At 48.5% G+C, this 60,948-nt stretch overlaps 1 protein-coding gene across 2 annotated transcripts; it reads right to left on the reverse strand.

The window, feature by feature from the left end:
• Positions 1–13,433: 13,433 nt before the first annotated feature.
• On the reverse strand, positions 13,434–51,119 carry LOC140134307 (tumor necrosis factor receptor superfamily member 16-like). Of its 2 annotated transcripts, none has more exons than XM_072154903.1 (7): positions 50,920–51,119; positions 38,560–38,692; positions 37,427–37,801; positions 24,836–24,904; positions 18,230–18,392; positions 14,462–14,607; positions 13,434–14,070 (listed from the first exon to the last, which is right to left on the reverse strand). In XM_072154903.1, exons 1-7 carry the CDS (start codon positions 50,959–50,961, stop codon positions 13,769–13,771), a joined length of 1,230 nt encoding a protein of 409 aa, XP_072011004.1. In that variant the 5' UTR covers positions 50,962–51,119; the 3' UTR covers positions 13,434–13,768. The 2 variants fall into 2 exon arrangements, with proteins under 2 accessions (XP_072011004.1, XP_072011003.1); XM_072154902.1 differs by having other exon boundaries at positions 13,434–14,073.
• Positions 51,120–60,948: the final 9,829 nt, after the last annotated feature.

A 60,948-nucleotide genomic window follows, 5' to 3' on the forward strand; every position in this document is an offset into this window, starting at 1 on the left:
CTGGTTACGTGTGCACGGTATGGCCGCATGATGTGTATAGACTGGTTACATGTGCACGGTATAGCCGCATGATGTGTATAGACTGGTTACATGTGCACGGTATGGCCGCATGATGTGTATAGACTGGTTACGTGTGCACGGTATGGCCGCATGATGTGTATAGACTGGTTACGTGTGCACGGTATGGCCGCATGATGTGTATAGACTGGTTACGTGTGCACGGTATGGCGGTATGATGTGTGCAGACTGGTTACGTGTGCACGGTATAGCCGCATGATGTGTATAGACTGGTTACATGTGCACGGTATGGCCGCATGATGTGTATAGACTGGTTACATGTGCACGGTATGGCCGCATGATGTGTATAGACTGGTTACGTGTGCACGGTATGGCCGCATGATGTGTATAGACTGGTTACGTGTGCACGGTATGGCCGCATGATGTGTATAGACTGGTTACGTGTGCACGGTATGGCCGCATGATGTGTATAGACTGGTTACGTGTGCACGGTATGGCCGCATGATGTGTATAGACTGGTTACGTGTGCACGGTATGGCCGCATGATGTGTATAGACTGGTTACGTGTGCACGGTATGGCCGCATGATGTGTATAGACTGGTTACGTGTGCACGGTATGGCCGCATGATGTGTGCAGACTGGTTACGTGTGCGCGGTATGGCGGTATGATGTGTGCAGACTGGTTACGTGTGCACGGTATGGCGGTATGATGTGTGCAGACTGGTTACGTGTGCACGGTATGGCGGTATGATGTGTGCAGACTGGTTACGTGTGCACGGTATGGCGGTATGATGTGTGCAGACTGGTTACGTGTGCACGGTATGGCGGTATGATGTGTGCAGACTGGTTACGTGTGCACGGTATGGCGGTATGATGTGTGCAGACTGGTTACGTGTGCACGGTATGGCGGTATGATGTGTATAGACTGGTTACGTGTGCACGGTATGGCCGCATGATGTGTATAGACTGGTTACGTGTGCACGGTATGGCCGCATGATGTGTATAGACTGGTTACGTGTGCACGGTATGGCCGCATGATGTGTGCAGACTGGTTACGTGTGCACGGTATGGCCGCATGATGTGTGCAGACTGGTTACGTGTGCACGGTATGGCGGTATGATGTGTATAGACTGGTTACGTGTGCACGGTATGGCCGCATGATGTGTGCAGACTGGTTACGTGTGCACGGTATGGCCGCATGATGTGTGCAGACTGGTTACGTGTGCACGGTATGGCGGTATGATGTGTGCAGACTGGTTACGTGTGCACGGTATGGCGGTATGATGTGTGCAGACTGGTTACGTGTGCACGGTATGGCGGTATGATGTGTATAGACTGGTTACGTGTGCACGGTATGGCGGTATGATGTGTATAGACTGGTTACGTGTGCACGGTATGGCGGTATGATGTGTATAGACTGGTTACATGAGCACGGTATGGCGGTATGATGTGTGCGGTGTATATCTGGCACAGCTTGTAGCGGGTCCTCCGTGCCTCCCCCAGGGCAGGAATGTGGCGCCATCTGCGAGGATCCGTTACTGTTTCCAAACACTGAGGTTTCTTGTTTGAGGAGATTATCACAGGATTAAGCGGCAGGACCCGGAGAGAGGCGCCGCTAATCCCCGCTATCATCAGTGTCCCAGCGGCCGGACCCCCACGGGTATCAGTATCCTCCCCGTAATGCAGGACCCCCACCTGTATCAGTATCCTCCCCGTAATGCAGGACCCCCGCCTGTATCAGTATCCTCCCCGTAATGCAGGACCCCCACCTGTATCAGTATCCTCCCCGTAATGCAGGACCCCCCCCCCGCGTGTATCAGTATCCTCCCTGTAATGCAGGACCCCCACCTGTATCCGTATCCTCCCCGTAATGCAGGACCCCCCCCGCGTGTATCAGTATCCTCCCCGTAATGCAGGACCCTCGCATGTATCAGTATCCTCCCCGTAATGCAGGACCCCCGCGTGTATCAGTATCCTCCCCGTAATGCAGGACCCCCCCCCGCGTGTATCAGTATCCTCCCCGTAATGCAGGACCCCCGCGTGTATCAGTATCCTCCCCGTAATGCAGGACCCCCCCGCGTGTATCAGTATCCTCCCCGTAATGCAGGACCCCCCCCCCGCGTGTATCAGTATCCTCCCCGTAATGCAGGACCCCCGCGCGTGTATCAGTATCCTCCCCGTAATGCAGGACCCCCCCGCGTGTATCAGTATCCTCCCCGTAATGCAGGACCCCCGCGTGTATCAGTATCCGGCCCGTAATGCAGGACCCCCACGTGTATCAGTATCCTCCCCGTAATGCAGGACCCCCGCGTGTATCACTATCCTCCCCGTAATGCAGGACCCCCCCGCGTGTATCAGTATCCTCCCCGTAATGCAGGACCCCCCCGCGTGTATCAGTATCCTCCCCGTAATGCAGGACCCCCGCGTGTATCAGTATCCTCCCCGTAATGCAGGACCCCCCCGCGTGTATCAGTATCCTCCCCGTAATGCAGGACCCCCACGTGTATCAGTATCCTCCCCGTAATGCAGGACCCCCCCGCGTGTATCAGTATCCTCCCCGTAATGCAGGACCCCCCCGTGTATCAGTATCCTCCCCGTAATGCAGGACCCCCGCGTGTATCAGTATCCTCCCCGTAATGCAGGACCCCCCCGCGTGTATCAGTATCCTCCCCGTAATGCAGGACCCCCCCCGCGTGTATCAGTATCCTCCCCGTAATGCAGGACCCCCACCTGTATCAGTATCCTCCCCGTAATGCAGGACCCCCCCGCGTGTATCAGTATCCTCCCCGTAATGCAGGACCCCCCCCCCCCCGCGTGTATCAGTATCCTCCCCGTAATGCAGGACCCCCCCGCGTGTATCAGTATCCTCCCCGTAATGCAGGACCCCCCCCCCCCGCGTGTATCAGTATCCTCCCCGTAATGCAGGACCCCCCCGCGTGTATCAGTATCCTCCCCGTAATGCAGGACCCCCCCCCCCACCTGTATCAGTATCCTCCCCGTAATGCAGGACCCCCGCGTGTATCAGTATCCTCCCCGTAATGCAGGACCCCCCCGCGTGTATCAGTATCGTCCCCGTAATGCAGGACCCCCCCGCGTGTATCAGTATCCTCCCCGTAATGCAGGACCCCCCCGCGTGTATCAGTATCCTCCCCGTAATGCAGGACCCCCCCGCGAGTATCAGTATCCTCCCCGTAATGCAGGACCCCCCCCCTCCCCCGCGTGTATCAGTATCCTCCCCGTAATGCAGGACCCCCGCGTGTATCAGTATCCTCCCCGTAATGCAGGACCCCCACGTGTATCAGTATCCTCCCCGTAATGCAGGACCCCCGCGTGTATCAGTATCCTCCCCGTAATGCAGGACCCCCCCGCGTGTATCAGTATCCTCCCCGTAATGCAGGACCCCAACGTGTATCAGTATCCGGCCCGTAATGCAGGACCCCCACCTGTATCAGTATCCTCCCCGTAATGCAGGACCCCCACGTGTATCAGTATCCGGCCCGTAATGCAGGACCCCCACGTGTATCAGTATCCGGCCCGTAATGCAGGACCCCCACCTGTATCAGTATCCTCCCCGTAATGCAGGACCCCCACGTGTATCAGTATCCGGCCCGTAATGCAGGACCCCCGCGTGTATCAGTATCCTCCCCGTAATGCAGGACCCCCCCGCGTGTATCAGTATCCTCCCCGTAATGCAGGACCCCAACGTGTATCAGTATCCTCCCCGTAATGCAGGACCCCCCCGCGTGTATCAGTATCCTCCCCGTAATGCAGGACCCCCACGTGTATCAGTATCCTCCCCGTAATGCAGGACCCCCACCTGTATCAGTATCCTCCCCGTAATGCAGGACCCCCCCGTGTATCAGTATCCTCCCCGTAATGCAGGACCCCCGCGTGTATCAGTATCCGGCCCGTAATGCAGGACCCCCCCGCGTGTATCAGTATCCTCCCCGTAATGCAGGACCCCCCCGCGTGTATCAGTATCCTCCCCGTAATGCAGGACCCCCCCGCGAGTATCAGTATCCTCCCCGTAATGCAGGACCCCCGCGTGTATCAGTATCCTCCCCGTAATGCAGGACCCCCCCGCGAGTATCAGTATCCTCCCCGTAATGCAGGACCCCCCCGCGTGTATCAGTATCCTCCCCGTAATGCAGGACCCCCCCGCGAGTATCAGTATCCTCCCCGTAATGCAGGACCCCCCCGCGTGTATCAGTATCCTCCCCGTAATGCAGGACCCCCGCGTGTATCAGTATCCTCCCCATAATGCAGGACCCCCCCGCGTGTATCAGTATCCTCCCCGTAATGCAGGACCCCCCCGCGTGTATCAGTATCCTCCCCGTAATGCAGGACCCCCCCGCGAGTATCAGTATCCTCCCCGTAATGCAGGACCCCCCCGCGTGTATCAGTATCCTCCCCGTAATGCAGGACCCCCGCGTGTATCAGTATCCTCCCCGTAATGCAGGACCCCCCCGCGTGTATCAGTATCCTCCCCGTAATGCAGGACCCCCCCGCGAGTATCAGTATCCTCCCCGTAATGCAGGACCCCCCCCCTCCCCCGCGTGTATCAGTATCCTCCCCGTAATGCAGGACCCCCGCGTGTATCAGTATCCTCCCCGTAATGCAGGACCCCCGCGTGTATCAGTATCCTCCCCGTAATGCAGGACCCCCACGTGTATCAGTATCCTCCCCGTAATGCAGGACCCCCACCTGTATCAGTATCCTCCCCGTAATGCAAGACCCCCCCGCGTGTATCAGTATCCTCCCCGTAATGCAGGACCCCCCCACGTGTATCAGTATCCTCCCCATAATGCAGGACCCCCCCACGTGTATCAGTATCCTCCCCGTAATGCAGGACCCCCCCACGTGTATCAGTATCCTCCCCGTAATGCAGGACCCCCCCGCGTGTATCAGTATCCTCCCCGTAATGCAGGACCCCCGCGTGTATCAGTATCCTCCCCGTAATGCAGGACCCCCCCGCGTGTATCAGTATCCTCCCCATAATGCAGGACCCCCCCGCGTGTATCAGTATCCTCCCCGTAATGCAGGACCCCCCGCGTGTATCAGTATCCTCCCCGTAATGCAGGACCCCCCCGCGTGTATCAGTATCCTCCCCGTAATGCAGGATCCCCCCGCGTGTATCAGTATCCTCCCCGTAATGCAGGACCCCCACGTGTATCAGTATCCTCCCCGTAATGCAGGACCCCCCCGTGTATCAGTATCCTCCCCGTAATGCAGGACCCCCCCGTGTATCAGTATCCTCCCCGTAATGCAGGACCCCCCCGCGTGTATCAGTATCCTCCCCGTAATGCAGGACCCCCCCGCGTGTATCAGTATCCTCCCCGTAATGCAGGACCCCCGCGTGTATCAGTATCCTCCCCGTAATGCAGGACCCCCCCCGCGTGTATCAGTATCCTCCCCGTAATGCAGGACCCCCCCGCGTGTATCAGTATCCTCCCCGTAATGCAGGACCCCCCCCCCGCGTGTATCAGTATCCTCCCCGTAATGCAGGACCCCCCCGCGTGTATCAGTATCCTCCCCGTAATGCAGGACCCCCGCGTGTATCAGTATCCTCCCCGTAATGCAGGACCCCCACGTGTATCAGTATCCGGCCCGTAATGCAGGACCCCCGCGTGTATCAGTATCCTCCCCGTAATGCAGGACCCCCCCACGTGTATCAGTATCCTCCCCGTAATGCAGGACCCCCCCACGTGTATCAGTATCCGGCCCGTAATGCAGGACCCCCCCACGTGTATCAGTATCCGGCCCGTAATGCAGGACCCCCGCGTGTATCAGTATCCTCCCCGTAATGCAGGACCCCCCCGCGTGTATCAGTATCCTCCCCGTAATGCAGGACCCCCGCCCCCCCGCGTGTATCAGTATCCGGCCCGTAATGCAGGACCCCCACGTGTATCAGTATCCTCCCCGTAATGCAGGACCCCCCCCCCCCCACGTGTATCAGTATCCTCCCCGTAATGCAGGACCCCCCCCCCCCCCCGCGTGTATCAGTATCCTCCCCGTAATGCAGGACCCCCCCGCGTGTATCAGTATCCTCCCCGTAATGCAGGACCCCCGCGTGTATCAGTATCCTCCCCGTAATGCAGGACCCCCCCGCGTGTATCAGTATCCTCCCCGTAATGCAGGACCCCCCCGTGTATCAGTATCCTCCCCGTAATGCAGGACCCCCGCGTGTATCAGTATCCGGCCCGTAATGCAGGACCCCCGCGTGTATCAGTATCCTCCCCGTAATGCAGGACCCCCCCGCGTGTATCAGTATCCTCCCCGTAATGCAGGACCCCCGCGTGTATCAGTATCCTCCCCGTAATGCAGGACCCCCCCGCGTGTATCAGTATCCGGCCCGTAATGCAGGTCCCCCGCGTGTATCAGTATCCTCCCCGTAATGCAGGACCCCCCCGCGTGTATCAGTATCCTCCCCGTAATGCTGGACCCCCCCGCGTGTATCAGTATCCTCCCCGTAATGCAGGACCCCCGCGTGTATCAGTATCCTCCCCGTAATGCAGGACCCCCCCGCGTGTATCAGTATCCTCCCCGTAATGCAGGACCCCCCCGCGTGTATCAGTATCCTCCCCGTAATGCAGGACCCCCGCGTGTATCACTATCCTCCCCGTAATGCAGGACCCCCCCGCGTGTATCAGTATCCTCCCCGTAATGCAGGACCCCCGCCCCCCCGCGTGTATCAGTATCCTCCCTGTAATGCAGGACCCCCGCGTGTATCAGTATCCTCCCTGTAATGCAGGACCCCCGCGTGTATCAGTATCCTCCCCATAATGCAGGACCCCCCCGCGTGTATCAGTATCCTCCCCGTAATGCAGGACCCCCCCGCGTGTATCAGTATCCTCCCCGTAATGCAGGACCCCCCCCCCCGCGTGTATCAGTATCCTCCCCGTAATGCAGGACCCCCCCGCGTGTATCAGTATCCTCCCCGTAATGCTGGACCCCCCCGCGTGTATCAGTATCCTCCCCGTAATGCAGGACCCCCCCCCCCCCGCGTGTATCAGTATCCTCCCTGTAATGCAGGACCCCCGCGTGTATCAGTATCCTCCCCGTAATGCAGGACCCCCCCACGTGTATCAGTATCCTCCCCGTAATGCAGGACCCCCGCGTGTATCAGTATCCTCCCCGTAATGCAGGACCCCCGCGTGTATCAGTATCCTCCCCGTAATGCAGGACCCCCCCGCGTGTATCAGTATCCTCCCCGTAATGCAGGACCCCCCCGCGTGTATCAGTATCCTCCCCGTAATGCAGGACCCCCGCGTGTATCAGTATCCTCCCCGTAATGCAGGACCCCCGCGTGTATCAGTATCCTCCCCGTAATGCAGGACCCCCCCGCGTGTATCAGTATCCTCCCCGTAATGCAGGACCCCCGCGTGTATCAGTATCCTCCCCGTAATGCAGGACCCCCCCGCGTGTATCAGTATCCTCCCAGTAATGCAGGACCCCCCCGCGTGTATCAGTATCCTCCCCGTAATGCAGGACCCCCCCCCGTGTATCAGTATCCGGCCCGTAATGCAGGACCCCCCCGTGTATCAGTATCCGGCCCGTAATGCAGGACCCCCGCGTGTATCAGTATCCTCCCCGTAATGCAGGACCCCCCCGCGTGTATCAGTATCCTCCCCGTAATGCAGGACCCCCCCGTGTATCAGTATCCTCCCCGTAATGCAGGACCCCCACGTGTATCAGTATCCGGCCCGTAATGCAGGACCCCCGCGTGTATCAGTATCCTCCCCGTAATGCAGGACCCCCCCCCTCCCCCGCGTGTATCAGTATCCTCCCCGTAATGCAGGACCCCCCCGCGTGTATCAGTATCCTCCCCGTAATGCAGGACCCCCCCGCGTGTATCAGTATCCTCCCCGTAATGCAGGACCCCCGCGTGTATCAGTATCCTCCCCGTAATGCAGGACCCCCCCGCGTGTATCAGTATCCTCCCCGTAATGCAGGACCCCCCCGCGTGTATCAGTATCCTCCCCGTAATGCAGGACCCCCGCGTGTATCAGTATCCTCCCCGTAATGCAGGACCCCCCCGTGTGTATCCGTATCCTCCCCGTAATGCAGGACCCCCCCGCGTGTATCAGTATCCTCCCCGTAATGCAGGACCCCCCCGCGTGTATCAGTATCCGGCCCGTAATGCAGGACCCCCCCCGGCGTGCATCCGTATCCTCCCCGTAATGCAGGACCCCCGCGTGTATCAGTATCCTCCCCGTAATGCAGGACCCCCCCGCGTGTATCAGTATCCTCCCCGTAATGCAGGACCCCCCCGCGTGTATCAGTATCCTCCCCGTAATGCAGGAGCCCCCCGTGTGTATCCGTATCCTCCCCGTAATGCAGGACCCCCCCGTGTGTATCCGTATCCTCCCCGTAATGCAGGACCCCCCCGCGTGTATCAGTATCCTCCCCGTAATGCAGGACCCCCCCGCGTGTATCAGTATCCGGCCCGTAATGCAGGACCCCCCCCGGCGTGCATCCGTATCCTCCCCGTAATGCAGGACCCCCGCGTGTATCAGTATCCTCCCCGTAATGCAGGACCCCCCCGCGTGTATCAGTATCCTCCCCGTAATGCAGGACCCCCCCGCGTGTATCAGTATCCTCCCCGTAATGCAGGACCCCCCCGCGTGTATCAGTATCCTCCCCGTAATGCAGGACCCCCGCGTGTATCAGTATCCTCCCCGTAATGCAGGACCCCCGCGTGTATCAGTATCCTCCCCGTAATGCAGGACCCCCGCGTGTATCAGTATCCTCCCCGTAATGCAGGACCCCCGCGTGTATCAGTATCCTCCCCGTAATGCAGGACCCCCCCGCGTGTATCAGTATCCTCCCCGTAATGCAGGACCCCCACGTGTATCAGTATCCGGCCCGTAATGCAGGACCCCCCCGCGTGTATCAGTATCCTCCCCGTAATGCAGGACCCCCCCGCGTGTATCAGTATCCTCCCCGTAATGCAGGACCCCCCCGCGTGTATCAGTATCCTCCCCGTAATGCAGGACCCCAACGTGTATCAGTATCCTCCCCGTAATGCAGGACCCCCCCGTGTATCAGTATCCTCCCCGTAATGCAGGACCCCCCCGTGTATCAGTATCCTCCCCGTAATGCAGGACCCCCACGTGTATCAGTATCCTCCCCGTAATGCAGGACCCCCCCGCGTGTATCAGTATCCTCCCCGTAATGCAGGACCCCCCCGCGTGTATCAGTATCCTCCCCGTAATGCAGGACCCCCGCGTGTATCAGTATCCTCCCCGTAATGCAGGACCCCCGCGTGTATCAGTATCCTCCCCGTAATGCAGGACCCCCCCGCGTGTATCAGTATCCTCCCCGTAATGCAGGACCCCCCCGCGTGTATCAGTATCCTCCCCGTAATGCAGGACCCCCCCGCGTGTATCAGTATCCTCCCCGTAATGCAGGACCCCCCCGCGTGTATCAGTATCCTCCCCGTAATGCAGGACCCCCGCGTGTATCAGTATCCTCCCCGTAATGCAGGACCCCCCCCCGCGTGTATCAGTATCCTCCCCGTAATGCAGGACCCCCCCGCGTGTATCACTATCCTCCCCGTAATGCAGGACCCCCCCCGCGTGTATCAGTATCCTCCCCGTAATGCAGGACCCCCCCCCCCCCGCGTGTATCAGTATCCTCCCTGTAATGCAGGACCCCCGCGTGTATCAGTATCCTCCCCGTAATGCAGGACCCCCCCACGTGTATCAGTATCCTCCCCGTAATGCAGGACCCCCGCGTGTATCAGTATCCTCCCCGTAATGCAGGACCCCCCCGCGTGTATCAGTATCCTCCCCGTAATGCTGGACCCCCCCGCGTGTATCAGTATCCTCCCCGTAATGCAGGACCCCCCCCCCCCCCCGCGTGTATCAGTATCCTCCCTGTAATGCAGGACCCCCGCGTGTATCAGTATCCTCCCCGTAATGCAGGACCCCCCCACGTGTATCAGTATCCTCCCCGTAATGCAGGACCCCCCCGCGTGTATCAGTATCCTCCCCGTAATGCAGGACCCCCCCGCGTGTATCAGTATCCTCCCCGTAATGCAGGACCCCCCCGCGTGTATCAGTATCCTCCCCGTAATGCAGGACCCCCCCGCGTGTATCAGTATCCTCCCCGTAATGCAGGACCCCCACGTGTATCAGTATCCTCCCCGTAATGCAGGACCCCCCCCCGCGTGTATCAGTATCCGGCCCGTAATGCAGGACCCCCCGCGTGTATCCGTATCCTCCCCGTAATGCAGGACCCCCCCGCGTGTATCAGTATCCTCCCCGTAATGCAGGACCCCCGCGTGTATCAGTATCCTCCCCGTAATGCAGGACCCCCCCGCGTGTATCAGTATCCTCCCCGTAATGCAGGACCCCCGCGTGTATCAGTATCCTCCCCGTAATGCAGGACCCCCCCGTGTGTATCCGTATCCTCCCCGTAATGCAGGACCCCCCCGCGTGTATCAGTATCCTCCCCGTAATGCAGGACCCCCCCGCGTGTATCAGTATCCGGCCCGTAATGCAGGACCCCCCCGCGTGTATCAGTATCCTCCCCGTAATGCAGGACCCCCGCGTGTATCAGTATCCTCCCCGTAATGCAGGACCCCCGCGTGTATCAGTATCCTCCCCGTAATGCAGGACCCCCGCGTGTATCAGTATCCGGCCCGTAATGCAGGACCCCCCCCGGCGTGCATCCGTATCCTCCCCGTAATGCAGGACCCCCGCGTGTATCAGTATCCTCCCCGTAATGCAGGACCCCCCCGCGTGTATCAGTATCCTCCCCGTAATGCAGGACCCCCCCGCGTGTATCAGTATCCTCCCCGTAATGCAGGACCCCCCCGCGTGTATCAGTATCCTCCCCGTAATGCAGGACCCCCGCGTGTATCAGTATCCTCCCCGTAATGCAGGACCCCCGCGTGTATCAGTATCCTCCCCGTAATGCAGGACCCCCACCTGTATCAGTATCCTCCCCGTAATGCAGGACCCCCCCGCGTGTATCAGTATCCTCCCCGTAATGCAGGACCCCCACGTGTATCAGTATCCGGCCCGTAATGCAGGACCCCCGCGTGTATCAGTATCCTCCCCGTAATGCAGGACCCCCCCGCGTGTATCAGTATCCTCCCCGTAATGCAGGACCCCCCCGCGTGTATCAGTATCCTCCCCGTAATGCAGGACCCCCCCGCGTGTATCAGTATCCTCCCCGTAATGCAGGACCCCAACGTGTATCAGTATCCTCCCCGTAATGCAGGACCCCCCCGTGTATCAGTATCCTCCCCGTAATGCAGGACCCCCCCGTGTATCAGTATCCTCCCCGTAATGCAGGACCCCCACGTGTATCAGTATCCTCCCCGTAATGCAGGACCCCCCCGCGTGTATCAGTATCCTCCCCGTAATGCAGGACCCCCCCGCGTGTATCAGTATCCTCCCCGTAATGCAGGACCCCCCCGCGTGTATCAGTATCCTCCCCGTAATGCAGGACCCCCCCGCGTGTATCAGTATCCTCCCCGTAATGCAGGACCCCCACCTGTATCCGTATCCTCCCCGTAATGCAGGACCCCCACGTGTATCAGTATCCTCCCCGTAATGCAGGACCCCCCCGCGAGTATCAGTATCCTCCCCGTAATGCAGGACCCCCCCCGCGTGTATCAGTATCCTCCCCGTAATGCAGGACCCCCCCCCCCCCCCGCGTGTATCAGTATCCTCCCTGTAATGCAGGACCCCCGCGTGTATCAGTATCCTCCCCGTAATGCAGGACCCCCCCACGTGTATCAGTATCCTCCCCGTAATGCAGGACCCCCGCGTGTATCAGTATCCTCCCCGTAATGCAGGACCCCCCCGCGTGTATCAGTATCCTCCCCGTAATGCTGGACCCCCCCGCGTGTATCAGTATCCTCCCCGTAATGCAGGACCCCCCCCCCCCCCCGCGTGTATCAGTATCCTCCCTGTAATGCAGGACCCCCGCGTGTATCAGTATCCTCCCCGTAATGCAGGACCCCCCCACGTGTATCAGTATCCTCCCTGTAATGCAGGACCCCCGCGTGTATCAGTATCCTCCCCGTAATGCAGGACCCCCCCGCGTGTATCAGTATCCTCCCCGTAATGCAGGACCCCCCCGCGTGTATCAGTATCCTCCCCGTAATGCAGGACCCCCGCGTGTATCAGTATCCTCCCCGTAATGCAGGACCCCCCCGCGTGTATCAGTATCCTCCCCGTAATGCAGGACCCCCCCGCGTGTATCAGTATCCTCCCCGTAATGCAGGACCCCCCCGCGTGTATCAGTATCCTCCCCGTAATGCAGGACCCCCCCGCGTGTATCAGTATCCTCCCCGTAATGCAGGACCCCCCCGCGTGTATCAGTATCCTCCCCGTAATGCAGGACCCCCCCGCGTGCATCCGTATCCTCCCCGTAATGCAGGACCCCCCCGCGTGTATCACTATCCTCCCCGTAATGCAGGACCCCCCCGCGTGTATCACTATCCTCCCCGTAATGCAGGACCCCCCGGAGACGAGCGGCTGAACATCAGAGACTCCTCCAAGTATCTAAAAACAAGACATTTAATATCAAGTGACAGGAAACGGCGCGACCTCTCAGAGGCGGCAAAAACCAAAGGTCTCCCTTACAGAAAGTCACGGGAACTTTAATTATGGGGTTTTTTTTATATATTAATAGAAAAACCAGTCCCTTCCCCCGGCGTCCGGTGACATCATCCAGCGCCAAAGTTATGGCTTTAGTTTCCAGGTATGAAAAAAAAACAATGCACAAAATAGTCAAATATTTCCATAGAAAATACAAAATAAAAAAAGATAAAAGAAACCACAAGGAGCCGGAAGGCAGCAAATAACATTAATAGAGAACATGTGAGGAGGGTCCATCCTGACGTCATTGTGGGGGGGCGGGGTGTGGATGAAAACGGCTCCACCGAGGAGGAGGAGGGGGGGGCGGGGTGTGGATGAAGACGGCTCCACCGAGGAGGGGGGGGCGGGGTGTGGATGAAAACGGCTCCACCGAGGAGGAGGAGGGGGGGGGGGACGGGGTGTGGATGAAGACGGCTCCACCGAGGAGGAGGGGGGGGGGCGGGGTGTGGATGAAGACGGCTCCACCGAGGAGGAGGGGGGAGCGGGGCGGGGTGTGGATGAAGACGGCTCCACTGAGGAGGGGTGGGCGGGGTGTGGATGAAAACGGCTCCACTGAGGAGGGGGGGGCGGGGTGTGGATGAAAACGGCTCCACCGAGGAGGAGGAGGGGGGGGGGGACGGGGTGTGGATGAAGACGGCTCCACCGAGGAGGAGGGGGGGGGGGCGTTGTGTGGATGAAGACGGCTCCACCGAGGAGGAGGGGGGAGCGGGGCGGGGTGTGGATGAAGACGGCTCCACTGAGGAGGGGTGGGCGGGGTGTGGATGAAGACGGCTCCACCGAGGAGGAGGGGGGGGCGGGGCGGGGTGTGGATGAAGACGGCTCCACCGAGGAGGAGGGGGGGGGCGGGGTGTGGATGAAGACGGCTCCACCGAGGAGGAGGAGGAGGTCCCATCAGCCAAGGCCACAAAGTGAAAGAAGAAGAAGCGTAAAAACATCCCAAAGATCAAGTAGAGTTTTATCCATAGACTTGAAGATTCCCCCGAAATACACGGGTCTCAGTGGGACGGAGGCAGAAGGAGGCGGTGGAGGTCCAGTAGAAGACAACTCCAGTTGAGCCTCCATCATCACATGGACAGAAGTTTATTCCCTTCTTTGTTTGGTGTCCAGTCCTCTCTGGGTAAGAGCCACGAGTGTTACACCACGGAGCTGGCGTCGGCTGTGCTGTTCAGGGTCTCCACCACGTCGGCCCGCTCCATATTGACCAGGGCTGCACATAGCACCTCCAGCGTGGAGCTGTCCTTGGATGACCAGTCAGTAAGAAGAGTGTGAACTGGATCCTCTCCTCTTCCAAATGCATCTATTGTATCTTCTTCGTAGCCCAGGAGGCTGGCAAGACGCTGCCAGTCCTTCCCGCGGCTGGTGTCCGTCAGGAGACGCTCCACCTCTTCTTGCTTGTTCGGGGAGAGGTTGATGTAAAGTTTTGGCTCCAGTTTGGCTGCTGAGACAAAACGGTCAAAGTCACAAATTGTGTTCAATAGAGAGAGCACCATGAGATGGCGAGGAGCACCATGAGATGGTGAGGCGCACCATGAGATGGCGAGGAGCACCATGAGATGGTGAGGCGCACCATGAGATGGCGAGGAGCACCACATCTACTGATCATTGACTAAGATTCTCCATTCAAGGTCACTAACCACCGCCACAAAGTCATCATTTCCGGAGTGAGATGAGGGACTGACATTGAGCTATTAACTGAACAGTCTGGAGAATATCGGACCAAAGACCAACTAAACTGAAAATCAGAACCGGTGGAGACTCCTCCCTCTCTACCCGGGGAAGGGGGGGTGGGAGGGAATATCCTGCCAAGCATAAAAGGTCCAACATACCTTTGTTGAGTTGGGTGTGCTCCTGTAGACTGTGTGTGTCCAGGAAAACCCCACTGTCACTGTGAAGCTTCTCGCCCTCACCAGATGCCGCCAGTTCTCCTGCTCTTTGTTTGGCCAGGAGCTTCTTCTGCTTGCAGGTGGCCCAGCTAAAAACACACAAAAAAAACCCAGAATGGTCAGCAGATAGCCTTCAGGATTCCCAATTACCTTCTAGTGGTCCTTTCGATTGTCCAACAACAAGTGGTAGACCTTCTGATGGTCTACAATCCCATCAACAAATTGTCAATGTCCGCAGGGTAAACCATAGCACCAGCAAGGTGGTAGATAAGACTCAGACCTTCAATTGATCAAATAAACCAACGAACCTTGGACCAACCATCAGATGATGCAACATCCCACCATTGAACCATAAATGCAAAAAGCTGTAGAACCTGAGATAGTAAACCATAACAATAACAAGTCACTTAAGATGATCAAACCGTAGCATCAACAAGCCATAGATCTCCAGATGATCAACCCGTAGCACCAACAAGCCATAGATCTCCAGATGATCAACCCAAAGCACCGACAAGCCATAGATCTCCAGATAATCAACCCATAGCACCGACAAGCCATAGATCTCCAGATGATCAACCCATAGCACCGACAAGCCATAGATCTCCAGATGATCAACCCATAGCACTGACAAGCCATAGATCTCCAGATGATCAACCCATAGCACCGACAAGCCATAGATCTCCAGATGATCAACCCATAGCACTGACAAGCCATAGATCTCCAGATGATCAACCCATAGCACTGACAAGCCATAGATCTCCAGATGATCAACCCATAGCACTGACAAGCCATAGATCTCCAGATGATCAACCCATAGCACCGACAAGCCATAGATCTCCAGATAATCAACCCAAAGCACCGACAAGCCATAGATCTCCAGATGATCAACCCATAGCACTGACAAGCCATAGACCTCCAGATGATCAACCCGTAGCACCGACAAGCCATAGACCTCCAGATGATCAACCCGTAGCACCGACAAGCCATAGATCTCCAGATGATCAACCCAAAGCACTGACAGGCCATAGATCTCCAGATGATCAACCCATAGCACCGACAAGCCATAGACCTCCAGATGATCAACCCGTAGCACCAACAAGCCATAGATCTCCAGATAATCAACCCAAAGCACCGACAAGCCATAGATCTCCAGATGATCAACCCATAGCACCGACAAGCCATAGATCTCCAGATGATCAACCCATAGCACTGACAAGCCATAGATCTCCAGATGATCAACCCAAAGCACCGACAAGCCATAGATCTCCAGATAATCAACCCATAGCACCGACAAGCCATAGATCTCCAGATGATCAACCCATAGCACCGACAAGCCATAGATCTCCAGATGATCAACCCATAGCACTGACAAGCCATAGATCTCCAGATGATCAACCCATAGCACTGACAAGCCATAGATCTCCAGATGATCAACCCATAGCACTGACAAGCCATAGATCTCCAGATAATCAACCCAAAGCACTGACAAGCCATAGATCTCCAGATGATCAACCCATAGCACCGACAAGCCATAGATCTCCAGATGATCAACCCATAGCACTGACAAGCCATAGATCTCCAGATGATCAACCCATAGCACTGACAAGCCATAGATCTCCAGATGATCAACCCATAGCACTGACAAGCCATAGATCTCCAGATGATCAACCCATAGCACCGACAAGCCATAGATCTCCAGATAATCAACCCAAAGCACCGACAAGCCATAGATCTCCAGATGATCAACCCATAGCACTGACAAGCCATAGACCTCCAGATGATCAACCCGTAGCACCGACAAGCCATAGACCTCCAGATGATCAACCCGTAGCACCGACAAGCCATAGATCTCCAGATGATCAACCCAAAGCACTGACAGGCCATAGATCTCCAGATGATCAACCCATAGCACCGACAAGCCATAGACCTCCAGATGATCAAACCGTAGCACTGACAAGCCATAGATCTCCAGATGATCAACCCATAGGACTGACAAGCCATAGATCTCCAGATGATCAACCCATAGCACCGACAAGCCATAGATCTCCAGATGATCAACCCATAGCACCGACAAGCCATAGATCTCCAGATGATCAACCCATAGTACCGACAAGCCATAGATCTCCAGATGATCAACCCATAGGACTGACAAGCCATAGATCTCCAGATGATCAACCCATAGCACCGACAAGCCATAGATCTCCAGATGATCAACCCATAGCACCGACAAGCCATAGATCTCCAGATGATCAACCCATAGCACCGACAAGCCATAGATCTCCAGATGATCAACCCATAGCACCGACAAGCCATAGATCTCCAGATGATCAACCCATAGCACCGACAAGCCATAGATCTCTAGATGATCAATCCATAGGACCGACAAGCCATAGATCTCCAGATGATCAGCCCATAGCACCGACAAGCCATAGATCTCCAGATGATCAGCCCATAGCACCGACAAGCCATAGATCTCCAGATGATCAACCCATAGCACCGACAAGCCGTATATCTCCAGATGATCAACCCATAGCACTGACAAGCCATAGACCTCTAGATGATCAACCCATAGCACCGACAAGCCATAGATCTCCAGATGATCAACCCGTAGCACCGACAAGCCATAGACCTCCAGATGATCAACCCATAGCACCGACAAGCCATAGATCTCCAGATGATCAACCCATAGCACCGACAAGCTGTAGATCTCCAGATGATCAACCCATAGCACTGACAAGCCATAGATCTCCAGATGATCAGCCCATAGCACCAACAAGCCGTAGATCTCCAGATGATCAACCCATAGCACTGACAAGCCATAGATCTCCAGATGATCAACCCAAAGGACCAACAAGCCAAAGATCTCAAGATGATCAACCCATAGCACTGACAAGCCATAGATCTCCAGATGATCAACCCATAGCACCGACAAGCCATAGATCTCCAGATGATCAACCCATAGCACCAACAAGCCGTAGATCTCCAGATGATCAACCCATAGCACTGACAAGCCATAGATCTCCAGATGATCAACCCAAAGGACCAACAAGCCAAATATCTCAAGATGATCAACCCATAGCACCGACAAGCCATAGATCTCCAGATGATCAGCCCATAGCACCGACAAGCCATAGACCTCCAGATGATCAACCCATAGCACCGACAAGCCATAGATCTCCAGATGATCAGCCCATAGCACCGACAAGCCATAGACCTCCAGATGATCAACCCATAGCACCGACAAGCCATAGATCTCCAGATGATCAAGCCATAGGACCGAAGACCAGAAGACATCCCTGGGACACACGGACAAGGAGCTGAGTTACTAATATTTGTGCAGAACTCCTTTGAGATGGTCCATGAGTTCCACTATCTGCTCTTAGTTATGATTGTCCTTCCATGGAGACAATGGGTCGAGCTGTGGATCAGAATTATGGGACCAGAATCTGAAGGAGAAGTAAAGAGAATAATGAGCAGCGAGATGTGAGAAGGACGCGGACTAATCCGCTGAGCGGGAGGCTAATCCCATTCATAGGCTGGAAATCGCCTGGAAGGACCAGAGACCGGACAAAAGCCTCATCCCGGGCCTGGAATGTCCTCCCTGCCGAGAGGAGAAGCTCAGGACGAGCAGCCGGACCCTGGGAAACGCTTCCCACCGATCTCCTACAGGGAAGGGGGAGAGAGCGGAGGGACACAATCCCACGGACTTACCACTTAAAGGCCACGTATCCGATCAGCCCGACCACCACGGCCGCCAGGATGGAGCAGTACACCGGGATAATGTTCTTACTGTTATCCTCCGGAGAGATGAAGTGCGGAGACCCGGACACAGAGGAGTTATCATCCCTGCCCTTCAGGACCCAGACGTCTCTACCTGCAGGAAGACACCGGGAAGTAGTACTGTGCACTGCCCATATATACAGGGGAAGTAGTACTGTGCACTGTATATATACAGGAGAAGTAGTACTGTGCACTGTATATATACACAGGAGAAGTAGTACTGTGCACTGTATATATATATACAGGAGAAGTAGTACTGTGCACTGCCCATATATACAGGAGAAGTAGTACTGTGCACTGTATATATACAGGAGAAGTAGTACTGTGCACTGTATATATACAGGAGAAGTAGTACTGTGCACTGCCCATATATACAGGAGAAGTAGTACTGTGCACTGCCCATATATACAGGAGAAGTAGTACTGTGCACTGCCCATATATACAGGAGAAGTAGTACTGTGCAATGGCCATATCTACAGGAGAAGTAGTACTGTGCACTGTATATATACACAGGAGAAGTAGTACTGTGCACTGCCCATATATACAGGAGAAGTAGTACTGTGCACTGCCCATATATACAGGAGAAGTAGTACTGTGCACTGTATATATACAGGAGAAGTAGTACTGTGCACTGGCCATATCTACAGGAGAAGTAGTACTGTGCACTGTATATATACACAGGAGAAGTAGTACTGTGCACTGCCCATATATACAGGAGAAGTAGTACTGTGCACTGTATATATACAGGAGAAGTAGTACTGTGCACTGTATATATATATACAGGAGAAGTAGTACTGTGCACTGTATATATATACAGGAGAAGTAGTACTGTGCACTGTATATATATACTGGAGAAGTAGTACTGTGCACTGGCCATATCTACAGGAGAAGTAGTACTGTGCACTGTATATATATATACAGGAGAAGTAGTACTGTGCACTGGCCATATCTACAGGAGAAGTAGTACTGTGCACCGGCCGTATATACAGGAGAAGTAGTACTGTGCACTGTATATATACAGGAGAAGTAGTACTGTGCACCGGCCATATATACAGGAGAAGTAGTACTGTGCACTGTAGATATACAGAAGAAGTAGTACTGTGCACTGTATATATATACAGGAGAAGTAGTACTGTGCACTGTATATATACAGGAGAAGTAGTACTGTGCACTGTATATATATATACAGGAGAAGTAGTACTGTGCACTGTATATATACACAGGAGAAGTAGTACTGTGCACTGTATATATATATACAGGAGAAGTAGTACTGTGCACTGTATATATATACAGGAGAAGTAGTACTGTGCACTGTATATATATACAGGAGAAGTAGTACTGTGCACTATATATATACACAGGAGAAGTAGTACTGTGCACTGTATATATATACAGGAGAAGTAGTACTGTGCACTGTATATATACACAGGAGAAGTAGTACTGTGCACTGTATATATACAGGAGAAGTAGTACTGTGCACTGCCCATATATACAGGAGAAGTAGTACTGTGCACTGCCCATATATACAGGAGAAGTAGTACTGTGCACTGCCCATATATACAGGAGAAGTAGTACTGTGCACTGGCCATATCTACAGGAGAAGTAGTACTGTGCACTGTATATATACACAGGAGAAGTAGTACTGTGCACTGCCCATATATACAGGAGAAGTAGTACTGTGCACTGCCCATATATACAGGAGAAGTAGTACTGTGCACTGTATATATACAGGAGAAGTAGTACTGTGCACTGGCCATATCTACAGGAGAAGTAGTACTGTGCACTGTATATATACACAGGAGAAGTAGTACTGTGCACTGCCCATATATACAGGAGAAGTAGTACTGTGCACTGTATATATACAGGAGAAGTAGTACTGTGCACTGTATATATATATACAGGAGAAGTAGTACTGTGCACTGTATATATATACAGGAGAAGTAGTACTGTGCACTGTATATATATACTGGAGAAGTAGTACTGTGCACTGGCCATATCTACAGGAGAAGTAGTACTGTGCACTGTATATATATATACAGGAGAAGTAGTACTGTGCACTGGCCATATCTACAGGAGAAGTAGTACTGTGCACCGGCCGTATATACAGGAGAAGTAGTACTGTGCACTGTATATATACAGGAGAAGTAGTACTGTGCACCGGCCATATATACAGGAGAAGTAGTACTGTGCACTGTATATATATATACAGGAGAAGTAGTACTGTGCACTGTATATATATATACAGGAGAAGTAGTACTGTGCACTGTACATATATACAGGAGAAGTAGTACTGTGCACTGTACATATACAGGAGAAGTAGTACTGTGCACTGTATATATATACAGGAGAAGTAGTACTGTGCACTGTATATATACACAGGAGAAGTAGTACTGTGCACTGTATATATATATACAGGAGAAGTAGTACTGTGCACTGTATATATATATACAGGAGAAGTAGTACTGTGCACTGTATATATACACAGGAGAAGTAGTACTGTGCACTGTATATATATATATACAGGAGAAGTAGTACTGTGCACTGTATATATATACAGGAGAAGTAGTACTGTGCACTGTATATATATACAGGAGAAGTAGTACTGTGCACTATATATATACACAGGAGAAGTAGTACTGTGCACTGTATATATATACTGGAGAAGTAGTACTGTGCACTGTATATATATACAGGAGAAGTAGTACTGTGCACTGTATATATACACAGGAGAAGTAGTACTGTGCACTGTCCATATATACAGGAGAAGTAGTACTGTGCACTGTATATATACAGGAGAAGTAGTACTGTGCACTGTCCATATATACAGGAGAAGTAGTACTGTGCACTGTATATATATACAGGAGAAGTAGTACTGTGCACTGTATATATATACTGGAGAAGTAGTACTGTGCACTGTATATATACACAGGAGAAGTAGTACTGTGCACTGTATATATACACAGGAGAAGTAGTACTGTGCACTGTATATATATACAGGAGAAGTAGTACTGTGCACTGTATATATACAGGAGAAGTAGTACTGTGCACTGTATATATATACTGGAGAAGTAGTACTGTGCACTGTATATATATACAGGAGAAGTAGTACTGTGCACTGTATATATATACTGGAGAAGTAGTACTGTGCACTGTATATATATACAGGAGAAGTAGTACTGTGCACTGTATATATATACAGGAGAAGTAGTACTGTGCACTGTATATATACACAGGAGAAGTAGTACTGTGCACTGTATATATATACTGGAGAAGTAGTACTGTGCACTGTATATATATACAGGAGAAGTAGTACTGTGCACTGTATATATACACAGGAGAAGTAGTACTGTGCACTGTATATATATACAGGAGAAGTAGTACTGTGCACTGTATATATACAGGAGAAGTAGTACTGTGCACTGTATATATACAGGAGAAGTAGTACTGTGCACTGTATATATACAGGAGAAGTAGTACTGTGCACTGTATATATACAGGAGAAGTAGTACTGTGCACTGTATATATATACAGGAGTAGTACTGTGCACTGTATATATATACAGGAGAAGTAGTACTGTGCACTGTATATATATACAGGAGAAGTAGTACTGTGCACTGTATATATATACTGGAGAAGTAGTACTGTGCACTGTATATATATACTGGAGAAGTAGTACTGTGCACTGTATATATACAGGAGAAGTAGTACTGTGCACTGTATATATATACTGGAGAAGTAGTACTGTGCACTGTATATATATACAGGAGAAGTAGTACTGTGCACTGCATATATATACAGGAGAAGTAGTACTGTGCACTGTGTATATACAGGAGAAGTAGTACTGTGCACTGTATATATATACAGGAGAAGTAGTACTGTGCACTGTATATATACAGGAGAAGTAGTACTGTGCACTGTATATACAGGAGAAGTAGTACTGTGCACTATATATACAGGAGAAGTAGTACTGTGCACTGTATATATATACTGGAGAAGTAGTACTGTGCACTGTATATATATACTGGAGAAGTAGTACTGTGCACTGTATATATACAGGAGAAGTAGTACTGTGCACTGTATATATATACTGGAGAAGTAGTACTGTGCACTGTATATATATACAGGAGAAGTAGTACTGTGCACTGCATATATATACAGGAGAAGTAGTACTGTGCACTGTGTATATACAGGAGAAGTAGTACTGTGCACTGTATATATATACAGGAGAAGTAGTACTGTGCACTGTATATATACAGGAGAAGTAGTACTGTGCACTGTATATATACTGGAGAAGTAGTACTGTGCACTGTATATATATATACAGGAGAAGTAGTACTGTGCACTGTATATATACAGGAGAAGTAGTACTGTGCACTGTATATATACAGGAGAAGTAGTACTGTGCACTGTATATATATACAGGAGAAGTAGTACTGTGCACTGTATATATACAGGGGAAGTAGTACTGTGCACTATATATATATATATACACAGGAGAAGTAGTACTGTGCACTGTATATATACAGGAGAAGTAGTGCTGTGCACTGTATATATACAGGAGAAGTAGTACTGTGCACTGTATATATATACAGGAGAAGTAGTACTGTGCACTGTATATATACACAGGAGAAGTAGTACTGTGCACTGTATATATACACAGGAGAAGTAGTACTGTGCACTGTATATATATACAGGAGAAGTAGTACTGTGCACTGTATATATACAGGAGAAGTAGTACTGTGCACTGTATATATATACTGGAGAAGTAGTACTGTGCACTGTATATATATACAGGAGAAGTAGTACTGTGCACTGTATATATATACTGGAGAAGTAGTACTGTGCACTGTATATATATACAGGAGAAGTAGTACTGTGCACTGTATATATATACAGGAGAAGTAGTACTGTGCACTGTATATATACACAGGAGAAGTAGTACTGTGCACTGTATATATATACTGGAGAAGTAGTACTGTGCACTGTATATATATACAGGAGAAGTAGTACTGTGCACTGTATATATACACAGGAGAAGTAGTACTGTGCACTGTATATATACAGGAGAAGTAGTACTGTGCACTGCATATATATATACAGGAGAAGTAGTACTGTGCACTGTATATATACAGGAGAAGTAGTACTGTGCACTGCATATATATATACAGGAGAAGTAGTACTGTGCACTGTATATATACAGGAGAAGTAGTACTGTGCACTGTATATATACAGGAGAAGTAGTACTGTGCACTGTATATATATACAGGAGAAGTAGTACTGTGCACTGTATATATACAGGAGAAGTAGTACTGTGCACTGTATATATACAGGAGAAGTAGTACTGTGCACTGTATATATACAGGAGAAGTAGTACTGTGCACTGTATATATACAGGAGAAGTAGTACTGTGCACTGTATATATATACAGGAGTAGTACTGTGCACTGTATATATATACAGGAGAAGTAGTACTGTGCACTGTATATATATACAGGAGAAGTAGTACTGTGCACTGTATATATATACTGGAGAAGTAGTACTGTGCACTGTATATATATACTGGAGAAGTAGTACTGTGCACTGTATATATACAGGAGAAGTAGTACTGTGCACTGTATATATATACTGGAGAAGTAGTACTGTGCACTGTATATATATACAGGAGAAGTAGTACTGTGCACTGCATATATATACAGGAGAAGTAGTACTGTGCACTGTATATATATACAGGAGAAGTAGTACTGTGCACTGTATATATACAGGAGAAGTAGTACTGTGCACTGTATATACAGGAGAAGTAGTACTGTGCACTATATATACAGGAGAAGTAGTACTGTGCACTGTATATATATACTGGAGAAGTAGTACTGTGCACTGTATATATATACTGGAGAAGTAGTACTGTGCACTGTATATATACAGGAGAAGTAGTACTGTGCACTGTATATATATACTGGAGAAGTAGTACTGTGCACTGTATATATATACAGGAGAAGTAGTACTGTGCACTGCATATATATACAGGAGAAGTAGTACTGTGCACTGTGTATATACAGGAGAAGTAGTACTGTGCACTGTATATATATACAGGAGAAGTAGTACTGTGCACTGTATATATACAGGAGAAGTAGTACTGTGCACTGTATATATACTGGAGAAGTAGTACTGTGCACTGTATATATATATACAGGAGAAGTAGTACTGTGCACTGTATATATACAGGAGAAGTAGTACTGTGCACTGTATATATACAGGAGAAGTAGTACTGTGCACTGTATATATATACAGGAGAAGTAGTACTGTGCACTGTATATATACAGGGGAAGTAGTACTGTGCACTATATATATATATATACACAGGAGAAGTAGTACTGTGCACTGTATATATACAGGAGAAGTAGTGCTGTGCACTGTATATATATACTGGAGAAGTAGTACTGTGCACTGTCTCCTGTCCCATCACTCAGCTTTCCCTGGTCCAGACCCTACAGGGAACCAGCACCACATCACAGAGACACAGCGGACACCCAGCACTTACTGTCGTCCTCCAGTGATGTGTTCCCCGTAACGTTCTCATCCTTCCGCTTCAGAATCGGAACATCTTTACCTGGAGAAACACAAGAAATATCAGGTGTAAGTTATACTGTATTATACTCCAGAGCTGCACTCACTATTCTGCAGAAATACATCTGTATGTTTATAGTTCTGGGGGTGTATAGATGACTGACCCTGCACATTACTGTATCACTGGATGAACTCTGCCCTATGACCCTGACTGTATACACCCCCCCCCCTGCTGTCAGCACCACAATGCCAGATGCTGCACCCGCTCCTTTGAAGTGTCTGTGTGAAGAGGGTCAGAGGACGGGGTCACACAAATCTTCACATCCCAAAAAAAACAAATACAACCTCTAAGAAGGTAACACGGAGCTGATAGCAGAGGAGGGGGGTCAGTACAAACATGAGATGAGAGCGAGATAAGAGAACAGACACCAAAACCAGGAGCCAACAAGTATGTATGTACAGGAATATAACTGCTATAATGGTAGTGTTGCAGACAAAGTATAGGAGGGCGGGAGATCCGGCACTAGGAAAGGCATGTAGCTGAAGAGACGCTGTTAAGACATTGTAGAAAACTTTATTCTTCTTCTTTCTTTAAAAAATATACATGGTGGAACACATGGAATCACAAAAATAGGCAACAAAAAAACACGAGACAAAAAGAAAAATAGCAAGGTAACGCGTTTCGGACTATGTCATGTTTAGTCCTTAATCATACCTGACCTGCTTGTGTCCGCTCAGGGTTTAAATGGTAGAAAGGAAATCATATCCACGGGCGGGTTTCCGGCGTGAAAATGACACGCCCGGTAACATAAAAATTAAAAACTGGCTCTAACACCTGATTAGATAGAGAGAAAGTTTAGATAATTGTGTTAATAAAAATAGAATAAATCCTGTTTATAATTGAGACCTTTTGGAAAACGGGTATCTAAACTCAAAATCCAATACACTTCTCGGGATAATAGTATTTTTTTCCAGTCTCCGCCTCTGCTTGGGCGTGCGACTTGTTCTATAGCAATGACTGACATTCCACTCATTGAACCTGAATGTTTCTCCTTATAGTGTTTAGAGATGCCCGATAAATTTCGGGTACTGGAAACCGTGTGTGGATTAGCACCAGTGATATGTTCGCTGATGCGATCTTTTAGTTTCCTTACTGTGCAGCCCACGTATTGTAAGGAGCATTTAGAACACTGAATCAGATATACTACATGGGTCGATTCGCAATTCAGGTACGTTCTAATGTTATATGACATATTGGTGCTGGTGGAAGAAAAAGTAGTGGTTTTATTGATAAATTTACATACATTACACCGAGAGCCACCACATCTGTAACAGCCTTTTGTCTGTAGCCATGTGCTTTTGGAGGTGTTGTTTGTAAAAGCATTCGGTGCCACCATATCGCCAAGAGTTTTGGCTCTGGTAGATACGTAATTTACACCTTTAGATAGAATAGTTTTTAGGGTGGGATCGTGCTGTAACAGTGGCAGATGTTTTTTAATAATTTGCACAATGTCTGAGAATTGGGTATTATATTGTGTGCTGAAAGTGAGCCTCGACTGTTCTGGTGTATTAGTTTTTTTTGGTTTAGATTGTAAATACATCGAACGTGGTTTGCGGTTCACTATTTTAATAGCACGTTTGCATGAGTTTTTGGTATAACCTCTCGTTATAAGTCTCTGTGTAATAGTTAGACACTCTTGTTTGTATTTGGTATCTGTTGTACATGCTCTGCGGGCTCTGACATATTCCCCAATGGGAAGATTTTTAATAGTATGTGGAGCGTGACAACTCTTGGAATGGAGTAATGTATTACCCGAAGTCTTCTTTCGGTATAAAGAAGTTTGTACTTGATTGGTAACACTGTTACCTGTTAAGGAAACATCCAGGAATGAAATCTCATTTTTCTGATATTCATACGTAAATTTTAAATTGTAGGGGTTATTGTTGATATAATTCACAAAATGACCGACTGTCTCCAAGTCTGAATTCCAGACAAGGAGGCAGTCGTCTATATACCTCCCATACCAGGTAATGGCATGTAAAAATGGATTATGGGGAGTGATGAGGTAGTGTTCCTCCCATAGGGCCATATACAGATTGGCTAACGAAGGGGAGAAGCTAGCCCCCATAGGACACCCAAGTTTTTGGATATAGAATTTTGAGTTAAACATAAAGAAATTGTTGGATAACAAGAAATCAAGCACTAAAATGATAAAGTCCTGTAGAACACAATCGTAGTTACTGAATTTCTTTAGATGGTAACACAGTGCTTCACTAGCCAATCCATGGGGGATAGAGGTGTACAGTGCAGTCACGTCACACGTGAGCCATCCAGATGTTGAAGTCCAATGAAATTCGTCTAGAGCTGCCAGTACTGTTTTGGAGTCCTGTAGAAAACCAGGTAATCTTGAGACAAGTGGCTGAAGTAATTTGTCGAGCCAAACACTTAGTCTTTCATTGAGAGACCCCACACTTGATACTATGGGTCTGAATGGAGGTGGAAAATTGGGCTTATGCGATTTAGGGAGGGCATAGAATGAAGGAATGACTGGTTCGGTAGGTAGTAAATATTGAGCTGTTTTTTTGTCTAGTATGCCTATTTTCATGCCCTCTTCTAGCAAAGCTTGAAGTTTAGTTGTGATTTTCGGGGTGGGGTCTTCGTTGAGGATGTGATATACTTCTTTATCATTGAGCATCATTTCGACCTCTCGCTGGTATAGATCCCTATCGAGTACTACAATTGACCCTCCTTTGTCTGAGGGTCGAACATAGATGTAATGGTTATTGTTAAGTTGTTTAATGGCATTTTGCTCACGTTCTGTGAGATTTTTATCCCGGGGTGAACTTCTCGTGTTGTGGTGTAGGGCTTTGAGTTCCTCCTCTACACTTTCCTGGAATAAATCCATTTCAATAGATCTTGCCTTGATGGGATAGAAGGAGGGATTTTTGGTCGTTAGTAGATGAGAGGTGTTGAGAATCTTAGTAGAAGAATCTTCATTCGTGTCCAAGTCCAACATACTTAGTAATGTCACATGTTCCTGGAATTTATTCCTAGGGCTAAATATTTCTTGCCCCTTATTGTTTACTGACAAAAGAGTTGAGGTGGTGGGGGGAGGGGTACCACTTTCCTCTTGTTCTTCTGTGTGAAAATGTTTTTTGACAGTAAGCAAGCGTATGAATTTGTTTACGTCCTTAATCGTTTTGTACAGGTTCATGTCGCTAGTAGGGGAGAAACTTAAGCCTTTATTTAGAACATGTATTTGGTCATGTGTCAGGACACAAGCAGATAAGTTGATTACACTTCCATTGCTGGATTTATATGAAGTTGTTCTCATGGCATTGTCCATGGTGAGAGAGGAATTCCTTGTTCCCTGGATTGATGTATCGGCATCCAGTAAGATGGTATTATGGTTCTCAGTGATGTTTTGAGCTACTTCTTTGTTTGACGTGTAGTGTAACTCCTGATTTGGGTTTCGTTTGGAGTGCTTTCTGCCCGCCCTTCTATACCGTCTGGAGTTTTTTTCTTTTTGAGTTTGTCGTTTTTTGACACATTAGAAGTACCAGAGGCTTGGCAGTGTTCTGTATCTGAGAAGTCCGTATTGGGTTCCGAATCGCCATCCGATGAAGAAAAGGTGACCTTAGCCTTGGTTCTTCGTTTATTATATTTTTTTCGTAATATTGATTTCTGTCTGATCTGTGAAGGTTTCAAGTAGACTTGATTGGTTGAATAGTCTTCTAGGTCTCTATTAAACTTTTCTTTCTTAGTATTTGTAATTTGAGTTTCTAACAAGTCCAGCTTATTTTGTAATTTTTGTTGGGACTGTATATAAATTTCAGAAGATGTATAAGGTAGTAACTGAGTTTGTATGTGGTTGATTTCTTCTTGTAATGAATTTAGTTGTTCCTTTTCATTTTTGACTATTAATGTCATCAATTGCAAAGAGCATGTGGATAGAATTTTGTTCCATTGTGTTTCGAAATCTTCATTTTGTGTTGAGGAAGGAAATTTTTTGATGCGTAATCCTCGTGGGATCATATCTTTAGTTATATAGTTTTGTAGAGTTGTGCAGTCCCACCATAGTCTCAGCTGGTTAGTTAATAAGTCTTCCAATTTGTGTAGCAAGCTGCGTGTTCGAAAATCCGGATCTAAGGTGGGGTCAGTCTGTGAGAACAAGGCTTGAGCTTTATTTAAACGGTCTGGGTTATCCAGAGGAGGTAGTGTTAGAGCAGCTGGGGTGTTGTTTGTTGGTGAATCCATTTTGGAAACAATAATTGTGAAATAACAAAAGAAAAATAACACAAAAAGGATTTTTTGTGTATACCAAAAAGAGGAACGCACGACAATAAGTGAAGCTAAAACAATTATTAACCAGCCGGTATTTTCTTGTTAATTTTTATGTTACCGGGCGTGTCATTTTCACGCCGGAAACCCGCCCGTGGATATGATTTCCTTTCTACCATTTAAACCCTGAGCGGACACAAGCAGGTCAGGTATGATTAAGGACTAAACATGACATAGTCCGAAACGCGTTACCTTGCTATTTTTCTTTTTGTCTCGTGTTTTTTTGTTGCCTATTTTTGTGATTCCATGTGTTCCACCATGTATATTTTTTAAAGAAAGAAGAAGAATAAAGTTTTCTACAATGTCTTAACAGCGTCTCTTCAGCTACATGCCTTTCCTAGTGCCGGATCTCCCGCCCTCCTATACTTTGTCTGCAACACTACCATTGTATTTTACTGGATTCCCGGACCAGTTACAGGGACTTTCCGTGCACCCAGCCTAGCCTCACATCAGGATTATTACAGTCTTCAGAGGGGTGAGCTGTTACTTCAAATATTCTTTTCTTGCTGCTAATATAACTGCTATAATACTGCCCCCTATGTACAGGAATATAACTGCTATAATACTGCCCCCTATGTACAGGAATATAACTGCTATAATACTGCCCCCTATGTACAGGAATATAACTACTATAATACTGCCCCCTATGTACAGGAATATAACTACTATAATACTGCTCCCTATGTACAGGAATATAACTACTATAATACTGCCTCCTATGTACAGGGATATAACTACTATAATACTGCCTCCTATGTACAGGAATATAACTACTATACTACTGCCCCCTATGTACAGGAATATAACTACTATAATACTGCCCCTATATACAAGAATATAACTACTATAATACTGCCCCCTATGTACAGGAATATAACTACTATAATACTGCCCCCTATGTACAGGAATATAACTACTATAATACTGCCCCCTATGTACAAGAATATAACTACTATAATACTGCTCCCTATGTACAGGAATATAACTACTATAATACTGCCCCCTATGTACAGGAATATAACTACTATAATACTGCCCCCTATGTACAGGAATATAACTACTATAATACTGCCCCCTATGTACAGGAATATAACTACTATAATACTGTCCCCTATGTACAGGAATATAACTACTATAATACTGCCCCCTATGTACAGGAATATAACTACTATAATACTGCCCCCTATGTACAAGAATATAACTACTATAATACTGCCCCCTATGTACAGGAATATAACTACTATAATACTGCCCCCTATGTACAGGAATATAACTACTATAATACTGCCCCCAATGTACAAGAATATAACTACTATAATACTGCCCCCTATGTACAAGAATATAACTACTATAATACTGCCCCCTATGTACAGGAATATAACTACTATAATACTGCCCCCTATGTACAGGAATATAACTACTATAATACTGCCCCTATGTACAGGAATATAACTACTATAATACTGTCCTCTATGTACAGGAATATAACTACTATAATACTGCCCCCTATGTACAGGAATATAACTACTATAATACTGCCCCCTATGTACAAGAATATAACTACTATAATACTGCCCCCTATGTACAAGAATATAACTACTATAATACTGCCCCCTATGTACAAGAATATAACTACTATAATACTGCCCCCTATGTACAGGAATATAACTACTATATTACTGCCTCCTATGTACAGGAATATAACTACTATAATACTGCCCCCTATGTACAAGAATATAACTACTATAATACTGCCCCCTATGTACAGGAATATAACTACTATAATACTGCCCCCTATGTACAGGAATATAACTACTATAATACTGCCCCTATGTACAGGAATATAACTACTATAATACTGTCCTCTATGTACAGGAATATAACTACTATAATACTGCCCCCTATGTACAGGAATATAACTACTATAATACTGCCCCCTATGTACAAGAATATAACTACTATAATACTGCCCCCTATGTACAAGAATATAACTACTATAATACTGCCCCCTATGTACAAGAATATAACTGCTATAATACTGCCCCCTATGTACAGGAATATAACTACTATAATACTGCCTCCTATGTACAAGAATATAACTACTATAATACTGCCACTATGTACAGGAATATAACTACTATAATACTGCCCCTATGTACAGGAATATAACTACTATAATACTGCCCCCTATGTACAAGAATATAACTACTATAATACTGCCCCCTATGTACAAGAATATAACTACTATAATACTGCCCCCTATGTACAAGAATATAACTGCTATAATACTGCCCCCTATGTACAGGAATATAACTACTATAATACTGCCCCCTATGTACAGGAATATAACTAATATAATACTGCCCCCTATGTACAGGAATATAACTAATATAATACTGCCCCCTATGTACAGGAATATAACTAATATAATACTGCCCCCTATGTACAGGAATATAACTACTATAATACTGCCCCCTATGTACAGGAATATAACTACTATAATACTGCCCCCTATGTACAAGAATATAACTACTATAATACTGCCCCCTATGTACAGGAATATAACTACTATAATACTGCCCCCTATGTACAAGAATATAACTACTATAATACTGCCCCCTATGTACAGGAATATAACTACTATAATACTGCCCCCTATGTACAGGAATATAACTACTATAATACTGCCTCCTATGTACAAGAATATAACTACTATAATACTGCCCCCTATGTACAGGAATATAACTGCTATAATACTGCTCCCTATGTAGAGGAATATAACTACTATAATACTGCCCCCTATGTACAAGAATATAACTACTATAATACTGCCCCCTATGTACAGGAATATAACTAATATAATACTGCCCCCTATGTACAGGAATATAACTACTATAATACTGCCCCCTATGTACAGGAATATAACTACTATAATACTGCCCCCTATGTACAGGAATATAACTACTATAATACTGCCCCCTATGTACAGGAATATAACTACTATAATACTGCTCCCTATGTACAGGAATATAACTACTATAATACTGCCCCCTATGTACAGGAATATAACTACTATAATACTGCCCCCTATGTACAAGAATATAACTACTATAATACTGCCCCCTATGTACAAGAATATAACTGCTATAATACTGCCCCCTATGTACAGGAATATAACTACTATAATACTGCCCCCTATGTACAGGAATATAACTAATATAATACTGCCCCCTATGTACAGGAATATAACTAATATAATACTGCCCCCTATGTACAGGAATATAACTAATATAATACTGCCCCCTATGTACAGGAATATAACTACTATAATACTGCCCCCTATGTACAGGAATATAACTACTATAATACTGCCCCCTATGTACAAGAATATAACTACTATAATACTGCCCCCTATGTACAGGAATATAACTACTATAATACTGCCCCCTATGTACAAGAATATAACTACTATAATACTGCCCCCTATGTACAGGAATATAACTACTATAATACTGCCCCCTATGTACAGGAATATAACTACTATAATACTGCCTCCTATGTACAAGAATATAACTACTATAATACTGCCCCCTATGTACAGGAATATAACTAATATAATACTGCCCCCTATGTACAGGAATATAACTAATATAATACTGCCCCCTATGTACAGGAATATAACTACTATAATACTGCCCCCTATGTACAGGAATATAACTACTATAATACTGCCCCCTATGTACAGGAATATAACTACTATAATACTGCCCCCTGTGTACAGGAATATAACTACTATAATACTGCCCCCTATGTACAAGTATATAACTACTATAATACTGCCCCCTATGTACAAGAATATAACTACTATAATACTGCCCCCTATGTACAGGAATATAACTACTATAATACTGCCCCCTATGTACAAGAATATAACTACTATAATACTGCCCCCTATGTACAGGAATATAACTACTATAATACTGCCCCCTATGTACAGGAATATAACTACTATAATACTGCTCCCTATGTACAGGAATATAACTACTATAATACTGCCCCCTGTGTACAGGAATATAACTACTATAATACTGCCCCCTATGTACAAGAATATAACTACTATAATACTGCCCCCTATGTACAAGAATATAACTACTATAATACTGCCCCCTATGTACAAGAATATAACTACTATAATACTGCCCCCTATGTACAGGAATATAACTACTATAATACTGCCCCCTATGTACAAGAATATAACTACTATAATACTGCCCCCTATGTACAAGAATATAACTACTATAATACTGCCCCCTATGTACAAGAATATAACTACTATAATACTGCCCCCTATGTACAAGAATATAACTACTATAATACTGCCCCCTATGTACAGGAATATAACTAATATAATACTGCCCCCTATGTACAGGAATATAACTACTATAATACTGCCCCCTGTGTACAGGAATATAACTACTATAATACTGCCCCCTATGTACAAGTATATAACTACTATAATACTACCCCCTATGTACAAGAATATAACTACTATAATACTGCCCCCTATGTACAGGAATATAACTACTATAATACTGCCCCTATGTACAAGAATATAACTACTATAATACTGCCCCTATGTACAAGAATATAACTACTATAATACTGCCCCTATGTACAAGAATATAACTACTATAATACTGCCCCCTATGTACAGGAATATAACTACTATAATACTGCCCCCTATGTACAGGAATATAACTACTATAATACTGCTCCCTATGTACAGGAATATAACTACTATAATACTGCCCCCTATGTACAGGAATATAACTACTATAATACTGCCCCCTATGTACAAGAATATAACTACTATAATACTGCCCCCTATGTACAAGAATATAACTACTATAATACTGCCCCCTATGTACAAGAATATAACTACTATAATACTGCCCCCTGTGTACAGGAATATAACTACTATAATACTGCCCCCTATGTACAAGAATATAACTACTATAATACTGCCCCCTATGTACAGGAATATAACTACTATAATACTGCCTCCTATGTACAAGAATATAACTACTATAATACTGCCCCCTATGTACAGGAATATAACTAATATAATACTGCCCCCTATGTACAGGAATATAACTAATATAATACTGCCCCCTATGTACAGGAATATAACTTCTATAATACTGCCCCCTATGTACAGGAATATAACTAATATAATACTGCCCCCTATGTACAGGAATATAACTACTATAATACTGCCCCCTATGTACAGGAATATAACTACTATAATACTGCCCCCTATGTACAGGAATATAACTACTATAATACTGCCCCCTATGTACAGGAATATAACTACTATAATACTGCCCCCTATGTACAGGAATATAACTACTATAATACTGCCCCCTATGTACAGGAATATAACTGCTATAATACTGCCCCCTATTTACAGGAATATAACTGCTATAATACTGCCCCCTATGTACAAGAATATAACTGCTATAATACTGCCCCCTATGTACAAGAATATAACTACTATAATACTGCCCCCTATGTACAAGAATATAACTACTATAATACTGCCCCCTATGTACAAGAATATAACTACTATAATACTGCCCCCTATGTACAAGAATATAACTACTATAATACTGCCCCCTATGTACAAGAATATAACTACTATAATACTGCCCCCTATGTACAAGAATATAACTACTATAATACTGCCCCCTATGTACAAGAATATAACTACTATAATACTGCCCCCTATGTACAAGAATATAACTACTATAATACTGCCCCCTATGTACAGGAATATAACTACTATAATACTGCCCCCTATGTACAAGGATATAACTACTATAATACTGCCCCCTATGTACAGGAATATAACTACTATAATACTGCCTCCTATGTACAGGAATATAACTACTATAATACTGCCCCCTATGTACAGGAATATAACTACTATAATACTGCCCCCTATGTACAAGAATATAACTACTATAATACTGCCCCCTATGTACAAGAATATAACTACTATAATACTGCCCCCTATGTACAAGAATATAACTACTATAATACTGCCCCCTATGTACAAGAATATAACTACTATAATACTGACCCCTATGTACAGGAATATAACTACTATAATACTGCCCCCTATGTACAAGAATGTAATTACTATAATACTGCCCCCTATGTACAAGAATATAACTACTATAATACTGCCCCCTATGTACAGGAATATAACTACTATAATACTGCCCCCTATGTACAGGAATATAACTACTATAATACTGCCCCCTATGTACAAGAATATAACTACTGCAATACTGCCCCCTATGTACAAGGATATAACTACTATAATACTGCCCCTATGTACAGGAATATAACTACTATAATACTGCCCCCTATGTACAGGAATATAACTACTATAATACTGCCCCCTATGTACAGGAATATAACTACTATAATACTGCCCCCTATGTACAGGAATATAACTACTATAATACTGCCCCCTATGTACAAGAATATAACTACTGCAATACTGCCCCCTATGTACAAGGATATAACTACTATAATACTGCCCCTATGTACAGGAATATAACTACTATAATACTGCCCCCTATGTACAGGAATATAACTACTATAATACTGCCCCTATGTACAAGAATATAACTACTATAATACTGCCCCCTATGTACAGGAATATAACTACTATAATACTGCCCCCTATGTACAGGAATATAACTACTATAATACTGCCCCCTATGTACAGGAATATAACTACTATAATACTGCCCCCTATGTACAAGAATATAACTACTATAATACTGCCCCCTATGTACAAGAATATAACTACTATAATACTGCCCCCTATGTACAGGAATATATCTACTATAATACTGCCCCCTATGTACAAGAATATATCTACTATAATACTGCCCCCTATGTACATGGATATAACTACTATAATACTGCCCCCTATGTACAGGAATATAACTACTATAATACTGCCCCCTATGTACAGGAATATAACTACTATAATACTGCTCCCTATGTACAGGAATATAACTACTATAATACTGCCCCCTATGTACAGGAATATAACTACTATAATACTGCCCCCTATGTACAAGAATATAACTACTATAATACTGCCTCCTATGTACAGGAATATAACTACTATAATACTGCCCCCTATGTACAAGAATATAACTACTATAATACTGCCCCCTATGTACAGGAATATAACTACTATAATACTGCCCCCTATGTACAGGAATATAACTACTATAATACTGCCCCCTATGTACAGGAATATAACTACTATAATACTGCCCCCTATGTACAGGAATATAACTACTATAATACTGCCCCCTATGTACAGGAATATAACTACTATAATACTGCCCCCTATGTACAGGAATATAACTACTATAATACTGCCCCTATGTACAAGAATATAACTACTATAATACTGCCCCCTATGTACAGGCATATAACTACTATAATACTGCCCCCTATGTACAGGAATATAACTACTATAATACTGCCCCCTATGTACAAGAATATAACTACTATAATACTGCCCCCTATGTACAGGCATATAACTACTATAATACTGCCCCCTATGTACAGGAATATAACTACTATAATACTGCCCCCTATGTACAAGAATATAACTACTATAATACTGCCCCCTATGTACAGGGATATAACTACTATAATACTGCTCCTATGTACAGGAATATAACTACTATAATACTGCTCCTATGTACAGGAATATAACTACTATAATACTGCCCCCTATGTACAGGAATATAACTACTATAATACTGCCCCCTATGTACAGGAATATAACTACTATAATACTGTCCCCTATGTACAAGAATATAACTACTATAATACTGCCCCCTATGTACAGGAATATAACTACTATAATACTGCCCCTATGTACAAGAATATAACTACTATAATACTGCCCCCTATATGCACCAATCTTCTCTAATGGTGCAGGTAAATCTTTGGGGTTTCTGGCAGCGCAGGAGTGCACATGGTAAACATTTCAGCTGCTTGTATTTAGTGCTGGAGGTTTGTTACAATGCATCAGCCAAGAGCCCAGATCATCCTTTCGTTTGTTACAATGTGTCAGCGTGGTGTCCTGCGGTGATGGTAGCTCAGGTAATGGGGGGCACTTACTCATGCACAGGATGTCGTGTTGGGGGGTGCAGTCAGCGATCTGGACCTCGCTCTCCAGGCAGTTGGTGCGGCAGGGCAGGCAGGGGGCGACGCTGCTCTTCACCTCGGAGTAGAAGCCGTGGGGGCAGAGCTGGCATTCTGCGTTGTGGGCGGGGCTGCAGGGGGTGGTGGCCCCGTGGCCCTTGCCGCACACCTGGCAGGGGAGGCAGACGTAGTAGCCGATGTCCTTGGGGTGTAGGTAGAAGCCCTCGGGGCAGTGGCAGACGGCGTCCTGGGTGACGGAGCAGGCGGCGCCGGGGATCTGCAGCGCGGACTGGCAGAAGGTGCAGAACTGGCACCGGGCGCTGGCACTGGACTCATTGGAGAAACTGGATCCTGCAGACACAAGGGAAACACTGAATATCCAGACTCTCACACAACATCTGCCTATCAGGGCTCCCGGAAAGCTGGATGGCAGTGAGCCCATTAAATGCCACTCAGCACTAACCTTGGCTCCTGAATGGCAAATGTGTCACACAGGATCCTGAGAAAGCTGGGTGACAACACTCCACAGCCATTGAGGGTCACCCAGCTTTCCTCGATACAGACACTACAGCCACCAAATGACCAGTCACCCAGCTTTACTAGATACAGTCAGACACTGGAGCCAGTACATGACCAGTCACCCAGCTTTCCTAGATACAGACATACATTACAGGCACTACATGACCGGCCACCCAGTTTTCCTCGATACAGTCAGACACTGGAGCCACCACATGACCAGTCACCCAGCTTTCCTAGATACAGACATACATTACAGGCACTACATGACCGGCCACCCAGTTTTCCTCGATACAGTCAGACACTGGAGCCACCACATGACCAGTCACCCAGCTTTCCTCGATACAGACATACATTGCAGGCACTACATGACTGGTCACCCAGCTTTCCTCGATACAGACACTACAGCCACCCCATGACCAGTCACACAGCTTTCCTAGATACAGTCAGACACTAGAGCCACCACATGACCAGTCACCCAGCTTTCCTAGATACAGAGAGACACTGGAACCACCACATTACAAGTCACCCAGCTTTCCTAGATGCACAAAGACTCTCTTTACCTAGGAAAGCTAGTGGCAGACATCACTTACCTGCTATACACGGCTCACACACTGTATCCGCGTCTCCACAGGGGACGGAGACCCCATAACCCGGGGGGCACAGGTAGCAGCAGGCCCCCGCCGTGGTGTACTCACCGCTCCGACACTGGTTCTCCGCTGCCACCTGCAGGTAACACAGAGAATGGGGCAAATCACACGCAGTACCAGACACCACCACCAGAGGCGCCGTCCAGCCAAGCTCTGAGAAGGCTCCAGCACTGAACAGGTTAACCCCCCTCCCTCCACCCAAAAAGCCCATGAATATGGGAAGTCCATGAGAAACCCCCCAGGGTGCGACACCTTCCTCCCAGGATACACATGGAGGGGCTTTCAAGTATCACCCCCCCCACCCCCACAGCTGCGGAGGGGGAGGGGGCAACAACAAGACCCCACAGATCATAGACACTTCCTGACCACAACCCCCAATTACCACATCAAAGGCCTGACATGTATGATGTATCTAAGCCCCCATCACCTCCAGAGACACTGTATCTAACCCTGTCCCCTGAGCTGTGTATCTAATCCTCTCCTGTGTGATACTGACTGATGAGCTGTGTATCTAATCCTATCCTGTGTGATACTGACTGCTGAGCTGTGTATCTAATCCTATCCTGTGTGATACTGACTGCTGAGCTGTGTATCTAATCCTCTCCTGTGTGATACTGACTGCTGAGCTGTGCATCTAATCCTCTACTGTGTGATACTGTCTGCTGAGCTGTGTATCTAATCCTATCCTGTGTGATACTGACTGCTGAGATGTGTATCTAATCCTATCCTGTGTGATACTGACTGCTGAGCTGTGTATCTAATCCTCTCCTGTGTGATACTGACTGCTGAGCTGTGTATCTAATCCTATCCTGTGTGATACTGACTGCTGAGCTGTGTATCTAATCCTATCCTGTGTGATACTGTCTGCTGAGCTGTGTATCTAATCCTATCCTGTGTGATACTGACTGCTGAGATGTGTATCTAATCCTATCCTGTGTGATACTGACTGCTGAGCTGTGTATCTAATCCTCTCCTGTGTGATACTGACTGCTGAGCTGTGTATCTAATCCTATCCTGTGTGATACTGACTGCTGAGCTGTGTATCTAGTCCTATCGTGTGTGATACTGCTGAGCTGTGTATCTAATCCTATCCTGTGTGATACAGTCTGCTGAGCTGTGTATCTAATCCTATCCTGTGTGATACTGCCTGCTGAGCTGTGTATCTAATCCTCTCCTGTGTGATACTGCTGAGCTGTGTATCTAATCCTATCCTGTGTGATACTGACTGCTGAGCTGTGTATCTAATCCTATCCTGTGTGATACAGTCTGCTGAGCTGTGTATCTAATCCTATCCTGTGTGATACTGCCTGCTGAGCTGTGTATCTAATCCTCTCCTGTGTGATACTGCTGAGCTGTGTATCTAATCCTATCCTGTGTGATACTGACTGCTGAGCTGTGTATCTAATCCTATCCTGTGTGATACTGCCTGCTGAGCTGTGTATCTAATCCTATCCTGTGTGATACCGTCTGCTGAGCTGTATATCTAATCCTCTCCTGTGTGATACTGCTGAGCTGTGTATCTAATCCTCTCCTGTGTGATACTGCTGAGCTGTGTATCTAATCCTATCCTGTGTGATACTGCCTGCTGAGCTGTGTATCTAATCCTATGCGTGATACTCAGACATTAGACTGTCAGCTCTTGGGCTCAGCGCTGCCTCACTCTGCTCTATAACAGTCCCAGCAGCGGCTCCTCCCCTGAGCCCGGGTGGCGCTGCACTACACCTCCCATCATGCCTCAGGGCAGAGCTTCCCCCTTGTGTCGCCCCCTGCTGAGCAGTTACTGTAATGCAGGAGACAATCCGTCCCCACAGGCTGGACCAATCTTTAAGGGATTAACCCTCCTCTCCCCAGGACGTGTTACATGTGACGCACCCCAAACATGAAGGGTTAATGGGCGCCCCCCTTCCGGGATCTTGTTCTAATTATCGGGTCCGGGCTGTGATCGGGTTACGCAGCGCCATATTTGGTGAGGACGCGGCTGTCTGTGGCATCTGGAGGCAGCAGGGGGCGCCGCGGGGAGATGTCTGGGAACCCCCCCCTCTGCCAGCATTGGGGGCCATTGTGCCATGAGCCCCCGCACCCCCATACCCCAGGGAGAAGGAGCGGACGACACTATTCACTGACATATAGCGGTTATAGAAGACACAGTGTGGCGGCACTATATACAGCGTATGCTCTGTGCCCAGTGTGGCGGCACTATATACAGCGTATGCTCTGTGCCCAGTGTGGCGGCACTATATACAGCGTATGCTCTGTGCCCAGTGTGGCGGCACTATATACAGCGTATGCTCTGTGCACAGTGTGGCGGCACTATATACAGCGTATGCTCTGTGCACAGTGTGGCGGCACTATATACAGCGTATGCTCTGTGCACAGTGTGGCGGCACTATATACAGCGTATGCTCTGTGCACAGTGTGGCGGCACTATATACAGCGTATGCTCTGTGCACAGTGTGGCGGCACTATATACAGCGTATGCTCTGTGCACAGTGTGGCGGCACTATATACAGCGTATGCTCTGTGCCCAGTGTGGCGGCACTATATACAGCGTATGCTCTGTGCACAGTGTGGCGGCACTATATACAGCGTATGCTCTGTGCACAGTGTGGCGGCACTATATACAGCGTATACTCTGTGCACAGTGTGGCGGCACTATATACAGCGTATGCTCTGTGCCCAGTGTGGCGGCACTATATACAGCGTATGCTCTGTGCACAGTGTGGCGGCACTATATACAGCGTATGCTCTGTGCCCAGTGTGGCGGCACTATATACAGCGTATGCTCTGTGCACAGTGTGGCGGCACTATATACAGCGTATGCTCTGTGCACAGTGTGGCGGCACTATATACAGCGTATGCTCTGTGCACAGTGTGGCGGCACTATATACAGCGTATGCTCTGTGCACAGTGTGGCGGCACTATATACAGCGTATACTCTGTGCACAGTGTGGCGGCACTATATACAGCGTGTGCTCTGTGCACAGTGTGGCGGCACTATATACAGCGTGTGCTCTGTGCACAGTGTGGCGGCACTATATACAGTGTATGCTCTGTGCACAGTGTGGCGGCACTATATACAGCGTATGCTCTGTGCACAGTGTGGCGGCACTATATACAGCGTATGCTCTGTGCACAGTGTGGCGGCACTATATACAGCGTATGCTCTGTGCACAGTGTGGCGGCACTATATACAGCGTGTGCTCTGTGCACAGTGTGGCGGCACTATATACAGTGTATACTCTGTGCACAGTGTGGCGGCACTATATACAGCGTATGCTCTGTGCACAGTGTGGCGGCACTATATACAGCGTATACTCTGTGCACAGTGTGGCGGCACTATATACAGCGTATGCTCTGTGCACAGTGTGGCGGCACTATATACAGCGTATGCTCTGTGCACAGTGTGGCGGCACTATATACAGCGTATGCTCTGTGCACAGTGTGGCGGCACTATATACAGCGTATGCTCTGTGCACAGTGTGGCGGCACTATATACAGCGTATGCTCTGTGCCCAGTGTGGCGGCACTATATACAGCGTATGCTCTGTGCACAGTGTGGCGGCACTATATACAGCGTATGCTCTGTGCACAGTGTGGCGGCACTATATACAGCGTATACTCTGTGCACAGTGTGGCGGCACTATATACAGCGTATGCTCTGTGCCCAGTGTGGCGGCACTATATACAGCGTATGCTCTGTGCACAGTGTGGCGGCACTATATACAGCGTATGCTCTGTGCCCAGTGTGGCGGCACTATATACAGCGTATGCTCTGTGCACAGTGTGGCGGCACTATATACAGCGTATGCTCTGTGCACAGTGTGGCGGCACTATATACAGTGTATGCTCTGTGCACAGTGTGGCGGCACTATATACAGCGTATGCTCTGTGCACAGTGTGGCGGCACTATATACAGCGTATACTCTGTGCACAGTGTGGCGGCACTATATACAGCGTGTGCTCTGTGCACAGTGTGGCGGCACTATATACAGCGTGTGCTCTGTGCACAGTGTGGCGGCACTATATACAGTGTATGCTCTGTGCACAGTGTGGCGGCACTATATACAGCGTATGCTCTGTGCACAGTGTGGCGGCACTATATACAGCGTATGCTCTGTGCACAGTGTGGCGGCACTATATACAGCGTATGCTCTGTGCACAGTGTGGCGGCACTATATACAGCGTGTGCTCTGTGCACAGTGTGGCGGCACTATATACAGTGTATACTCTGTGCACAGTGTGGCGGCACTATATACAGCGTATGCTCTGTGCACAGTGTGGCGGCACTATATACAGCGTATACTCTGTGCACAGTGTGGCGGCACTATATACAGCGTATGCTCTGTGCACAGTGTGGCGGCACTATATACAGCGTATGCTCTGTGCACAGTGTGGCGGCACTATATACAGCGTGTGCTCTGTGCACAGTGTGGCGGCACTATATACAGTGTATACTCTGTGCACAGTGTGGCGGCACTATGTACAGGGCACTACAGATCCTGGCGCTGCCCGGGTGCCCACCCTGTGGATTGGGAATCTTTGGTCCATCACTGACCCCTGACCTGTGCCCCTTCAGAAGGTCGTGGTGCCCCCTGGCAGTGCCCCCCACCCGGACCCGGCGCTGGTTCTGTGACCGCGTAATTACTGAGGCCGAGAAGCCGCGTCCGGCGATGAATGAGACGCTTCTCTCTGCTGAATGATCCCCTTCAGAGCCGCAGCCCCTCCTCCAGCAGCCCCCGCTCACATACAGAGGGCACCCACTGCTCCAGGGGAACCCCGCAGCCAGGGGGGCAGGTACATGGATGTAACTACCAGGGGGACCCCACACTGGCAACTATATGGGTGAGCTGCTACATATACTATACATAGAAGGAACCTGTCAGCAGGTGCAACCATACAGACTGCAGCCAGTGTTATGTATTGTCCCTGGAGAGATGTGTAATCAGACCTCACACTGCTGTGCTCTGTGCTCTCTGCAGTCAGTATTATGTATTATCCCTGGAGAGATGTGTAATCAGACCTCACACTGCTGTGCTCTGTGCTCTCTGCAGCCAGTGTTATGTATAGTCCCTGGAGAGATGTGTAATCAGACCTCACACTGCTGTGCTCTGTGCTCTCTGCAGCCAGTGTTATGTATTGTGTCTGGAGAGATGTGTAATCAGACCTCACACTGCTGTGCTCTGTGCTCTCTGCAGCCAGTGTTATGTATAGTCCCTGGAGAGATGTGTAATCAGACCTCACACTGCTGTGCTCTGTGCTCTCTGCAGCCAGTGTTATGTATTGTCCCTGGAGAGATGTGTAATCAGACCTCACACTGCTGTGCTCTGTGCTCTCTGCAGCCAGTGTTATGTATTGTGTCTGGAGAGATGTGTAATCAGACCTCACACTGCTGTGCTCTGTGCTCTCTGCAGCCAGTGTTATGTATAGTCCCTGGAGAGATGTGTAATCAGACCTCACACTGCTGTGCTCTGTTCTTTCTGCAGCCAGTGTTATGTATCGTCCCTGGAGAGATGTGTAATCAGACCTCACACTGCTGTGCTCTGTGCTCTCTGCAGCCAGTGTTATGTATTGTCCCTGGAGAGATGTGTAATCAGACCTCACACTGCTGTGCTCTTTGCTCTCTGCAGTCAGTGTTATGTACTGTCCCTGGAGAGATGTGTAATCAGTCCTCACACTGCTGTGCTCTGTGCTCTCTGCAGACAGTGTTGTGTATTGTCCCTGGAGAGATGTGTAATCAGACCTCACACTGCTGTGCTCTGTGCAGCCAGTGTTATGTATAGTCCCTGGAGAGATGTGTAATCAGACCTCACACTGCTGTGCTCTGTGCTCTCTGCAGCCAGTGTTATGTATTGTCCCTGGAGAGATGTGCAATCAGACCTCACACTGCTGTGCTCTGTGCTCTCTGCAGCCAGTGTTATGTATTGTGTCTGGAGAGATGTGTAATCAGACCTCACACTGCTGTGCTCTGTGCTCTCTGCAGCCAGTGTTATGTATTGTCCTTGGAGAGATGTGTAATCAGACCTCACACTGCTGTGCTCTGTGCTCTCTGCAGCCAGTGTTATGTATTGTCCCAGGAGAGATGTGCAATCAGACCTCACACTGCTGTGCTCTGTGCTCTCTGCAGCCAGTGTTATGTATTGTCCCTGGAGAGATGTGTAATCAGATCTTCCTGTATGTTGTTAGTAGCTGAAGGACTGTGATATATTGGATTAACTACTATCATGGAATATAAATCCACTTTTCACAGTCCTGCTGCTACACAAATATATGATTACACATCTCTCCAGGGACAATACATAACACTGGCTGCAGAGAGCACAGAGCACAGCAGTGTGAGGTCTGATTACACATCTCTCCAGGGACAATACATAACACTGGCTGCAGAGAGCACAGAGCACAGCAGTGTGAGGTCTGATTACACATCTCTCCAGACACAGTACATAACACTGGCTACAGAGAGCACAGAGCACAGCAGTGTGAGGTCTGATTACACATCTCTCCAGGGACAATACATAACATGGGCTTCAGAGAGCACAGAGCACAGCAGTGTGAGGTCTGATTACACATCTCTCCAGGGACAATACATAACACTGGCTGCAGAGAGCACAGATCACAGCAGTGTGAGGTCTGATTACACATCTCACCAGAGACAGTACATAACACTGGCTGCAGAGAGCACAGAGCACAGCAGTGTGAGGTCTGATTACACATCTCTCCAGGGACAATACATAACACTGGCTGCAGGGAGCACAGAGCACAGCAGTGTGAGGTCTGATTACACATCTCTCCAGGGACAATACATAACACTGGCTGCAGAGAGCACAGAGCACAGCAGTGTGAGGTCTGATTACACATCTCTCCAGGGACAGTACATAACACTGGCTGCAGAAAGCACAGAGCACAGCAGTGTGAGGTCTGATTACACATCTCTCCAGGGACAATACATAACACTGGCTGCAGAGAGCACAGAGCACAGCAGTGTGAGGTCTGATTACACATCTCTCCAGGGACAATACATAACACTGGCTGCAGAGAGCACAGAGCACAGCAGTGTGAGGTCTGATTACACATCTCTCCAGACACAGTACATAACACTGGCTACAGAGAGCACAGAGCACAGCAGTGTGAGGTCTGATTACACATCTCTCCAGGGACAATACATAACATGGGCTGCAGAGAGCACAGAGCACAGCAGTGTGAGGTCTGATTACACATCTCTCCAGGGACAATACATAACACTGGCTGCAGAGAGCACAGAGCACAGCAGTGTGAGGTCTGATTACACATCTCTCCAGGGACAATACATAACACTGGCTGCAGAGAGCACAGAGCACAGCAGTGTGAGGTCTGATTACACATCTCTCCAGACACAGTACATAACACTGGCTACAGAGAGCACAGAGCACAGCAGTGTGAGGTCTGATTACACATCTCTCCAGGGACAATACATAACATGGGCTTCAGAGAGCACAGAGCACAGCAGTGTGAGGTCTGATTACACATCTCTCCAGGGACAATACATAACACTGGCTGCAGAGAGCACAGATCACAGCAGTGTGAGGTCTGATTACACATCTCACCAGAGACAGTACATAACACTGGCTGCAGAGAGCACAGAGCACAGCAGTGTGAGGTCTGATTACACATCTCTCCAGGGACAATACATAACACTGGCTGCAGGGAGCACAGAGCACAGCAGTGTGAGGTCTGATTACACATCTCTCCAGGGACAATACATAACACTGGCTGCAGAGAGCACAGAGCACAGCAGTGTGAGGTCTGATTACACATCTCTCCAGGGACAGTACATAACACTGGCTGCAGAAAGCACAGAGCACAGCAGTGTGAGGTCTGATTACACATCTCTCCAGGGACAATACATAACACTGGCTGCAGGGAGCACAGAGCACAGCAGTGTGAGGTCTGATTACACATCTCTCCAGACACAGTACATAACACTGGCTACAGAGAGCACAGAGCACAGCAGTGTGAGGTCTGATTACACATCTCTCCAGGGACAGTACATAACACTGGCTGCAGAAAGCACAGAGCACAGCAGTGTGAGGTCTGATTACACATCTCTCCAGGGACAATACATAACACTGGCTGCAGAGAGCACAGAGCACAGCAGTGTGAGGTCTGATTACACATCTCTCCAGACACAGTACATAACACTGGCTACAGAGAGCACAGAGCACAGCAGTGTGAGGTCTGATTACACATCTCTCCAGGGACAATACATAACATGGGCTGCAGAGAGCACAGAGCACAGCAGTGTGAGGTCTGATTACACATCTCTCCAGGGACAATACATAACACTGGCTGCAGAGAGCACAGATCACAGCAGTGTGAGGTCTGATTACACATCTCACCAGAGACAATACATAACACTGGCTGCAGAGAGCACAGAGCACAGCAGTGTGAGGTCTGATTACACATCTCTCCAGACACAGTACATAACACTGGCTACAGAGAGCACAGAGCACAGCAGTGTGAGGTCTGATTACACATCTCTCCAGGGACAATACATAACATGGGCTGCAGAGAGCACAGAGCACAGCAGTGTGAGGTCTGATTACACATCTCTCCAGACACAGTACATAACACTGGCTGCAGAGAGCACAGATCACAGCAGTGTGAGGTCTGATTACACATCTCACCAGAGACAGTACATAACACTGGCTGCAGAAAGCACAGAGCACAGCAGTGTGAGGTCTGATTACACATCTCTCCAGGGATAATACATAACACTGGCTGCAGAGAGCACAGAGCACAGCAGTGTGAGGTCTGATTACACATCTCACCAGAGACAGTACATAACACTGGCTGCAGAAAGCACAGAGCACAGCAGTGTGAGGTCTGATTACACATCTCTCCAGGGATAATACATAACACTGGCTGCAGAGAGCACAGAGCACAGCAGTGTGAGGTCTGATTACACATCTCACCAGAGACAGTACATAACACTGGCTGCAGAGAGCACAGAGCACAGCAGTGTGAGGTCTGATTACACATCTCTCCAGGGACAATACATAACACTGGCTGCAGAGAGCACAGAGCACAGCAGTGTGAGGTCTGATTACACATCTCTCCAGGGACAATACATAACACGGGCTGCAGAGAGCACAGAGCACAGCAGTGTGAGGTCTGATTACACATCTCTCCATGGACAATACATAACACTGGCTGCAGAGAGCACAGAGCACAGCAGTGTGAGGTCTGATTACACATCTCTCCATGGACAATACATAACACTGGCTGCAGAGAGCACAGAGCACAGCAGTGTGAGGTCTGATTACACATCTCTCCAGGGACAATACATAACACTGGCTGCAGAGAGTACAGAGCACAGCAGTGTGAGGTCTGATTACACATCTCTCCAGGGACAATACATAACACTGGCTGCAGAGAGCACAGAGCACAGCAGTGTGAGGTCTGATTACACATCTCTCCTGGGACAATACATAACACTGGCTGCAGAGAGCACAGAGCACAGCAGTGTGAGGTCTGATTGCACATCTCTCCTGGGACAATACATAACACTGGCTGCAGAGAGCACAGAGCACAGCAGTGTGAGGTCTGATTACACATCTCTCCTGGGACAATACATAACACTGGCTGCAGAGAGCACAGAGCACAGCAGTGTGAGGTCTGATTACACATCTCTCCATGGACAATACATAACACTGGCTGCAGAGAGCACAGAGCACAGCAGTGTGAGGTCTGATTACACATCTCTCCAGGGACAGTACATAACACTGGCTGCAGAGAGCACAGAGCACAGCAGTGTGAGGTCTGATTACACATCTCTCCAGACACAATACATAACACTGGCTGCAGAGAGCACAGAGCACAGCAGTGTGAGGACTGATTACACATCTCTCCAGACACAATACATAACACTGGCTGCAGAGAGCACAGAGCACAGCAGTGTGAGGTCTGATTACACATCTCTCCATGGACAGTACATAACACTGGCTGCAGAGAGCACAGAGCACAGCAGTGTGAGGTCTGATTACACATCTCTCCAGACACAATACATAACACTGGCTGCAGAGAGCTCAGAGCACAGCAGTGTGAGGTCTGATTACACATCTCTCCATGGACAGTACATAACACTGACTGCAGAGAGCACAGAGCACAGCAGTGTGAGGTCTGATTACACATCTCTCCAGGACAATACATAACACTGGCTGCAGAGAGCACAGAGCACAGCAGTGTGAGGTCTGATTACACATCTCTCCAGGGACAATACATAACACTGGCTGCAGAGAGCACAGAGCACAGCAGTGTGAGGTCTGATTACACATCTCTCCAGACACAATACATAACACTGGCTGCAGAGAGCACAGAGCACAGCAGTGTGAGGTCTGATTACACATCTCTCCAGGGACAATACATAACACTGGCTGCAGAGAGCACAGAGCACAGCAGTGTGAGGTCTGATTACACATCTCTCCTGGGACAATACATAACACTGGCTGCAGAGAGCACAGAGCACAGCAGTGTGAGGTCTGATTACACATCTCTCCTGGGACAATACATAACACTGGCTGCACAGAGCACAGAGCACAGCAGTGTGAGGTCTGATTACACATCTCTCCAGGACAATACATAACACTGGCTGCAGAGAGCACAGAGCACAGCAGTGTGAGGTCTGATTACACATCTCTCCATGGACAGTACATAACACTGACTGCAGAGAGCACAGAGCACAGCAGTGTGAGGTCTGATTACACATCTCTCCAGGGACAATACATAACACTGGCTGCAGAGAGCACAGAGCACAGCAGTGTGAGGTCTGATTACACATCTCTCCAGGGACAGTACCTGCTTTCTGCGGACACATTCCCTTTAAGGACAGGTCTTGTTAAGGACGGCAGTAAATTCCCTTGCAGTGTCTGTTCCTTTGTGTCTGGTTGTCTCTTATTCTCACTGTTTAAACTAAGTAAAGCCGTCCAGATCCAATCCATCTCGCAGCTGAGGGTTTGTTACACTTGTATCCAGTCTAGACTTCCCTCTGTGAGGTAAACACTGAGCTCTCCTGACAGTTTGATACATGTTCTGTGCTTAGATACATTGTATCAGTCTGGAGTCCAGGATGTTTATATCATTGTCTGTAACAAACCCCCAGCTGTGAGACAGTCCTGCAGATCTGGTCAATGAATCAGAGCAGGGCTGGACAGGAAGAACTGTCATAGGCCCCCAGAGTGTGATCAGACCCGGCCTGAGACAGCAGGAGAGCTGCGTACACAGTCTGGGGGGGACCGGGTAATAAAGTGTTAACAGGCCCATCCCTCAGCATCCATGGCCGCCAGTATCCGATCCTGGGAAAGCTGGGTGGCGACCAATGTCTGGCTCTGCTCCTCATCCCTGGGGACACCTGGAGCTTAACCCTTTGTGGGGAGATTGTGGGGAAAATGACGCTCAAAAGACGCCCGGCAGGAGGCGGCGAAGGCGACAAAACGGAGCAACTGGTACCTGAGATACACCAGAGGCAGATGATACAGTGTATCTCAGCTGTTAACCCTTTCACGACCACCACCGCCTCAATCATCTCCTGTACAAGCGGACATCGGCGCGTGAAGCGAGTCGCAGGCGTCGACACCGCAGGACCCCACGCCATTTATTTCTCGTTACTTTGAGTCGTGAACACAAGATTTTTTTCAATTCTAGAAAATTACAAGAAAATCTGATAAAATCCCCACGACGCAAAAACACGCGACAAAAACGGACGCACAGCCCCGCCCACAACCGCAACCAATAGACCGCAACGAGACGGAGACAAAATTCACAACAAACTGTTTCCTCCACAAAGTAACCCATACACTGCCGGCTCCGGGATAGGCACAGGGCGAGTAGTGGGGTCTCCGGGAGACCCCAGGGGACAGCGCCGGGGGACGGGCAGGTCCCTACAAGTTCCCCTCTCTCATCGCATCTTTGTCTGGTGACGTCTCGCCGGTGGCAGCCATTTTATCATCCGGCAGACGACGTCCCACCTGGAAGAAGTTCACGTGCGATGAAGAGGACGAGATCCAGGACAATGGACATGAGCCCTGGTGGCCCGAGGACCCTGGAGGCTCCTGCCTCACACCTGGGGTACAAGGACACATCCGCAGCTGGGGGTCCCCCAACTTCCCAGACGTCTGGGGGATGGCGTGTACCCACAAGCCTCAATGGGACTACAAGTCTCAGCATGCAACCGCCAGGAGTTGTAGTCTCTATACAGAGTAAGGAGTGAAAAGTCCTTAACCCCTTCCCTTCCAGAGAACTAACAAAGAAAGTAACTGCGAGAAGTCCCACCTTAGAGATGAGCAGCAGCGAGAGGGTCAGCAGGGTCTTCATGTCTCCTCGGGGGTCCACACCAATGGCGAGAGCTGGGGCCACACGACTCCGGAGGCTACGGGATCACACAGGGGCCCCGGGGGGCTGAGCGGCCACTCAGGATGTGTCTCCTCCAGAGACTGAGCTGCTTCTCACCATCAGGACATGAAAGAAGGGAATGCAGCAGAGGAGGAGGAGGAGGAGAAGGAGGAGGAGCCGAAAAAGAGGCAGAGCTCTGCAGGAGATGGGACTGAGGGGCAATGCTCTGCAGGAGATGGGACTGAGGGGCAATGCTCTGCAGGAGATGGGACTGAGGGGCAGAGCTCTGCAGGAGATGGGACTGAGGGGCAATGCTCTGCAGGAGATGGGACTGAGGGGCAGAGCTCTGCAGGAGATGGGACTGAGGGGCAGAGCTCTGCAGGAGATGGGACTGAGGGGCAATGCTCTGCAGGAGATGGGACTGAGGGGCAATGCTCTGCAGGATGATGGGGACTGAGGGGCAGGATGATGGGGACTGAGGGGCAATGCTCTGCAGGATGATGGGGACTGAGGGGCAGGCTGATGGGGACTGAGGGGCAGGATGATGGGGACTGAGAGGCAGGATGATGGGGACTGAGAGGCAGGATGATGGGGACTGAGGGGTAGGATGATGGGGACTGAGGGGTAGGATGATGGGGACTGAGAGGCAGGATGATGGGGACTGAGAGGCAGGATGATGGGGACTGAGGGGAAGGATGATGGGGACTGAGAGGCAGGATGATGGGACTGAGGGGTAGGATGATGGGGACTGAGAGGCAGGATGATGGGGACTGAGGGGCAGGATGATGGGGACTGAGGGGCAGGCTGATGGGGACTGAGGGGTAGGATGATGGGGACTGAGGGGCAGGATGATGGGGACTGAGGGGCAGGATGATGGGGACTGAGGGGCAGGCTGATGGGGACTGAGGGGTAGGATGATGGGGACTGAGGGGTAGGATGATGGGGACTGAGAGGCAGAATGATGGGGACTGAGGGGCAGGCTGATGGGGACTGAGGGGTAGGATGATGGGGACTGAGAGGCAGGATGATGGGGACTGAGGGGTAGGATGATGGGGACTGAGAGGCAGGATGATGGGGACTGAGAGGCAGGATGATGGGGACTGAGAGGCAGGATGATGGGGACTGAGAGGCAGGATGATGGGGACTGAGAGGCAGGCTGATGGGGACTGAGGGGTAGGATGATGGGGACTGAGAGGCAGGATGATGGGGACTGAGAGGCAGGATGATGGGGACTGAGAGGCAGGATGATGGGGACTGAGAGGCAGGATGATGGGGACTGAGGGGCAGGCTGATGGGGACTGAGGGGTAGGATGATGGGGACTGAGGGGCAGGATGATGGGGACTGAGGGGCAGGATGATGGGGACTGAGGGGCAGGCTGATGGGGACTGAGGGGCAGGATGATGGGGACTGAGAGGCAGGATGATGGGGACTGAGGGGCAGGATGATGGGGACTGAGGGGCAGGATGATGGGGACTGAGAGGCAGGATGATGGGGACTGAGAGGCAGGATGATGGGGACTGAGGGGCAGGATGATGGGGACTGAGGGGCAGGCTGATGGGGACTGAGGGGCAAGATGATGGGGACTGAGGGGCAGGCTTCCACCAGCCTGGAGTTAACCCCTGATATCCTCCCCTACTTGAGGTTATCCCTAGATTACTGTCTGTGCAAATAACAAACAGAGACCAAGGTCAGATCTTGGTGATACCACAAAGGGCAATGTAGATTGTAAGCTCTTGTGTCCCGGGAGAGGGGATGCAGGTCTGAGAGCCAAAACACTGCCCCAAAGTATGTAATCCATCCACGCCAGAAGTGTTCGGGCACCATGTCTGGTATAGGTGCAGTATGGGCACCATGTCTGGTATAGGTGCAGCGTGGGCACCATGTCTGGTATAGGTGCAGCGTGGGCACCATGTCTGGTATAGGTGCAGTGTGGGCACCATGTCTGGTATAGGTGCAGCATGGGCACCATGTCTGGTATAGGTGCAGTATGGGCACCATGTCTGGTATAGGTGCAGTATGGGCACCATGTCTGGTATAGGTGCAGTGTGGGCACCATGTCTGGTATAGGTGCAGTATGGGCACCATGTCTGGTATAGGTGCAGCGTGGGCACCATGTCTGGTATAGGTGCAGTGTGGGCACCATGTCTGGTATAGGTGCAGTGTGGGCACCATGTCTGGTATAGGTGCAGTGTGGGCACCATGTCTGGTATAGGTGCAGTGTGGGCACCATGTCTGGTATAGGTGCAGTGTGGGCACCATGGCTGGTATAGGTGCAGCATGGGCACCATGTCTGGTATAGGTGCAGCGTGGGCACCATGTCTGGTAGAGGTGCAGCGTGGGCACCATGGCTGGTATAGGTGCAGCGTGGGCACCATGGCTGGTATAGGTGCAGCGTGGGCAGCATGTCTGGTATAGGTGCAGCGTGGGCTCCATGTCTGGCATAGGTGCAGTATGGGCACCATGTCTGGTATAGATGCAGCATGGGCACCATGTCTGGTATAGGTGCAGCATGGGCACCATGTCTGGTATAGGTGCAGCATGGGCACCATGTCTGGTATAGGTGCAGTATGGGGACCATGTCTGGTATAGGTGCAGCATGGGCACCATGTCTGGTATAGGTGCAGCGTGGGCACCATGTCTGGTATAGGTGCAGTATGGGCACCATGTCTGGTATAGGTGCAGTATGGGCACCATGTCTGGTATAGGTGCAGCAAGGGCACCATGTCTGGTATAGGTGCAGTATGGGCACCATGTCTGGTATAGGTGAAGTATGGGCACCATGTCTGGTATAGGTGAAGTATGGGCACCATGTCTGGTATAGGTGCAGTATGGGCACCATGTCTGGCATAGGTGCAGCGTGGGCACCATGTCTGGTATAGGTGCAGCGTGGGCACCATGTCTGGTATAGGTGCAGCGTGGGCACCATGTCTGGTATAGGTGCAGTGTGGGCACCATGTCTGGTATAGGTGCAGTGTGGGCACCATGTCTGGTATAGGTGCAGTATGGGCACCATGTCTGGTATAGGTGCAGCATGGGCACCATGTCTGGTATAGGTGCAGCGTGGGCACCATGTCTGGTATAGGTGCAGCGTGGGCACCATGTCTGGTATAGGTGCAGTGTGGGCACCATGTCTGGTATAGGTGCAGTGTGGGCACCATGTCTGGTATAGGTGCAGTATGGGCACCATGGCTGGTATAGGTGCAGTATGGGCACCATGGCTGGTATAGGTGCAGTATGGGCACCATGGCTGGTATAGGTGCAGTATGGGCACCATGCCTGGTATAGGTGCAGTGTGGGCACCATGTCTGGTATAGGTGCAGCATGGGCACCATGTCTGGTATAGGTGCAGTATGGGCACCATGTCTGCTATAGGTGCAGTGTGGGCTCCATGTCTGGTATAGGTGCAGTATGGGCACCATGTCTGGTATAGGTGCAGTGTGGGCACCATATCTGGTATAGGTGCAGTGTGGGCACCATATCTGGTATAGGTGCAGTATGGGCACCATGTCTGGTATAGGTGCAGTATGGGCACCATGGCTGGCATAGATGCAGTGTGGGCACCATGTCTGGTATAGGTGCAGTGTGGGCACCATGTCTGGTATAGGTGCAGTGTGGGCACCATGTCTGGTATAGGTGCAGTATGGGCTCCATGTCTGGTATAGGTGCATTATGGGCACCATGTATGGTATAGGTGCAGTGTGGGCACCATGTATGGTATAGGTGCAGTGTGGGCACCATGTCTGGTATAGGTGCAGTGTGGGCACCATGTCTGGTATAGGTGCAGTATGGGCACCATGTCTGGTATAGGTGCAGTGTGGGCACCATGTCTGGTATAGGTGCAGTGTGGGCACCATGTCTGGTATAGGTGCAGTGTGGGCACCATGTCTGGTATAGGTGCAGTATGGGCACCATGTCTGGTATAGGTGCAGTATGGGCACCATGTCTGGTATAGGTGCAGTGTGGGCACCATGTCTGGTATAGGTGCAGTGTGGGCACCATGTCTGGTATAGGTGCAGTGTGGGCACCATGTCTGGTATAGGCGCATTATGGGCACCATGTCTGGTATAGGTGCAGTATGGGCACCATGTCTGGTATAGGTGCAGTGTGGGCACCATGTCTGGTATAGGTGCAGTGTGGGCACCATGTCTGGTATAGGTGCAGTATGGGCACCATGTCTGGTATAGGTGCAGCATGGGCACCATGTCTGGTATAGGTGCAGTATGGGCACCATGTCTGGTATAGGTGCAGTATGGGCACCATGTCTGGTATAGGTGCAGTGTGGGCACCATGTCTGGTATAGGTGCAGTATGTGGTGTGTGTGGATTGGCTTGCAGGGGTTGTCCATCTTTGTGTATGTGCAGCTTGTGATCCCATTGTCTCTTTTATTATGGAGCTTTCATCCCCCAGGGGAAGGAAACCTGCTCAGGATGTGTCTCTGTCTGTTATTGTGGGGTCTTCACCTTCAGGGGTCTCAGTGTTTCATCTTTATATCCAGCTAATAAAATGTCTCAGTGGTTGTGGATTACAGAGGGGGAAACCACCGCCCGCAAGTCCCCGGAAGTATCCTGAGCTGTGTATCTAATCCTCTCCTGTGTGATACAGTATCCTGAGCTGTGTATCTAATCCTCTCCTGTGTGATACAGTATCCTGAGCTGTGTATCTAATCCTCTCCTGTGTGATACAGTATCCTGAGCTGTGTATCTAATCCTCTCCTGTGTGATGCAGTATCCTGAGCTGTGTATCCAATCCTCTCCTGTGTGATACAGTATCCTGAGCTGTGTATCGAATCCTATCCTGTGTGATACAGTATCCTGAGCTGTGTATCTAATCCCCCCTGTGTGGTACTGACTGCTGAGCTGTGTATCTAATCCTCTCCTGTGTGATACAGTATCCTGAGCTGTGTATCTAATCCTCTCCTGAGTGATACAATCTGTTGGGCTGTGTATCTAATCCTATCCTGTGTGATACAGTATCCTGAGCTGTGTATCTAATCCTCTCCTGTGTGATACTGTCTGCTGAGCTGTGTATCTAATCCTCTCCTGTGTGATACTGTCTGCTGAGCTGTGTATCTAATCCTATCCTGTGTGATACTGTCTGCTGAGCTGTGTATCTAATCCTCTCCTGTGTGATACTGTCTGCTGAGCTGTGTATCTAATCCTATCCTGTGTGATACTGTCTGCTGAGCTGTGTATATAATCCTCTCCTGTGTGATACTGCCTGCTAAGCTGTGTATCTAATCCCATCCTGTGTGATACTGTCTCCTGAGCTATGTATCTAATCCTCTCCTGTGTGATACTGTCTGCTGAGCTGTGTATCTAATCCTATCCTGTGTGATACTGCTGAGCTGTGTATCTAATCCTCTCCTGTGTGATACAGTCTGATGAGCTGTGTATCTAATCCTATCCTGTGTGATACTGTCTGCTGAGCTGTGTATCTAATCCTATTCTGTGTGATACTGTCTGCTGAGCTGTGTATCTAATCCTATCCTGTGTGATACTGTCTGCTGAGCTGTGTATCTAATCCTATCCTGTGTGATACTGTCTGCTGAGCTCTGTATCTAATCCTATCATGTGTGATACTGACTGCTGAGCTGTGTATCTAATCCCATCCTGTGTGATACTGCCTGCTGTGCTGTGTATCTAATCCTATCTTGTGTGATACAGTCTGCTGAGCTGTGTATCTAATCCTATCTTGTGTGATACAGTCTGCTGAGCTGTGTATCTAATCCTATCTTGTGTGATACAGTATCCTGAGCTGTGTATCTAATCCTCTCCTGTGTGATACTGTCTGCTGAGCTGTGTATCTAATCCTATCCTGTGTATATAGTGCAGGTGTATATAGTACAGGGTACAGGTGTATATAATGCAGGTGTATATAGTGCAGGGTATAGGTGTATATAGTACAGGGTACAGGTGTATATAGTGCAGGTTACAGGTATATATAGTGCAGGGTATAGGTGTATATAGTACAGGGTACAGGTGTATATAGTGCAGGTTACAGGTATATATAGTGCAGGTGTATATAGTGCAGGGTACAGGTGTATATAATGCAGGTGTATATAGTGCAGGGTATAGGTGTATATAGTACAGGGTACAGGTATATAAAGTGCATGTGTATATAGTACAGGGTACAGGTATATATAGTGCAGGTGTATATAGTACAGGGTACAGGTGTATATAGTGCAGGTGTATATGGTGCAGGGTACAGGTGTATATAGTGCAGGTGTATATGGTGCAGGGTATATAGTACAGGTGTATATAGTGCAGGTGTATATAGTGCAGGTGTATATAGTGCAGGTGTATATAGTACAGGTGTATATAGTGCAGGGTACAGGTGTATATAGTGCAGGGTACAGGTGTATATAGTGCAGGTGTATATAGTGCAGGGTATAGGTGTATATAGTACAGGGTACAGGTGTATATAGTGCAGGGTATAGGTGTATATAGTACAGGGTACAGGTGTATATAGTGCAGGGTACAGGTGTATATAGTGCAGGTGTATATAGTGCAGGGTACAGGTGTATATAGTACAGGTATATATAGTGCAGGTGTATATAGTACAGGGTACAGGTGTATATAGTACAGGTGTATATGGTGCAGGGTACAGGTGTATATAGTGCAGGTGTATATAGTGCAGGGTACAGGTGTATATAGTGCAGGTGTATATAGTGCAGGGTACAGGTGTATATAGTGCAGGTGTATATAGTACAGGGTACAGGTGTATATAGTACAGATGTATATAGTGCAGGTGTATATAGTACAGGGTACAGGTGTATATAGTACATGTGTATATAGTGCAGGTGTATATAGTGCAGGGTACAGGTGTATATAGTGCAGGTGTATATAGTGCAGGGTACAGGTATATAAATTGCAGGTGTATATAGTACAGGGTACAGGTATATATAGTGCAGGTGTATATAGTACAAGGTACAGGTGTATATAGTACATGTGTATATAGTGCAGGTGTATATAGTGCAGGGTACAGGTGTATATAGTGCAGGTGTATATAGTGCAGGGTACAGGTATATAAATTGCAGGTGTATATAGTACAGGGTACAGGTATATATAGTGCAGGTGTATATAGTACAAGGTACAGGTGTATATAGTACAGGTGTATATAGTGCAGGTGTATATAGTGCAGGGTACAGGTATATATAGTGCAGGTGTATATAGTACAAGGTACAGGTGTATATAGTGCAGGTGTATATAGTGCAGGTGTATATAGTACAGGGTACAGGTATATATAGTGCAGGTGTATATAGTACAAGGTACAGGTGTATATAGTACAGGTGTATATAGTGCAGGTGTATATAGTACAGGGTACAGGTGTATATAGTACAGGGTACAGGTGTATATAGTGCAGGTGTATATAGTGCAGGGTACAGGTGTATATAGTACAGGGTACAGGTGTATATAGTGCAGGTGTATATAGTGCAGGGTACAGGTGTATATAGTGCAGGTGTATATAGTGCAGGGTACAGGTGTATATAGTGCAGGGTGCAGGTGTATATAGTGCAGGTGTATATAGTACAGGGTACAGGTGTATATAGTACAGGGTACAGGTGTATATAGTACAGGGTACAGGTGTATATAGTGCAGGTGTATATAGTGCAGGGTACAGGTGTACATAGTGCAGGTGTATATAGTGCAGGGTACAGGTATATATAGTGCAGGTGTATATAGTACAGGTGTATATAGTGCAGGTGTATATAGTGCAGGTGTATATAGTGCAGGGTACAGGTTTATATAGTGCAGGTGTATATAGTGCAGGGTACAGGTGTATATAGTGCAGGTGTATATAGTGCAGGGTACAGGTGTATATAGTGCAGGTGTATATAGTGCAGGGTACAGGTGTATATAGTGCAGGTGTATATAGTGCAGGGTACAGGTGTATATAGTGCAGGTGTATATAGTACAGGTGTATATAGTGCAGGGTACAGGTGTATATAGTGCCGGGTACAGGTGTATATAGTGCCGGGTACAGGTGTATATAGTGCAGGTGTATATAGTGCAGGGTACAGGTGTATATAGTGCAGGTGTATATAGTACAGGTGTATATAGTGCAGGTGTATATAGTGCAGGTGTATATAGTACAGGTGTATATAGTGCCGGGTACAGGTGTATATAGTGCAGGTGTATATAGTGCAGGGTACAGGTGTATATAGTGCAGGTGTATATAGTACAGGGTACAGGTGTATATAGTACAGGTGTATATAGTGCAGGTGTATATAGTGCAGGGTACAGGTGTATATAGTGCAGGTGTATATAGTACAGGTGTATATAGTGCAGGTGTATATAGTGCAGGTGTATATAGTGCAGGTGTATATAGTGCCGGGTGCAGGTGTATATAGTGCAGGGTACAGGTGTATATAGTGCAGGTGTATATAGTACAGGGTACAGGTGTATATAGTACAGGTGTATATAGTGCAGGTGTATATAGTGCAGGTGTATATAGTACAGGGTACAGGTATATATAGTGCCGGGTACAGGTGTATATAGTGCAGGTGTATATAGTGCAGGGTACAGGTGTATATAGTGCAGGTGTATATAGTACAGGGTACAGGTGTATATAGTACAGGTGTATATAGTGCAGGTGTATATAGTACAGGTGTATATAGTGCAGGTGTATATAGTACAGGTGTATATAGTACAGGTGTATATAGTGCCAGGTGCAGGTGTATATAGTGCAGGGTACAGGTGTATATAGTGCAGGTGTATATAGTACAGGGTACAGGTATATATAGTGCAGGTGTATATAGTACAGGCGTATATAGTGCAGGGTACAGGTATATATAGTGCAGGTGTATATAGTACAGGTGTATATAGTGCAGGTGTATATAGTACAGGTGTATATAGTACAGGTGTATATAGTGCAGGTATATATAGTGCAGGTGTATATAGTACAGGGTACAGGGTGACAATGCTGCTGACCCCGGCCGGTGATGAGAGGGTTAATGTTGGCTTGTTCCCTCAGCAGGTATCGGGGGGTGTCTCAGATTTGGGGGTCTTGAATTGTATTTCAAGTCTTCACCCTTCTCAGCATCTTTGCTTCCTGTCAGTGAATAGGACCAGACTTCCTTCCAGAGGTAATAACACTGCTTGCAGTCAGCGGAGGCTTTGTTACAGTTGTATCCAGACACATTGTAGACTTTCCCTCCAAGTGATGTCTCAGGGCGGGGGGGGGGGGTTACTGGAGGCGCAGGGGTCACGGCCCAGGTCATAGAGGATTCTCTATAGATAATGGGGGGGGGGGTGTTCCTGGACCCGGTACCTGATGGGGGGGGGGGTTCCTGGACCCGGTACTTAAGGGGGGGGGGTTGTTTCTGGACCCGGTATCTGGATTGGGGGGGGGGGTGTTCCTGGACCCAGTACCTGATTGGGGGGGGGGTTCCTGGACCCGGTACTTAAGGGGGGGGGGTTGTTTCTGGACCCGGTATCTGGATTGGGGGGGGGGGTGTTCCTGGACCCAGTACCTGATTGGGGGGGGGGGGGTGTTCCTGGACCCAGTACCTGATTGGGGGGGGGGGTATTCCTGGACCCGGTACCTGATGGGGGGGGGTGCTTCTGGACCCGTTATCTGGATTGGGGGGGGTTGTTCCTGGACCCGGTATCTGGATGGGGGGGGGGTGTTATTCCTGGACCCGGTACCCGGTATCTGGATGGGGGGGGATTCCTGGACCTGGTACCTGGATGGGGGGGGGGGGTGTTCCTGGACCCGGATCTGGATGGGGTTTATTCCCGATCCCTCCCCGGGGGGGCACTTCCAGGGACACGCGCTCACAGCCCCCGCAGGTCAGACATATGATGATGGACTATTGTTCTGGCCATGAGGAGCGATGATCTGACTCTGCGCCTCGAGGCTGGGGGGGGGGGGATGTTTGCTAACAAGTGTGAACTTCCTCCAGAAGACAAAGCCTGAGGGCAGCATCAAAGAGAAGAGGAGAAGAGGGGCCGGACCCCCCAGGGATC

This window comes from Engystomops pustulosus, chromosome 5 (genome assembly GCF_040894005.1).
Source record: "Engystomops pustulosus chromosome 5, aEngPut4.maternal, whole genome shotgun sequence".
Taxonomy (NCBI): Eukaryota; Metazoa; Chordata; class Amphibia; order Anura; family Leptodactylidae; genus Engystomops; species Engystomops pustulosus.

Excerpts from the sequence above, each read along its gene's own strand:
- LOC140134307 (XM_072154902.1), bottom strand. The coding sequence starts at position 50,961 with ATGAAGACCCTGCTGACCCTCTCGCTGCTGCTCATCTCTAAG. Across the intron at positions 18,393-24,835 it reads CACATCACTGGAGGACGACA|GTAGAGACGTCTGGGTCCTG; the intron begins GTAAGTGCTGGG and ends GTCTTCCTGCAG. Across the intron at positions 14,074-14,461 it reads GCACACCCAACTCAACAAAG|CAGCCAAACTGGAGCCAAAA; the intron begins GTATGTTGGACC and ends GTTTTGTCTCAG.